Raw genomic sequence first — 68,159 nt, 5'->3', positions numbered from 1 at the left:
CCCTTCTCCTGGAGCCGGAGCGCGGCCTGTCCCGTTAGGAAGAGCTCGGCTGCCACCTTGAGGAGAACCCGGATGGCTTGTCACCCCCAATTCCCACCCCCCAACTCCCACCCTGCCCCAACCCCGGGGGGAGGCCAAGGGGCCCTCGACCCTGCGGGCACCACCTCGCTCGGTCAGCCGGGAGCCGATCAATCAGTGGTATTCAAGGTCCTGGATTCTAATCCCAGCTCCGCCACTCGTCCGCTGGGCGACCTTGGCCGAATCACTTCACTTCTCCGGGCCTCAGTTGCCTCATCTGTACAATGGTCATTGAGACCGTGAGCCCCATGTGGGACCGCATCCAACCCGATTTGGTTGTATCCACCCCAGCGCCTAGTACGACGTCTGACACGTAGTAAGTGCCTAACAGATTCCATTTTTAGTATTATTATTATTATTACTTATCGAGCCGGTGGCCGCGTGCCTTGGAGATACCCTGTGGGAGTAGATGGGGACCGGGAAAGGGGAACCCCTCCCTCGGCCTATTTGGGTCAGCGTGGCCTAGTGGATAGAGCTCTCGGGCCTGGGAGTCAGAAGGGCCTGGGTTCTAGTCCTGGCTCTGCCACGTGTCTGCTGTGTGATGTTGGGCAAGTCACTGCACTTCTCTGGGCCTCAGTTACTTCATCTTTAAGATGGGGATTAAGATTAGGAGCTCCCTGAAGGACAGAGACTCTGTCCAAACTGATTAACTTATGTCTAACCCAGCCCAGAGAACAGTACTTGGCACGTAGTAAGCACTTTACAAGTATCATTGTTATTATTATTATTATTGTTGACTTGATAGATTCTGGGAGAAAAGCAGGAATTCCTAATTGCGGAGTAAATGAAAAGCCAACACAAAGAAGCACATCTGCTGCTGGAATGGAGTGAAGGTCTGCCCCCACAGGGATCGGAGCAGCTAGAATCACCAGCTGGGCAAGATGAGCTTATACAGGCCCAATCAATTAATGGTATTTATTGAGCGCTTCCTATGGGCATTGCACTGTACTAAGCTCTTGGGAGAGTACACTACAGAAGAATTAGCAGACGTGTTCCCTGCCCGTAACGAGCTCAAAGTCTGGAGGCCCAGGGAAGACCACTGAGGAGAGACAGGGGTGGAGAGGGGATATTTAGGGGTGTTGGATGGTCCGTGCTGGGTCAGTGGGAGAGTCAGGGGTTTGGATGGTCCATCTCGTACCCTGCGAGTGAAGGTCCAGGAGGGAGATTAGCATCCTGTCCTTCCATAGATCTTCACGTCCCTTTGGAAGACGGAGCCCTGGACCGAACAGTCGGTGGGACTGAGCCGGTTTGGGGTGGAAGCGCCCTTCCCGCTCTTAAATCCACCGTAGTCATAATAGTGACATTTAAGCGCTTACTACGTGCCTAAGCACTGGGGTAGATGCAAGCAAATCGGGTCGGATCCAGTCCCCGTCCCCCATGGGGCGCTCAGTCCTAATCCCCATTTTATAGATGAGGTTACTGAGGCCCCGAAAAGTGGAGTGACTTTCCCAAGGTGTCACAGCAGATAAGTGGCGGCTTCAGAATCGGAACCCGGGTCCTCCCGACTTCCGGGCCCACGCTCTATCCGCTAGATCACGCTGCCCTTCTCCCTCACGTATCTGGGGTCTCCGGGAGTTGTTTCCCTCGTTCCAGTCCCGGCAGGAAAAGGGTCTTGGGCTTCTCTGAATTCCACCCCAGATCCAGCGGGGCTGATGGCGTTTCTTGCCGAGGTTGGTTTTGTCATGTATTGGGTGGAGATTTCCCCGAGCCGGGCCTAGGAGGGGATCGGCCGCTGCCCCGGGTTTTTTTGCGAGAACTTCTTTTGCTCTTTTTTACTCACCCACGTCCTCATTTAGGGCCTGGAACCAGCTTCATTCTTTGGGGCTTAAGGGGATTAGGGCTCTGCCACATTCACCCGCAGAGGATCTTGGCGGCCTCCTCGAGACAGTGGCTGGGGCCGGGGGGAAGCGGGGGACAACCGGACCCTTCTCCACAGGCTCCCGGGTATCGCCCGGGCGGAGGGAGGTGGGTCCCGACCCCCCTCGTTTCTGCCTCCTGGGACTTCCTGGAAGCAGAGGCCGGGGCACAGCGGACCGTGCCGGGAACACAAATTGAGCAACGGGGGCCCTTTGTTCTCGCCGTGCGGCCTGGGCTCGGACAGATTAACTCGCTGGACTTCTGCGGAATCGGCTTCCCGAGCCGGGAGTGGACCGGGGGCCCCCGGGGTAGGCCAAGACAGGGCAGGGAGCCAGAGGGAGAAAGCCTGGTGTGCAGAGGAGCAGAGTGACTTAGTGGGTAGAGCCCCGGCCTTGGAGTCAGAAGGACCTGGGTTCTAATCCTGCCTCCGCCACATGTCTGCTCGGTGACCTTGGAGAAGTCACTTCACTTCTCGGGGCTTCAGTCATCTCATTTGTAAAATGGGGATGAAGGCTGCGAGCCCCACGGGGGACGACCTGATGACCTCGTAACTTCCCCAGTGCTCAGAATACTGCTGGGCACATAGTAAGCGATTAACAAATACCATCACTATCATTAAGACTGTGGGCTCCACGTGCGACAGGGACTGATTATCTTGTATCTACTCCGGCGCTTAAAACAGTGCTTGGTCCACAGTAAGTGCTTAAGAAGTACCATTATTAGAGGGGTGGGTGGACGGAGGTGAGAGATGTGAACTGTCCAGACTGAAAGCTGCTTATGGGCGGGGAAACTTTCTGTTTTATAATATGCTCCCATTCGTTCACTCATTCAACTGTATTTATTGAGCACTTACTGTGTGCAGATCACTGTACTGAGCGCTTGGGAGAGTTCAATATAACCAAATACAGACACATTCCCTGCCCACGGTGAGCTTCCAGTCTAAGGGGGGAGACGGACATTAATATAAATAAATGAATTACAGATATGTACGTAAGTGCTGTGGGGCTGGGAAGCGTTTAGTACGATGCTCTGCACAATTTAAGCACCAATCAATACCGCTGATAGATTGACCGCACGGGAAATGCTCAGGTTGGACAATGCTGACTTGATGCCATGAGGCTGGGAGTCGGGAGACCCGGGTTCTGGTCCCGGCTGCGCCCAGGCCTGCTGGTCCTCGGCCTGCCGTGTGAGCTCGGGCAAGTCCCCTAACCTCTCTGGGCCTCCTGTAAAAGGAGGATGAGTCTCCAGCTCCTTTCTTGTCTTTTGGACACCGAGCCCTCTGTACTATCCCAACGCTCAGTACGGTGTTCCGCACCCAGTAAGCGCTCGGTAAATACGATGGAAGGAATGAACGGATGGGGGCCGGGACCCGCGTCCGATCTGAGGCACGGCGCTCGGCCCGGAGCCGGTGCCGTGGGAGTGACGCCGTTGTCCGAGGGGTCCGCCGAGACCAGCCCGGCGTCCGCGTAGGACTCTGGAGGAGGAGGAAGCGGAGGTGAGGGCATCTTCTAAAACCCCAGCTGGTTCGCTTGCACCGTCAGCGAGGGTGAGCCACGGAGACCCCGTGCCAGACAGAACGCAGGTGTTACTCCTCCCGGCCGGCCCCTCCGCCCGGGGTCGACGGCCGCGGTGACGGACCCTGGCTCTCCGCGGCCCCGTGCGAGGTTGAACGGGGCCCCCCGCCCGCCCGGGAGATGTTTGTGTTGGACCTGCCCGCCCGCTCGGAGATTGATTTTGCAGAAGTGGAAATCGGCTCTGACGAGCAACCTTAGTCACCAGCACCACCATCTGCGTGAAGGCAGGCCTTGAGGCAGAGGAGCCTTTTTTTTTTTTGGCGGGGGGGGACTCAGACCCACCTGACCCCGGGGGGAAGCTCTGGGATCTGTACTGAGCCCCTCTCCCGCGGCACGTCATTTTTCTCTCTGCCGGTTTATCTCGTATTATATTTGATCTTTAGTCAGAGAAATGTCGGTCTTCCACTCTGGACTGTAAACTCATTTTGGGTAGGGGACGTGTCTGTTATCATTATAGTCTCCCAAGCGCTTAGCAGAGTGCTCTGCGCATAGTAAACTCTCAATAAGAATGATCGATGTATTTATCTGGGGTATCTTTCAAACGGATGCCCTGTGCTAAGGGCTGGGGTCGATTCGAGATCAGAGTGGACACAGTCCCTGCCCTGTTTGGGGGGAAGTGGTTTTGGGGAGGGAGAGCGGGCATCTGATCCTCATTTAACAGAAGAGAAGCAGTGTCGTCTAGTGGTTAGAGCACAGGCTTGGGAGTCGAAAGGACCCGGGTTCTAATCCCCGGTCTGCCATCTGTCTGGTGTGTGACCTTGGGCCAGTCACTTCACTTCTCTGGGCTTCACGTGCTTTGTGGGAAGAAAGGAGATGAAGACTGCGAGCCTCATGCGGGATAGGGATGGAGTCCAACCCGAGTAGCTTGTATCTACCCCCGCGTTTAGAACGGTGCCTGGCACGTAGTAAGCGCTTAAGATACCATAAAACAAACAAAAAAGGAGGACACTGAGGCCCAGAGAGATCAAGCCCGAGGTCACAGGAGGCTGGGGGCGGAGCTGGGGTGAGAACCCAGGTCTCCCGAGTTGTTTCCGCTTGGCGACTCGGCCTCCCGGCCTCCGACTCTCCCCGATTGCCTCCAAGTGGGCCCCGTCAGCCCCATCGAGAGTCCTCATACAAGGTCGGAACGGTGATGATGTCACGACGTGGAGTCGGGATTCCCTAGCTCCAGGGAAGCATTCCGCGGGCCAGGTTCCTGGAATCTGGAAATGCCCAGCCCCTCGCTCCCATTCCCTTGGGATCGATGGGGCAGAGGGCCTCAAAGATTCCGGTCGGAGCGAAGTTAGCGGATGGCCCCCTGCCCCTTTACCCCAGAGCGGACGGCTGTGCCATATTTCCCACCGCCCCCCGCCGGCTGGGCCCCTGTGGCCTCAGAATCGATCCATCAGTGCTATTCGTGGAGCACCCACTGTGCGCAGAACACTGTACTGAGCGCTTGGAAGAGGACCACACGTTAGAGTTAAGAAACCCAATCCCTGCGGCGTGAGTTGTGGGATGCAAGTGTCAGGTGCCAGTGTTTGCCCTCTTGGTGCGGGGCGTGTGTGTGTCACCTCTACGCTGTAAGCTCATTGTAGACGGGAAATGTCGGTTTATTGTTGTAGTCTCCTTTCCCAAGCGCTCAGTACAGTGCTCTCCACACAGTAAGTGCTCGATAAGTACAACTGAATGAATGAATGTCGGATTGTAGTCGGTCGTATTTAACGAACATTTTCTGTGTACAGAACACTGTACTAAGCTCTTGGGAGGGGACAATTTCCTTCTCTGGGCCTCAGTTACCTCATCTGTAACATGGAGATTGAAAGGGTGAGCCCCACGTAGGACAGGAACTGTGCCCGATCCGATTTGCTTGGATCCACCCCAGCGCTTAGTACAGTACCTGGCACATAGTAAGCGCTTAACAAATCCCACCATTATTATTACTGCTATATAACAACATAACAAACATCCCCTGCCCACAGTGAGCTTACCGGTGCTCAGTACAGCGCTGTGCATGTAGTAAGAGCTCAGTCAGCGCTTAGTACAGTAACTGGCACATAGTAAGCACTTAAATATGTTATTATTAATACTATTGATTGATTGATCATGTGTGCTGGGGGCAGTCCCCGCATCCTCAAGGGACCAGCTTTCCCAGGCCCGGTTCTCCTTTCGCTCCTAGGAGGAATTGACGTTCTCCTGGGCCATCCCGCCTGCCATTGTTCCTCCCGGACCGCTTCCCGTTCCCGCAGGAAAAATCCGAGCCCGCAGCTGTGGGGCCGGACGGCGGAAGGGCCCCGTCAGGCCGGCGGTTCCGGGAAGGACGGGGCGTTGAGGGGGGCCGCCGCCGCCATGCCAGGTGGGAGCCAGTCGAGGGCGAAGGGAAAGTCTGGCCCTCCACGCCCTCGGCCACGTGGCCCGCCCTCCCGGTCTCGGCCTTCCGCCCACCCCGTCTCCACGGTGCTCGCGGACGTGCCGCGTTGGCAGACGTTGAAAGGGAAATGCCGTGAACCGCTCCCCGACCGGGAAACGGCCAAGTGCCATTGTCCCGGGCCCACGGGTTTCCTGCCGGGCCGCCCTGACCGCACGGGAAGTTACGCTGGGCGGGCCGGGCTCGTCTGTCTCCGGGGACCTCCTCGGCCAGGGAGAAGGGGGACGGTGGGGAGACGGCGCCCGTTTTTCTCCCGGGGTCCGGCTGCTCAGCGGTGGAAATTATGAAACCTGTGCTATCGGTTAAACGCTTTCTATGGGCCGCACACCTTCCTAAGCCTTTGGGAGGAGATGTGATTTGAATAAGACTTGAAAATTAGGGAGAGTGACGGTCTGTCATATGTGAAGGAGGACGTGGGCTTTGGAGAAGTGGTGAATCAGATCACCGATCCCACATTCCCCCTACTTTCGCTCCCTTCTGGGTCTCTTAATAATAAAAATAATAATAATAATGTCGGTATTTAAGTGCTTACTATGTGGAGAGGGCTGTTCTAAGAGCTGGGGTAGATTTACAGGGTAATCGGGTTGTCCCCCGTGAGGCTCACCCTCTTCATCCCCATTTGACAGATGAGGTCACAGAGGCACAGAGAAGTTAAGGGACTTGTCCACAGTCCCACAGCTGACAAGTGGCAGATCCGGGATTCGAACCCATGACCTCTGACTCCCAAGCCCGGGCTGTTTCCGCTGAGCCACGCTGCTTCTCGCTTATACCCTTAGATTTGTCCTCTTTAAAGCGCTTGGGCCTGAGAGACTAACGGGGAGGGAGAAGGGGTATTTCACAGATGAGAAAACTGAGGCCCAGAGAATAATAATAAGGGTATCTGTTAAGCGCTTACTATAAGTCCAGCACTGTTCTAAACGCTGGGGTAGATACAAGGTCAGCAGGTTGTCCCACGTGGGGCTCAGTCTTCAGCCCCATTTTACAGGTGAGGGAACTGAGGCATAGAGAAGGGAAGGGACTTGCCCAAGGTCACCCAGCGGACAAGTGGCAGAGGCGGGATTAGAACCCACGTCCTCTGTCTTCCAAGCCCGCGTTCTAGACACTAGGCTATGAGAAGGGAAGGGACCTGTCCAGAGCCACACGGTAAGTGAGGGGCGGAGGAGAGATTAGAACCCAGGTGTCCCGACTCCCCGGCCGGTGTTTTTTCCACTCCGCCAGACCGACCCGGCGGGCTTGGGGTCAGAAGGCAGCACCCCGGCTCGGGGGTCGCCCCGACTTGCCGAAAACAGGACGCGATTGCGTAGCAAGCGGAAAACAAGACACCGGCGTGGCCCAGCGGAAAGAGGATCCGGGTTCTAATCTCCACTCTGCCGGCCGTGTGATTTTGCGCAATTCGCTTGACTCCTCTGGGTCTCGGTTTCCTCGTTCGCAAATGGGGATTCAGCACTGACCTCCTCTGGTTAGACTTGGAGTACCATGTGGGGCTGGTTAACTTGTACCTCCCCCAGTGCTTAGTGCAGTGCTTGGCCCGGGCGCTTATGCGGAACAAATATCTCAATTAAAGGGGGCGCGGAGGGGGCGGCAAGACCCAAGAGGGGAGGATCGGTCGGCGAAGGCTGCCGGTTGGAAGAGGGGACCTCTGTGGGGTGGGGAGGCAGGATCGGGTGGAGTTGAGAAGGGAAGCGGTCTGGCTCGTGGACAGAACCCGGGCCTGGGAGTCAGAGGGACCCGGGTTCAAATCCCGGCTCCGCCGCCGGTCTGCTGTGTGACATAGGGCCCTCGGGTAAATCATTTCACTTCTCTGGGCCTCGGCTATCTCATCTGTAAAAGGGGGATTAAGACTGTGAGTCCCACCTGGACACGGACCGTGTCCGGTCCGATCAGCTCGTGTCTACCCCAGTGCTTAGTGCAGTGTCCGGCGCAGAATGAGTGCTCAAATACCACAATAATCAAAATAAGAAAGAAGGCAGACCAGATGCGTCACCCTTCCCAGTCTCGAGTCACTTCCACTCCCAGAGGGGAATGGGCCGGCGAAGACTCTTGAGAAAATGCTCTTATCTTAAGGCCTTCCCTCCGTCCGCGGCGTCTGGATCGTCCCCCGCTTACGGCCTTGGACCGGACCGCGGAGGACGGGGGGGGAGTTTCGCTATCTATTACGACGCTTTGAAGCGAAACGTGCTAAACGCCCATGTTTGGACCAGGCCCGGCAGCGGGACTCGGGCGAGGGAGGCGTTGTTTATCTCCCCGCTCGTCACCGCTCACTTAGGACCGTCTCCGAGCACGGAATCGTGGCGGCACCCAGTCGAGCGGGATCAGCCGGGCCCCTTGATGCTCACGGACTGTCAAAACATGTACCGCGCGGGGAAATGAAAGATGAGCCGATGTTTTCGAGCCGAAAACCCGCCCGGAGGTCACGGGACGAAGGGGAGGGCTCGGGCTGGGGCGGACGTCCGGGGCCCGGCAGGCTCGGAGCCACGCGGGACCGGTTGTCACCCTGACCCGGGTCCGGGCCCTCTGGCGATGGGCCGTGCCACCCCTGGGCGAAGCGCTTTGGAGGCTTAATGGCCTGTCACTTTCAGCGCACAGGGGATGGGAAGCGAGGCCGACCGGGAGGGAGGACCCAAGGGGGCCGAGGATGGGGATGCTGGAATGGGGACGGGGTCCGGGGACCGAGGTGAGGGGTGAAGAGGGGCCGCCGTCGTCGGCCCGCAGGATGCCCAGGGTCCTAACTGTAGGACCCAGCCTCCCCGGATTTAAAAAAAAAAAAAAAAAAAAAAACCAAAAAAAAAAAGGAAGGCAGAGGTCCAAACATCTGCGAGAAAGAAGGAGAGGCCCGGTCTTCTCTGCCAAACATTTATTCCAAACACCAGCCGCTCATTAATTAGAGCCAAAGTCTTTCCCGAGGGACTGAAACGGAGAGTCCGTGGTCTAGGGTGTCTCCGTCCCCCCGCTGTCCGGTCAGCGGAAGCCGGCCCCGGTTGGCCTCGTGTGCCTGGCATTCATTCATTCATTCAATAGTATTTATTGAGCGCTTCCTATGTGCAGAGCACTGTACTAAGCGCTTGGAATGGACAATTGGCCATTCAAATGTACGGTGTACAACGTACAGCGCTCCCGTGAAGCTGGACTCCGGTGGAATTCCCACAGGTTCGCAAACCGAGGAAAAATCTGGAGACGCGGGACTTCATCGTGGTCTTCCTCTCAATCATCTTCTTGGCCTTCATCGTTCTTATCTTTACCGGCTCTGCCACTTGATTGCGGGGTGATCTTGGGCAAGTCACTTAACTTCTCTGGGCCTCAGTGGCCTCATCTGTAAAATGGGGGTTGAAACTGAGCCTCATGTAGGACAGGGCTTGTGTCCGGCCTGATTGGCTTATATCCACCCCAACGCTTAGTACAGCGCCTGACGCAAACTAAGCGCGTAACAAATACCACAGTTATTATGTGAGCCTCACGTGGGACAACCTGATTGCCCTGTATCTCCCCCAGCGCTTAGAGCAGTGCTCGGCACCTAGTAATCGCTTAACGAATACCAACATTATTATTATTATTCATTCATTTATTCAACCATAATTAGCATTCACTGTGTACAAAGTACTAAGTGCTTGGGACAATATTATTATTATTATTATTATTCATTCTCCCCTCCGTCCACATCATTTCATTCAATCGTATTTATTGAGCAGTTAGCGTGGGCAGAGCTGAGTTTACAGTCTAGCGGGAGGGGAGGAGTCACTTTTATCATTCACTGTTATCAATATCGAGCAATCGATGGTATATTTTGAGCACTTACTGTGTGCAGAGCACCCTACTAAGGGTTAGGGAGAATACAACAGAGACGGTGAACGTGTTCCCTGGGCACAAGCAGCTTAAATTATTTCCCGGGCTGCTGTTTTGGGCAGAGTACTGAATGCCCATAACGGTGAGTGGCACGTTGAGTCTTGGGGTGACAACCAGGGAGGTGGGGATAACTCAAGGATTGCTTCCTGAAGGAGGTGGCATTTTAGGGGCGATCTCGGCTGCTGGATTTGGAGACTAAATGAAATCCTGGGTGGGTGGGTGCCTGCCCCGGCCAGCCCCCGCCCCCCAAACCATAGTTAATCCCACTCTTTGATATTTTTTGCTTTGTTTTTTATGGTATGGGAGTCCGTTCATTCATTCAGTCGTATTTATTGAGCGCTTACTATGTGCGGAGCACCGTACTAAGCGCTTGGAATGGACGATTCGGCAACAGAGAGAGACAATTCCCGCCCAGCGACGGGCAAGTGTTTACTATATGCCCGGAACTGGATTAAACACTGGGTTTAATCCGGTGGGACGTAGTCCATGTCCTACTTGGAACTCAGTCTTAACCCCCCCCCCTTTTACAGAGGAGGCCACTGAGGCCCAGAGAAGTGAAGTGACTGGCCCGAGGTCACAGAGCCGGACTGCTCCCCACGCCCAAGGCACGCTAGGCCTCACCCAACTGCAGGGGAGAGTGGCATGGTCAGCCAGGATGTGTCCGGGTAGCCAGGTGGGGATGCAGCCACTACCAATCCATCAATCGTACTTATTGAGCGCTTACTGCAAAACACTGTACTAAGCGCTTGGGAGAGCCCAATAGAACAGAGTTGATAGACATGTTGCCCGCCCACAACGAGCTAACAGTGTAGCAGCTCCTCCGTTTGCCTGCTGGGTGACCTTGGGCAAGTCACTTCACTTCTCTGGGCCTCATTTACCTCATCTGTAAAATGGGGATTGATTCTCTGAGCCCCACGCGGGACAGGGACTGTGTCTAACCTGATTACCCTCTCATGATGTAATAATAATAATAATAATTCTGGTATTTATCAAGTGTTTCCTGTGTGCCAGGCACTGTACTAAGCACTGGCGTAGGTACAAAGAAATCAGGTTGGACACTGCAGAGGGCTCACAGTCTTAACCCCCATTTTCCAGATGAGGTAACTGAGGCCCAGAGAAGTGAAGTGACTTGCCCAAGGCCATACAAGCAGACAAGTGGCAGAGCTGGGATTAGAACCCATGACCTTCTGTCTCCCAGGCCCGGGCTCTATCCACCACAACACGCTGCTTCTATCTATCCCAGTGCTTAGTACAGTGCCCGGCAGCTAGTAAACCTTTAACAAATACCATAATAATTGTTGTTATTAGTGGGAGAGGCAGACAATATCGATAAATCATCTGTAAAATGGGGATTAAAACGGGAGAAGCGGCGCGGCTCAGTGGAAAGAGGCCGCGCTTGGGAGTCAGAGGTTGTGGGTTCTAATCCCAGCTCCTCCACTTGTCAGTTGTGTGACTTGGGGCAAGTCGCTTCACTTCTCGGTGCCTCATCTGGCAAATGGGGATGAAGCCTGTGAGCCCCACGTGGGACAAACTGATGACCTTGCAGCGCTTAGAACAGCGCTTGGCACAAAGTAAGCGCTTAACAAAAACCATTATTATTATTATTATTACCACCCCAGGGCTTAAAACAGAGCTTGGTACATAGTAAGCGCTTAACAAATATCATTATTATTGCCACCCCAGGGCTTACAACAGTGCTTGGCCCATAGTAAGCGCTTAACAAATACTATGATTATTATTACTGCTACCCCAGGGCTTAAAACAGTGTTTGGCCCATAATAATGTTGGTATTTGTTAAGCGCTTACTATGTGCCGAGCACTGTTCTAACCGCTGGGGTAGACACAGGGGAATCGGGTTGTCCCACGTGGGGCTCACAGTCTTAATCCCCATTTTACAGATGAGGGAACTGAGGCACAGAGAAGTTAAGTGACTTGCCCACAGTCACACAGCTGACAAGTGGCAGAGCTGGGATTCGAACTCATGAGCTCTGACTCCAAAGCCCGTGCTCTTTCCACTGAGCCACGCTGCCCATAGCAAGTGTTTAACAAATATCATTATTATTATTACCACCCCAGGGCATAAAACAGGGTTTGGCACATAGTAAGCGCTTAACAAATACTGTGACTATTACTGCTACCCCAGGGCTTAAACCAGTGCTTGGCCCATAGTAAGCGCTTAACAAATATCATCATTATTACCACCCCAGGGCTTAAAACAGTGCTTGGCCCATAGTAAGCCCTTAACAAATACCATTATTATTATTATCACCCCAGGGCATAAAACAGTGCTTGGCCCATAGTAAGTGCTTAACACATATCATTATTATTATTACCACCCCAGGGCATAAAACAGGGTTTGGCACATAGTAAGCGCTTAACAAATACTGTGACTATTACTGCTACCCCAGGGCTTAAAACAGTGCTTGGCCCATAGTAAGCGCTTAACAAATATCATCATTATTACCACCCCAGGGCTTAAAACAGTGCTTGGCCCATAGTAAGCGCTTAACACGTACCATTATTATTATCATCACCCCAGGGCATAAAACAGTGCTTGGCCCATAGTAAGTGCTTAACACATATCATTATTATTATTACCACCCCAGGGCATAAAACAGTGCTTGGCACATAGTAAGCGCATACCAAATACTATTATTATTATTATTATTATCATTGTTGTTATTATTACCACCCCAGGGCTTCCACCAGATGTTGGCACAGAGTAAGAGCTTACAAATACCATAATTAAGTAATTATTATAAATGAATTAAGCTTGGCAGATAGTAAGCGCTTAACAAATACCATAATTAATCATTAGTGATATTATAAATGAATTACAGATATGGGGACATTAAGGGGGAGCCGGTGTCCCGCCCTTCTACCCTCGGCCGCACGGGGCGCTGTCGCGCAGGCGGCCGTCCGGGGGGGGGGTCACGTGACCCGCCTCCTCTGGCCGCGCGCACGCGAGTCTGCGCAGCCGCCGAGCGGGGCGCGCCCCCGTGACTGGAAAATGCCTCGTCACTCCTCCCCGGGGCGCACTTCCGGTCCGCCGCGCAGGCGCAGCAGCCAGGATGACGTCAGCCCCCTTCGCTGACGTCAGCCCCCTTCGCTGTGGGCGGAGTCAGCCCCTATTAGCATCCATAATAGCAATAATAATGATATGGGATAAGCTTTTAATAATAATGTTGGTATTTGTTAAGCCCTGACTATGTGCACAGCACTGTTCTAAGCACTGGGGGGAGATCCAGGGTCATCAGGTTGTCCCACCTGAGGCTCACAGTTCATCCCCATTTTACAGATGAGGTCACTGAGGCCCAGAGAAGGGAAATGTTGGCATTTGTTAAGCGCTTACTATGTGCCGAGCACTGTTCTAAGCGCTGGGGTAGACACAGGGGAAGCAGGTTGTCCCACGTGGGGCTCACAGTCTTCATCCCCATTTTACAGATGAGGGAACTGAGGCCCAGAGAGGTGAAGTGACTCGCCCACAGTCACACAGCCGACAAGTGGCAGAGCTGGGATTCGAACTCACGAGCCCTGACTCCAAAGCCCGTGCTCTTTCCACTGCGCCTTGCCCAAAGTCACACGGATGACAAGCGGCTGAGCCTGGATTTGAACGCGTGACCCCTGACTCCGAAGTCCGGGCTCGTTCCACTAAGCCACGCCGCTTGTGTACTAAACGCTTGGGATAATAATAATTATGAGGGTTTTAATTAAGCGCTTACTATGTGCCAAGGACTGGGTTAGATACAAGGTCATCAGGTTGGACACAGTCCCCGTCCCACTTGGGGCTCACCGTCGCGGCTGCCATTTTACAGATGAGGGAACTGAGGCCCGGGGAAGTGAAGGGACTTGCCCAAAGCCACACAGCAGACAAGCGGCAGAGCCGGGATTAGAACCCGTGACCTTCTGACTCCCAAGCCCGGGCTCCAGCCACTACATCGTGCCGCTTCTCTAATTGGGCGCTTCTTTCATGCAGTCGTATTTATCTTGTGTGCAGAGCCCTGTACTAAGCTCTGGGGATGATACTAGTAATGTTGGTATCTGTTAAGCGCTTATTAGGTGCAGAGCACTGTTCTAAGCGCTGGGGGAGATCCAGGGTCATCAGGTTGTCCCACATGAGGCTCACAGTCTTCATCCCCATTTGACAGATGAGGTAAGTGAGGCCCCGAGAATAATAATAATAATGTTGGTATCTGTTAAGCGCTTACTATGGGCCGAGCACCGTTCTAAGCGCTGGGGGAGATACGGGGTCATCAGGTTGTCCCACATGAGGCTCGCAGTCTTCATCCCCATTTTACAGATGAGGTAACTGAGGCCCAGAGAAGTGAAGTGACTCGGCCACAGACACCCCGCTGACAAGTGTCAGATCTGGGATTCGAACCCATGACCTCTGACTCCCAAGCCCGTGCTCTTTCTGCTGAGCCACGCTGCTTCTCTAATGATAAGAATTATTAATTAATGGTTTTAATTAAGCACTTACTATGTGCCAGGTATTGGGTTACTGAGGCTCAGTGGAAAGAGCACAGGCTTGGGAGTCAGAGGTCGCGGGTTCTAATCCCGGCTCCGCCGCTTGTCAGCTGTGTGACCTTGGGTTAGTCACTTCCCTTCTCTGGGCCTCAGTGACCTCATCTGGAAAAGGGGGATGAAGACTGGGAGCCCCACCAGGGACAACCTGGCTTCTACCCCAGCGTCTAGAACAGTGCTTGCCGCATAGTAAGCGCTTAACAAATACCAACGTTGTTGTCGTCATTATTAAAGGGGGAGGAGACCCGATATTGAATCCCCATTTTACAGACGAGGAAACTGAGGCACAAAGAAGTCGAAGGAGATCGTACATCAGGGAAGTGTCAGAGTTGGGGTTAGAACCCAAGTGTCCGGGCTCCCGACCTTATGATTTGCCCACAAGACCTCGGCGGGACCGGGGATTGGGAGTTTTATTTCTTTTTGTTTTCCCAAATGAATAGTATTGTGCTGTGCCCAGAGCAGGTGCTCAGTACAGTGCTCTGCCTACAGCAGGTGCTCAGTACAGTGCTCTGCACACCGTTGGTACACAGCAGGCGCCCGATACAGTGCTCTGCACACAGAAGGCGTTGGCTACAGCGCTCTGCATTCAACAGGTGCTCAGTACAGCCCTCTGCGCATGGCAGGTTTCCGCTACAGAACTCTCCCTACTGCAAGATGTCCAGTACAGCGCCCTCCACAGAGGTGCCCAATACGGCCTTTACCACACCTTAGATTTCCAGATGGAGCTGGGCCCCCAAGAGGCTCCCAATAAACTGCCGCGCATCGAATGGGTGCCCAAAAGAGTGTTCAATAAATAGCGTTTTCTGTTTCGGGGAAGGGTGGGGACCGAGAACCCCTGAGGACGGGGTCGCTTTCTAAGATCATGGGTTCAAATCCCGGCTCCGCCGCTCGTCACCTGTGTGACTGGGGGCAAGTCACTTCACTTCTCTGGGCCTCAGTGACCTCATCTGGAAAATGGGGATGAAGACTGGGAGCCCCACGGGGGACAACCCGATCACCTTGTATTGTCCCCAGCGCTTAGAACAGTGCTCTGCACAGAGTAAGCGCTGAACAAATACTAGCATTATTATTATTATTAAAGATCAGCTCAGGCCGTCTTCCCCTTTCAGCTGGGCAGAAAACGGCCGGGATCTCGGAGCCTGAGGTTGCCCTGGAAACGGCGATTTTTCCAGGACGCCGAGGTCTCTGGCTCCCCGCCACCTCTTCCCAAATCCCGGCCCCGGGCCCCGGGCCGGCACAGCCGAGGGAGTCGGGAGAACCCTTTTTCCGAATCCGTGAACGTCGCCCTGTGACATCACCCGGAGCCGCGGGGGCCACGTAGGGGGCCCGAGGCCGCGGAGGGAAAGTAATAATAATAATACTAATGATGTTGGTATTTGCTAAGCGCTTACTATGCGCAGAACACTGTTCTAAGCGCTGGGGCAGATACAGGGTGATCAGGGTGTCCCACGTGAGGCTCCCGGTCTTCATCCCCATTTTCCAGATGAGGGAACTGAGGCACAGAGAAGTTCGGAGACTCGCCCGCAGTCACCCAGCTGACAGGAGGCAGAGCCGGGATTGGAACCCATGACCTCTGACTCCCAAGCCCGGGCTCTTTCCGCTGAGCCACGCTGCTTCTCTAGGTCAGCAGTGGAGGACGTTGACCGTCTGGCGAGAAGCAGGGTGGCCTGCTGGGTGGAGGCCGGGCCCGGGAGTCAGGAGGACCTGGGTTCCAATCCCGGCTCCGCCGCGCGTCTGCCGGGTGACTCCGGGCGAGCCGCTTCACCGCTCTGGGCCTCAGCGTCCTCGTCTAAGATGGCGAGGCCCCACGTGGGACCGGGACTGTGTCCAAACTGATTACCTGGTGTCTATCCCGGTGCTTAGAACGCGACCGCATAATAGGCGCTTAACGAGGACCGTTATCGGGGTGAGAACGGCCGCTCCGGGAAAACCCACCGCTGCCTCTCTCCCGGCCAGCGCCGGCCGGATCCACGCGGGCAACGGCGATGGTATTCCCCGGGCCCTCCGCCGCGGGCCTCTCCCGCCCACCCTCCCAGGCCTTCCCATCCCAGCCATCCGGACCTCTCCCGGCGACCCTCCGTCCCCAAGGACGCTCGGCCCGTCCCGCCCCCGAGAGCGGCCCGGCCGGACCCCCGGACTCGGACGGCCCGGGGAGGGCGAGCTCGGAAAAACTTGGCGGCCGCTGACCCCCGACGCCCGGAGTGGGGGACCCCAGCTGCAGAGTCTGGACCGGGAACCCTTCCAGAGAGCAGCTCGCTTCCCTGCGCCTCGGCTCCGACGAGCCGCTCGTTCCCCGGCAGCCTCTCTCCAGCCCGCTTCTCCCCCGGCCGCGTCCGGCCAACGCTCCGGGAAGACGCGGGCCTCGGCAGGCGAGAGCCGTGGGCCCTGCTTTGTGTCAGACGCCATCCGGGTTGGGTCCAAGCGCCGTCCCTTCAGCCCCTCGCTCCTTGGCAGGGTGGACGGACGCGGTCCCCCGCTCCCACTCCCGTCCTCCCCCGTCCCCGGAACTGCTCCGCGCCGAGAACGCAGTGTATCGTCCAGACGGTCACGGAGATTGAGCCTCGACTGGAAGGCGGGAGGGCTTTCGGCCTCTTGGAAGCTTCCCTTCTTCCCCCGCTTCTCCCGCTCAAGCGATTTGCCTCTCCTCCGGGGCGAGAGCTGGACTCCCGGAGACCTCATCCCGTCTTTTTTCTTATGCTATTTAAGTGCCTACCAAGAGCCAGGCGCTGTACTAAGCACCGGGGCCGCTACAGGTCAATCAGGTTGGACACGGGCCCGGTCCCGCGTGTGGCTCGTCGTCTTAATCCCCGTTTTGCGGACGAATTGAGGCATAGAGAAGGGAAGCCGTCCGCCCGGGGTCACGCGGCGGACACGGGACGGAGATGGGATTAGAACCCGGGTCCTCCCGGACGCGGGCTCTTTCCAGTAGGCCACGTTGTTTCCTGCCGCCCCGGGCTTCACCCCACTGCCAGGCGGGGTCCCCCGGGCTTTCCGCCCCTGCCCCTCGCCAGCCCCTTCCCGAGGATCAAGTCTTCCCTCCCTCGGAGGGAGCGGACGTTCCGGGAGGACACTGGGGGGTGGCCGGATCCGGGGGCGGGGTGGATCTCTGCCGCGAGAAGATCCATCTGTCGGGGGGGTGAGGAGGTTTGAAAGGCGCGGGGGCGACACCCCCTCAAAGCCGGGGTCCGGGACAGCGGACTTGGGGCGAACGGGCGGGAGCTCGGAAGGGGTGGTGGGATTTTTCTCCCAAAAGCCCCGGGCCCCGGTCACGAAGTAACGGCTCCCGGAGGGAGAGCACGGCGAGGGGCCTCCCCGGGGCCGCGGCGTCGGGTGAGGTGCCAGCTGCGAGCTGGACGCGACGGGTCTGTGCCGGCAGCGGGAGCGGAAAGTCCCAGGGTCTCTGGAGACAGAAAGGTCCCCAGATCGGGGGGCGGCGGCAAACTTTTCCGGACCACCACCCGGGGGGAGGCGTGGACCCGCCAACTCCCGGCCGAGGCCGGTTCCCAGGCCCGGGGTGAGGCTAACGGTGGCCAAGGACCGCCGGTCCCGGCCTGCGGGGGTGGGGCCTGCCCCCGGGGCCGCTCGGCACGGGGTGGGTAGGTCTCCCCTCCACCTTCCGGGGCAGGAAGGGAGAGAGGCCGAGTCGGCGCGGGCGGGAACCGGACCGGAGACCGTTGCCGCCGCTCAGCTCGGCCAAGGACCGGGCCTGGCCGTGGGGCTCCTGGGCCGGGGCGGGTGGTCCCGGATTGCCCCCCCCCCCGAGCGACGCGCCCCCGCCCCCGCACAAACACACGCACCCGTAGGCGCCAGGTCGGTCCCTCTGGCCCCGGATGCGGCGGTCGTGGTGACGTCGGGTCATTAGAGGGAAACGGGCCTCAGTTCCCCTACCGGAACCCATTCGATAGTATTTATTGAGCGCTTACTGTGTGCAGAGCACTGTACTAAGCGCTTGGAATGAACAAGTCGGCAACAGAGACGGTCCTTGCCGTTTGACGGGCTCACGGTCTGATCGGGGGAGGCGGACAGACGAGAAAGATGGCAATAAATAGAGTCCTTTGTGGGGACGGATGGACCGTCCAACGGGCCCCGACTGTCCCCCGGGGCTCCAGCACGGACCATCCAACACCCCTGAGTCTCTCCTCCGGATTTCCGACTCTCCTCCGGTGACCCGGCACGGACCATCCGCCACCCCCGGACTCCCCTCTCTCCATCCCTGACTGTCCCCCGGTGACCCGGCACGGACCCTCCCCCCCTCCCCCCCGATTCTCCCCTCTCCATCCCCGTCTTGCCCCGCATCGACCCCGCAGGAATGCTTAGCTATGGGCCAACCTGATTCCCCTATGTCTACCCCAGCGCTTGGAACAGTGCTCGGCACATAGTAAGCGCTTAACAAATACCAACATTATGTCTCTTCCCAGTATCCTCTGGGAAGTGCTGGTGTTTCCATCTGCGCAACTTCCCGAGGGAAGACCTTCCCCCCGGGACCCCTCCGCCCCAAGGACACGGGCGGGATTTTGGGTGCCGGGTCTCCGGGAGCGGTGACTGTGGCCCTGCCCGGCCAGTGGCGTTCACTGCCCAGCCGGGACCGGAGGGTCCAAGCCCACCCGGAGGTGGGACTCTCCCTCCTCTCCCCTCACCTTTCCCTTGGGCCTCGGGAAAGGGAGCGGTATCTTTCTTTCCCACTCCCATCCTGTTCCTGGAGTCATCCCATTGTTCTCGCCGGCTCGAGGCTTTCGGGAAGTGACCGGCAGCGTCCGGCCCTCACCTAGTCACCGCCACACCCCGGGGGTCCGGGCAAAGGGAGGTGTTTTCCCAGCGAAGGGCTGGAGCCCGTCCCCACCCCGAAAGCCATCCCCCCCTTCGTCCCGGAATTCTGCGGACAAATTTGGCCTCTCCCTGGGGCCCGTCCGGGACAGGGCGGAGAGGGGCGGGCCTGCGGAAGGGATACATCCGGCGACTTTTCCGGGGGTCACCGGATGGATGTCGGGGTCGGGGGCCGGCCCAGGGCGTCGGGGACTCTCCCGGCTCCCGCTACACCCGGAGCCACCCTGGCCTCGTTGTCCGTCCGGCCCCAGAGATCTGGGGGACGATGGAGCCCGTTTGCCTCGGGCATCGTGGGGAGGCGGGGCGAAGGCCGGTGGGGTAACCACCCCCCTGTGGTCCTTCGGCGTGTCATCGGCAAGTTGAGAAAGCCAGAAATCATAGCTATAATATAATTAGATTAGATCGTAATTAGCGATAAGACTACGAGCCCGTGATTAGACTGTAAGAAGCGATTAGACTGTAAGCCCGTCAATGGGCAGGGACTGTCTCTGTCTGCTGCCGAATTGTACTTTCCAAGCGCTTAGTACGGTGCTCTGCACGTAGTCAGTGCTCAATAAATACTACTGCGTGAATAACTATGATATCTGTGAAGTGCTTACCAGGTGCCAGGCCAAGCGCTGGGGTGGAGGGAAGCGAATGGGGTTGGACACGGTCCCCGTCCCACGTGGGGCTCACCGTCCCCACCCCCATTTTGCAGTTGAGGGAACTGAGGCCCGGAGAAGTGAAGTGACTTGCCCAAGGCCACCCGGCAGACAAGTGGCAGAGCCGGGATTAGAATCCACGTCCTCTGACTCTCAGGCCCGGGCTCTATCCGCTAAGCCATGCTGCTAAGCAGAAGGGTGGATGATAATGGTAATAATGCTAATGATAATTACGGTATTTGTTGAGCGCTTACTATGGGCCGGGGACTGTACTCAGCGTTGGGGTGGATAATAGTGGTGGTATCTGTTAAGCTCTTACTATGTGCCAAGCACCGTTCTAAGCGCTGGGGGGGGATACAAGGTGATCGGGTTGTCCCACGTGGGGCTCACGGTCTTAATCCCCATTTTACAGATGAGGGAACTGAGGCCCAGAGAAGTGAAGTGACTTGCCCACGGTCCCACAGCTGGCAAGTGGCAGAGCGGGGATACAAGAGAAGCCGCGCGGCTCAATGGAAAGAGCCCGGGCTTGGGAGTCAGGGGTCGTGGGTTCTAATCCCGGCTCTGCCCCCTGTCAGCTGGGTGACTTTGAGCAAGTCACCTAATTTCTCTGTGCCTCAGTTCCCTCCTCTGTAAAATGGGACTGAAGACTGTGAGCCCCACTTGGGACAACCCGATGACCTTGTATCCCCCCCCCCCCCAGCGCTTAGAACAGCGCTTGGCACATAGTAGAAAAAAAAACGTTGGTATTTGTTAAGCGCTTCCTACGTGCAGAGCGCTGTTCTAAGCGCTGGGGAAGACACGGGGCTTAACGAACACCATCATTATTATGATTACAAGCAGGACACAGGGACTGTCCCACATAGGACGCACGGTCTTAATCCCCATATTACAGATGAGGCCACCGAGGCCTGGAGAAGTGAAGTGACTGGCCCGAGGTCAATCAGCGGACAAGTTGCGGGGGCGACGTTAGAACCCGTGACCTCGGGACTCCCAAGCCGGGGCTCGAGTCGCTCCACCGCGGCGCCCAGGAATCCCGCTGGCCGCGGCCCCGGCCTCCCGCTCCCCGCCACGGGGCAGTCAGAAGGCGGAGGGGGCGAGCCGTCCTTCCGGAGGCCGGGAGCGGGAAGGGGACGCTGAATCGGCGTGGGCCCGGGCGGCCGGAGGAGACGGGAAAGCGATCGGCGTCCGAGGGCTCGCTCGCGGCCGTGATTGCATCTGCAGCTCTGACCCGTGGGCACCGTCACCCGCCTCCGACTCCCTCCCTGACCGACTTTTCCCCTTTTCCCGCCAAGTGGCCCGGGGCCCGGGGCTTCCTCGAAGGAGACGCCCTCCCGGGGGCCGGGCCGGGGCCGGTCGGGTCCCGACCTCGGCCCCCGGCTCCGCGGGGGCGAGGGGGCCGGGGTCTCCGGGTCCCGGCCGTGGGGGCGGCGATAACGGTAATAATCATCCCGGTATTTAGTAAGCGCTTACTCTGTGCCAAGCACCGTTCTCAGCGGGAGGCTATCAGGTCGTCCCACGTGGGGCTCACGCTTTTTTTAATTCCCCATTTGACAGATGAGGGAACTGAGGCCCAGAGAAGCGAAGTGACTTGGTAAGGCCGCCCAGCGGAGAGGTGGCGGAGTCGGGATTAGAACCCACGTCCCCCGACTCCCAAACCCGGTCTCTTTCCCCCGAGCCCCGCCGCGACGGGCCGCTACCTCTAGCTTCCAGCTGAGAGGGAAGACGAGGCCTGTGTCTCTGGGTCCGACTCCCGGGCCTGGGAGTCAGAAGGTCACGGGTTCTAATCCCGCCTCCGCCACCCGTCTGCTGGGTGGCCTTGGGCGAGTCGCTTCTCTGGGCCTCAGTTCCCTCATCCCTAAAACGGAGATGCAGACTGGGAGCCCTCACGTGGACGGGGACCGTGTCCAACCCCGCTTGGTCGTTTCTACCCCAGCGCTTAGTACAGAGCCCGGCACAGAGTAAGCACTTAGCGAATACCATAATTATTATTATCGGAGCCGGGGGAGGGAGATGGCCGGGGTCTCTGGGTTCTGATTTCGGGGGCGGGGAGCCCGGCGGCCCCGGGTTCCAGCTGTGGGGAAGGTGGAGCCGGCGTTCCCAAGTTCCCGGGAGATCCGATCCAGCAGCCTGATAGGCACGAGGCCCCCAGAACAACTTTCTGTCCACAAGGGTTGCTCAGTACAGTGCTCTGCCCCCAGTAGGCGTCCAGTAGAGGCCCCGGCACGCAGGAAATGCTGATGTCTGATCGATGGAGGGAAAGAAGGGCCCGGGGGTGGCGGGACGGCTGGCGGAGAAGGGGATGAAGGGGTAGGGGTCAGACGCCTCAGGAGACGCGTCGGAATTTCGACAAACGTGAGGAAACGAGGCCAGAACAGGGGAGAAGCAGGGAGGCCTAATGGGTGGAACCCAGGCCCGGGAGTCAGGAGGAGCCGGGTTCTAATCCCGGCCCCGCCACCTGTCCGCCGTGTGACCTGGGGGAAGTCACTTCACTTCTCCGCACCTCAGTTCCCCCATCTGTAGCGGGAGACCGGGAGCCCCGTCTGGGACGGGGACCCGGTTTGCTCGTATTCACCCCGGCGCTTAATGCGGTGCCTGGCCCGGGAAGCAGCGTGGCTCAGTGGGAAAGAGCCTGGGCTTCGGAGTCAGAGGTCATGGGTTCGACTCCCGGCTCTGCCGCTCGTCAGCTGCGTGACTGTGGGCGAGTCACTTCACTTCTCTGGGCCTCGGTTCCCTCATCTGTAAAATGGGGATTAACCGCGAGCCTCCCGTGGGACGACCCGATGACCCCGTATCTCCCCCAGCGCTTAGAACGGTGCTCGGCACATAGTAAGCGCTTAACAAATGCCAACATTAAACATTAATTAAGCGCTTAACAGATCCCCTAGTCGTCATTATCGTTATTAATTGTTCATCCCAAGCGCTTAGTACAGTGCTCTGCACATAGTAAGCGCTCAATAAATACTATTGAATGAATGAATGAATGAATGAATGAATGAATATTAAATCTGAAGCCCCCCCCCAGCTTTCGGGATGCCTCCCCACTCTCCCTCCGCCCGTCCCTCCCTCCCCTTCCGCCTTCCCGCCCCCCTCCGGACCCGAGGCCCGGGGATGAGATCACGGAGAGGTGACTTCACCCTGGCAGGGCCCGACTGGAGCCGTCCAAAACGTCCCTTCCCCGCTGGCTCACCGGCAGCGGCCGCGGCCCGGGCCACGGTGACGACGGCGATCTTGGCTTGGCCACGGTGGTCCGGTTTCCCGCCGTCCCGACCCCCCCCCGACCCGTCCCCCACCTTGGGGCACCTGCAAGGGACGGGGCGGGAGGTCGGGAGGACGGACGGGACGGGCGGCTCGTGGGAGCTCATCGGCGGGAAAATCGGTTGGATTGCGACCAGGCCCGCGGCTTCCCGGCGATCCCATGGATGGAAGCCCAGGGGTCCCTCGACTGGAAGCCCCTCGCGGGCGGGGAATCTGTGTGCTTATCGTTCCGTCGTCCTCTCCCGAGCGCTTAGTCCACGGGTCTGCACTCGATGGGAAGCAGCGTGGCTCGGTGGAAAGAGCGAGGGCCGGGGAGTCAGAGGACGCGGGTTCTAATCCCGGCTCTGCCACGCGTCTGCTGTGCGGCCTCGGGCGAGCCGCTTCACTTCTCCGGGCCTCAGTGACCTCATCTGGAAAATGGGGAATAGAACTGTGAGCCCCACGTGGGACAACCTGATTACCCTGTGAGCGCTTAACAAATACCACCATTATTATAATCCTTACCTCTCTGGGCCTCGGTTCCTTCTTCTGGAAAATGGGGATGAAGACTGCCAGCCCCACGTGGGCCGGGGACTGTGTCCAACTCCATTACCTTGTACCTACCCCAGCGCTTAGTACGGCGCCCGGCGCGTAGCCGGCGTTTAACGAATACCGTAATTATTATTACGATGCTTTTATTAAGAGGGGAACGGAGGGGATCCGAGGCGGGGGCTCGGGAGATACCAACGGGCCACCCCCACTTCAGTCTAGCCCCCGTCCCTCCGAGCGGGGCAGGTCCCCGGGCCTCCGGAGCTCAGGGTGGCGTCTTCGCTGGTCCGCCTCCTCCCGCCCCGCGCGAAGGACAGTTCGTGTGCAGGACCCTTTCCAAACCCCATCTGGAGGAGAACAAAGTTTTGGAATTCTTCGGAGCAATTAGACTTTGTCAGAGTTTCCACTTTCCCCGGCCAATTCCGTCCGGGCAGAATCGGCCCCCATTGGACGGGGGATGGGGGAGGAGCGGGCCTTGGGGGGGAGCCTGGGGGGTGGGGGGGGGCGGGAGGGGACCGTGACTGCCCCGCTCGTGGTCACTCCCCTGTCCCCGTCCCCCGCTCGTCCCCCCCCACCGGGAATGTCCCCGCTCCACCGCCGCACTTACGTCCCTATGCGCGATTTATTTATTCCTCTCAACATCCATCCCTCCCATCTAGACTTTAAGCTCGATGGGAGCAGGGAACGCATCTGCCAGCTCTCTTAGAGCCCAATCTTAATAACGACGGCGGTACTTGTTGAGCGCTTACTACGTGCCAAGCACTGTTCTAAGCGCCCAAGCGCGTAATACAGTGACCAGCACATAGTAAACACTCAAGAAAGGCCACCGACCGATTGGGTGTCGACAGACGATGACTCTGTCCACTTTCGAAGCCTCACCCAAGGCCCGTCTCCTCCAAGAGGCCTCCCCTGACTAATCCCTCCTTTCCTCTTCTCCCGCTCCCTCCGGCATCGCCCCGGTTTGCTCCCCTGATTCGCCCTCCCCTCAGCCCCGCAGCGCTTACGGACTGTAATTCATTACATCTGTAATAGATCTGCAATACATCTGTAATTTATTCATTTATATCGGTGTCTGTGTCCCCCTCTAGACTGTGAGCTCCTTGTGGGCAGGGAATGTGTGTGTTGAGTGTTCTCTTGTCCTCTCCCCGGGGCTCAGTACAGCGCTCCGCACGCAGGAAGCTCTCGATAAATATGATCGAATGAGTTTAATGAATTAATGAACCGCCCCCTCTCGGCCTCCACCCGTTGCCCGGCCGACCGGTAAAATCGGGTTCGGGCCCTGCTGATCCCAGGCCCCCTTTAACGAGCCCCAGGTTCAACCAAGCCGCGGCCGCCCCGGTCCCCATTTGCCCGCCTCCGCCCCAGCGCTCAGTACAGTGCCTGGCACAGCGGAGCGCTTAACGGATGCCGCAAGTATCATTACGAATTATTGGGTCCCTCCATCCCTCCATCGTCCTGGCTACGGGGAGAGCGGATGCCGGGGACTTCAAATCCCATGACGCGGCGGACCCGAAACGGGGGCCTGTTCCGAGCGCTCCCCAGCTCGGACGTCGGGGACCGACTTATTCTGAGCACTTGGATTTCTGGGCCTGGCTTAGCGGGGCCGGATCCAACTCCTTGGCCGGGGGCTCTCTCTCCGGAACGGGGCTGACCGTCTCCGCTCCCACCTTCCCGCAAGTCAGTCGATCCTATTTATTGAGCGCTTACTGGGTGCAGAGCGCTGTCAGCTGGGTGACTGTGGGCAAGTCACTTAACCTCTCTGTGCCTCAGTTCCCTCATCTGTAAAATGGGGATTAAGACTGTGAGCCCCACGTGGGACCACCTGATTCCCCTCTGTCTACCCCAGCGCTTAGAACAGTGCTCTGCACATAGTAAGTGCTTAACAAGTGCCTTCATTATTATCATTATTATTATTATTATTATTAAGCACTGGGGAGAGCACAATGTAACAGTACACCAGACCTGCCCGCGGGTGAACTTACAGTCTAGACAGGGAGGCGGACGTGAAATTAATAAATGGCAGATAGGGACAAAAGTGCTGTGGGGCTGGGAGGGGGGATGAATAAAGGGAGCAAGTCGGGTCGACGCAGAAGAGAATGGAGAAGAGGAAAGGAGGGTCTAGTCTGGGAAGGCCTCTTGGAGGAGATGGGCCTTTGAAGTCGGGGGAGAGTCATCGTCTGTCGGGTATGAGGAGGGAGGGCATCCAGACCAGAGGCGGGACGTGGGTGAGGGTTTGGCAGCAAACTAGAGATCGGGGCACAGTGAGAAGGTTGGCTTGAGAGCAAATTGTGCCATTTGGGGGGGCGACAGACACCAATATAAATGAATAAATTACAGATGCAGCGCAGATTTATTACAGACGTAATAAATTACAGTCCGTACGTGCTGCGGGGCTGAGGGGAGGGTGAATTAGGGGAGCGAATGGGGGCGATGCAGGAGGGAGCGGGAGAAGAGGAAAGGAGGGCTTAGTCAGGGAAGGCCTCTTGGAGGAGATGGGCCTTCAAGTGTGTCATTCCGTTACGGTCTCTATCCGCCCGGCTGCTGGTTTTCCTCGTCCGCGTTTTCCCTGGACTCTTCCTAGCAAAGTGCGACAGTCAATTGGAAGCGGGAGAGTAGCGAGGTGAGGTTGGAGGGGGCAAGGGGACCGAGGGTTTCAAAGCCAGTGCTTCTGGTCGACGTGGAGTCTGGTTTGATGCGGGTAGGGCCCTCAGACCGGTTTTCAAAAGAGGGGACGCTTCCAACCCGGACTTTCTTTCACCTCCGTGTTCCCCCCCAGGCAGAGCTCCGGGTTTCGACCGCGGGGGCCGGAGGAAGAGACGCCGTTTAAACGGTGAAAATCAGGGACCCTTTCGCACCGGGTCGACCTGGTCCCCGGGTGACAGCTATGCCGAAACGAGTTTCCCCTCAATCATTTATTCAGTCATGCGTATTGAGCGTTCACCATTTGCAGAGCCCTGTACTAAGTGCTTGGGAAAGCACGATGTCACAATAAACGGACACAGTCCCTACGGGGTGGGGGACAGACGTTGATAGAAATAAATAAATCACAGTTATGGACATGAGTGCCGTGGAGCTGGGGGGCGCAGGGGATGAATAAAGAGAGAGAAAATACGGAACGCTTCACAGATTGGCCTTCAAGGCCCTAGGAACTTTAGGTCCTTCACCCTCCCTACCAGCCGTCGTAAAGTTGTGCCCCCGGGCCTGGGGAGACGGGGCAGGAGAGCACGGATGGTTCATCCCAAGCCCTCCCCAGTCCTGCAAACACCACCCCAGCCCGTGTCCCACTGGTGGCTGGGCACGTCCTCCCTCTCCAAACCGTCGGCGTCTGCGCGGACCCCCCCCCTTTCCCCCCCGCCCACGGGGCAAAGTGCCGGGAAAGATGCCCAGAGAAGCAACGGGGCCCAGTGGCCTGGGAGTCAGAAGGACCTGGGTTCTAATCCCGGCTCTGCCCCTTGTCTGCTGCGTGACCTCGGGCGAGTCGCTCCCCTTCTCCGGGCCTCAGTTCCCTCATCTGGACAGTGGGGATCGAGACTGTGAGCCCTAGGTGGCCTGCCTCCAACTCAATTACCTCGGATCGACCCCAGCGCTTAGTACAGTGCCTGGCACATAGTAAGCGCTTAACGAAGACCACAATCGCCGTTATTACTGTAATTACCGTAAGTTCCAGGACTCGGGGCGGGAGAGCAAAGGATCCTGGGCCGCCACGATCGAACCAAAGGCCCGCCCGGGGGTCCCTGAGGGACCGTGGGCCGCCCCGCTCCCCGGCCTCCCCCCGCAATGAGTCGGGCCGTCCTTCGATCGTGTTTATTGAGCATTTACTGTGTGCGGAGCCCTGTGCTGAGCGCCGAGACGGAGGACGAGCTAGGCCACGGGCTCAGGTTTGGCTCGCCCTGTGGCCGGGAGGTCGGCCTCGCTTCTTACTGGGTTGGGGAGGCTGAGCGGGTCCCCCTGACCCCGCTGACCCCGCTGACCCCGCTGACCCCGCTTGGGAAGGGGCAAAGGTCAGGGGAGGTCAACGGCCTGTCCCAGCCCCAGTCGCCCCGCCGGGGTGGGGTACGTGGAGGGAGGCTGCCACCTGCTGGCCGGGCCCACGCCTCACACCCTCTGCTCAGCCTCCCTCTGCCTTTCATCATTATTATTATTATTATTATTAATAATAATAATGATAATGTTGGTATTTGTAAAGCGCCGACTACGTGCCGAGCCCCGTTCTAAGCGCCGGCGGAGATACAGGCTCATCGGGTTGTCCCCCGTGGGGCTCCCAGTCTTCATCCCCCTTTTCCAGATGAGGTCACTGAGGCACCGAGAAGCGAAGTGACTTGCCCAAAGCCACTCAGCTGGCAGGGGGCCGAGCCGGGATTAGAACCCAGGACCCCTGACTCCTTCAGGAGGCCTTCCCAGATTGAGCCCCCCCCCCCTTTTCCTCGGCTCCTCCTCCCCTCTCCATTCCCCCCTCTCCCGCCCTCTGCTCTTCCCCCCTTCCCCTCCCCTCAGCACTGTGAATATTTGTATATATTATTTATTACCCTATTTATTTTATTAAGGAGGTGTAGATCAGCGTGGCTCAGTGGAAAGAGCACGGGCTTTGGAGTCAGAGGTCATGGGTTCGAATCCCAGCTCGGCCACCTGTCAGCTGTGTGACTTTGGGCGAGTCACTTCACGTCTCGCTGCCTCAGTTCCCTCATCTGTAAAATGGGGGTTAAGACTGTGAGCCCCACGTGGGACAAGCTGATTCCCCTGTGTCTCCCCCAGCGCTTAGAACAGTGCTCGGCACATAGTGCGCGCTTAACAAATACCAACGTTATTATTATTATTAGATCTCTATGAGTCCATCTTGAAGATGTCGTCTGGTTTTGTTCTGCTTTGCTCTGCTGTCCGTCTCCCCCGTTTAGCCCGGGAGCCCGTCCTCGGGCGGGGATGGTCTCTGTTGCGGAATTGTCCATTCCAAGCGCTTAGTCCAGTGCTCTGCACATAGTCAGCGCTCAATAGATACTATTGAATGAATGAATGACTCCTAAGCCCGAGCTCTTTCCACTGAGCCACGCTGACGGTCATTAAGTGCCGTCCGACCGTTTCCGATTCGTGGCTCTACTTTCTCCGAAACGTCCCGTCTCCCGCGCTAATCGGCAACCTCGCTAACGGTTCTTCCGTTATCCTCCTTAGGGTCTCTGTCCACCGGGCTGCTGGTCTGCTTCGTCCACCTTTTCCCTCCTCTCTTCCTAGCATTAGGGTCTTCTCCAGAGAAGAAGAAGAAGAAGAAGAACAGCGGTATTTTGTTAAGCGCTTCCTATGCGCCCAGCGCGGTTCTGAGCGCTGGGAGAATCAGTCCTCCTGTTGAGGAGTCCAAAATGTGTTAATCTAAGTGGAGGAATTTGGCCTCCCAAAGACCGTTTTGGTTTCATTGGCTCCAAAATCCATTTGTTTGTCTTTCGGGCAGTCCGTGCTATTTGCAAAAGCCTTCTCCAACACCACATTTCAAAAAAATCGATAATAATAATGTTGGCATTTGTTAAGCGCTTACTATGTGCCCAGCACTGTTCAAAGCGCTGGGGGAGATATCGATGCTCTTTCTATCCTGTTTTTTCACTGTTCAGCGTCCAGATCCGTACACCGTCGCTGGAAACACCATAGGATTGACAATTTGTATTTTTGTAGTACTTGTTACATCGGCGCATTTCATGACTTTTTCATAGTAAGCCTTCCTGAACCCAGTAAGCGCTTAACAAATACCAAAATTATCATTATTATTATTATTATTATTATTAAACTTTGGCATACTTCTGGCTACTAGTTGGTAGTCAACTGATGGTCCTTCATTTGGATAGTTGCATTTACTGGATGCCTCCTGTCAATCTACTTATTGAGGAATTACTGCGTGCAGAGCGCTGTACTAAGCGATCGGGAGAGGACGGTATAAGAATATAACGGACACAATCCCTGCCTCCCAATCTTCCAGTGCCAGTCGGCCTATATCGTATTTATCGAGCGCTTACTGTGGGCAGAGCACTGTACTAAGCGCTTGGGAGAAGACGCTATAACAGTATAACTCCCGTCCACGTGAGCTTACAGTCCGGGGGGCGGAGATAGACATTAATATAAATAAATGACAGAGAGGGACATGAGTGGTGTGGGGCCGGGAGGGAGGATGAATGAAGGGTCAGGGTGACGCAGGAGGGAGTGGGAGAAGAGGAAAAGGGGGCTTAATACGGAAAGGAGAGGAAAGGGCGGATTTTAGGGATGTTCTGAAGGTCGAAGCAATGGGATTTAATAATGGATTGACTATGGGGGTTGAACGAGGGAGAGGAGTCGGGGATAAGGCCAAGGTCGGGGGCCCGTGAGCCAGGAAGGATGGGGGTGTCCGTCTCCCCCGATTAGACCGCGAGCCCGTCACTGGGCAGGGATTGTCTCTATCTGTTGCCGAATTGTCCATTCCAAGCGCTCAGTACAGTGCTCTGCACAGAGTAAGCGCTCAGTAAAAACTATTGAATGAAAGGAATGAATGAATGGCGCCGTCTCCAGTGACGGGAAAGTCAGGGGGACGACAGGGCTTGGGGGGGGGGGGGGGGGGAGAGAAAGAACATGAGGTTTGGGTGGGAGGACGTGTCAGGTCCGAGGTGTCGGCGGGGGCTTCCTGAATGCACAGCGCCGTACTGGGCGCTGGGTTCTAATCCCGGCTCCGCCACGTGTCAGCTGCGTGACTTTGGGCAAGTCGCTTCGCTTCTCAGTTCCCTCATCTGTAAAATGGGGATGAAGAGTGTGGGCCCCACGGGGGACCACCCGATGACCTTGTCTCTACCCCAGCTCTCGGAAGAGTGCTCGGAACATAGTAAGCGCTCACCAAACACCCCCATTGTCACAATTATTCTTATCCTGTAGGCCGAGCACTTCACCGAGCATCTTCTGAAGGCGGAGAAATGCCCTACGGAGAGGCATTTGGGGAACGGTCAGCCGAGGCGGCCTCCCCTCCTATCACTTCGGGTTAGTCGAGCTGCTACCGATCGAGCGCTTACTGTGTGCGGAGCGTTCTCCTCAGCTCCGGAGAGAGGACGGTACCGCCGAGTGGGTGGACAAGATCCTCGCCCCCGAGGAGGTCTCGAGGGGGAGACGGACATTAAAGTCAATAAAGGATACGGACGGAAGTGCTGTGGGCATTAGGGCGGGGTGAATATCGAGGGTGCTTAAAAGAACGAAGCCAAGTACAAGTGTGACGCAGGAGGGAGAAGGAGGAGGGGAAACGAGGGCTTCGTCGGGGAGGCCCTTTCGGAGGAGATGGGATTTTCGTAAGGCTTTGAAGGGGGGGAGAGCCATCACCCGCCTCGCCCGTGTCCAGGGGTCCCCTTGTCTAGATTCATTCGTTCGTTCATTCGGTGACATCAAACGGAGCGCTTGCTCCGAGCAGAGCACCGTACGAAGCGCTCGGAACGTACAACCGAGAGGAGGCGGCCGGCCGGCCGTCTCGCTGACTAGACCCCGCAGAGGGTCCGGGGTCCGGTCGCCAGATCCCGCCGGTCCCACCTTCCCAAATCGCTCAAATCCGCCTTTCCGTCCCCATCCCAACCGCTCGCCACCCAGCTCCTGTCCCGCCCGGACGGCTGCCCCGGCCTCCCCGCCGACCTCCCGGCCTCCTGCCTCTCCCCGCTCCAGTCCGCCCCGCTGCCCCTGTGGTTTTTCTCCAGAGACCTTCAGGGCAGGTCACCCCCATCCTCCAAAACCTCCAGCGGCCGCCCGTCCACCTCCACGCCGAGCGGGGAAGCTCCTCGCCGTCGGTTTGAGAGCCGTCCGTCCCCTCGCCCGCTCCTACCTCACCTCTCCTCTCCTCCCCCCTCTCCTACTCCAACCCAGCTGGCCCGCTTGCAGCGGGGCTCAGCGGAGCGGGCCCGGGCTTGGGAGTCGGAGGTCATGGGTTCGAATCCCGGCCCCGCCCCTTGACAGCTGGGGGACTGTGGGCAAGGCCCTTCACTTCCCTGGGCCTCAGTCACCTCATCTGGAAAATGGGGGTGAAGACTGTGAGCCTCACGTGGGACAACCGGATGATCTCCCCCAGCGCTTAGAACGGTGCTCCGCACGTAGTAAGCGCTTAACGAAAACCAACATCATTATTATTATTATTGTTAATTATTAACGCCGACCTTCTCACGGGGCCTCCGTTTCCTCTATCTCCCTGCCGGACCGCTCACCCTCAACCGACCTCGGGCCTGAAACGCCCTCCCTCTTCGGGGAACGATAGTATCTGTTAAGCGCTTACTATGTACCAAGCATTTGCGACAGATGATGACTCTTCGCCTCCTCCAAGAAGCCTTCCGGGACTGCGCCCTCCTTTCCTCTTCTCCCAGTCCCTTCTGCGTGTCCCCCCCCCTCCCCCGACCTCCTCCCTTTGCCCCCTTCCCAGCCCCGCACCACTTGTGTCCAGGTCTCACGTTGATTTCTACCGCCGCTCGTCTCCCCCCCTCTAGACCGTAAGCTCGCTGTGGGCAGGGAACGGGTCCGTTTAGGGTTGTATCGTCCTCTCCCGAGCGCTTAGTACAGCGCTCCGCACACAGTAAGCCTTCAGTGAATACGGTCGAGTGACCGTAATCTCGCTGTGGTCAGAGAATGTGTCCGTTACATTGTTATAGACTATTCTCCCCAGCGCTTAGTTCAGCGCTCCGCACGTGGTAAGCGTCCGGTAAATACGTGGTACTGAGCGCTGGGGTGGACGCAAGCCGATGGGGATGGACACAGCTCCCGTCCCACGTGGGGCTCCGGCTTCATCCCCATTTCACAGGGGAGAGGAGCGAGGCCCAGGGAGGTGACCGGCCCGAGGCCGCACGGCGGACAAGTGGCGGAGTCGGGATTAGAACTCGAGACCGTGGGGCCGCCGGGCCACTCCCGAAGCGCCAAGGGGGAGGCTCGGGGGCGAGCGGGGAGGACTTCCCGGGGGCTCCGGCCGGAGCGGGACGGGGGGAGGGAGGCGGCCCGCTCTGGCCAGCAAGTAGCTCCCGACGGAGGAGAAGCAGGAAGGAGCTGTTTGGATTCCTCCTCCCACGCAGCCGCCCTGGGACGTCCCTCCTCCCGGAGAGTATCGGCCTTGTGCGACCGTCCCCTTTGCCCCGAACGGGGCAGGCGGTTGGCACCCAGCACGGCGCTCTGCACCCGGTTGGCGTCCAGCACGGCGCTCAGCACAGCATCGGTGCTCAGCACGCTGTCGGCGCCCGGGACAGTAAAGATGTGGATATAATTTAAAGATCGAAAGAGTCCTTTCAGAAGGGAGAACCAAGGAAGCGGCCTGGCCTGGCGGGAAGACCGCGGGCCCGGGAGTCAGAAGGGCTCGGGTTCTAATCCCGGCTCCGCCACTTGTCTGCTGGGTGGCCTTGGGCGAGTCCCTTCGCTTCTCGGGGCCTCAAATTGGGCATGCAATTCCTGTTCTCCCTCCGGTTTAGGCTGTGAGCCCTGTGTGGGACGGGGACTATGAACAGCTTCATTCAATCCTGTTTATTGAGCGCTTACTATGTGCGGAGCACTGTACTAAGCGCTTGGAATGTAAAATTCAGCCACAGATAGAGACCATCCCTGCCCAGTGACGGGCTCACGGTCTAATCGGGGGAGTCGGACAGCAGGGCAAAACAAAACAAGACAACATTAAGCGCTTGCTAGGTGCCGAGCACCGTTCTAAGCGCTGGGGCGGATTCAAGGTGAGCAGGTTGCCCCGCGTGGGGCCCCCAGTCTTCATCCCCCTTTTCCAGATGAGGCAACCGAGGCCCAGAGAAGTGACGCGACTCGCCCGGGGTCACACAGCCGACAAGTGGCGGATTTACTGAGCGCTGACGGTGTGCGGAGCGGTCCGGGGAGTGCGCGACAACAAGCCACGGGCACATTCCCCGTCCACAACGAGCTTCCAGTCTGTCAGGGTACGGCGCTGTAACTCTCCCACGTGCTCGCTCCAGGGCTCGGCGCGCAGTTAAGCGCTCAGTAAGTACCACCGACTGACCGAGCGACGGTCAGAGCCGGGCCGAGGCCTAGTGAGGAGGTTTAGGAAGGATCCCGGGGCCCAGCTGTGCTGGCCCAGGGCCAGTCGGGACGCGTCTCCCCTCCTCCTCTTCCCCCAACCACATTCCTCCGCCTGCAAATCTTGGCTCCCCTCACCCCCGCCCGCTCGCTCGCAACTTTTCTCCGCTTGGTTTTAGCGAAAGAGCGGCGGCGGCGACGACCCAAACCGCCTCGGAATGCCTTCGGGTGCAAAACGTCGCCCTCGAACCTCACGCGACCTCTGCCGTCCCCCCCCCCCCCCCCCCCCCCCCCCGACTGCCCTCCGGGGTTTTTTTTTTTTTTGGCTTTTTAACGTTCAGCACTTCCTGTGTTCTTCAGTAGTATTTATTGAGCGCTTCCTATGCGCAGAGCACTGTACCGAGCGCTCGGAATGGACAGTTCGGCAACGGATAGCGACCATCCCCGCCGGTGACGGGCTCGCGGTCCACCGCGGGCCGGGCCCCGGCCGAAGCGACGGGGCGGAAACGGGTTGATCCGGTCCCCGTCCCACGCGGGGCTCACGGTCTTCAGCCCCGTTTCACAGATGAGGCCTAAATAGTCGAGAACAGTGCTTCGCGCATAGTAAGCGCTTCCCGGATGCCGTCGTCGTCGTCGTCGTCATTAGTAGTACGAGGGAAGCGAGGCCCAGAGAGGTGACTTCCCCGAGGCCAGTCGGCGGGCGAGTGGCGGAGCTGGGATTAGAACCCAGAACGGCGGACTCCCGGGGCTGCGCCCTGGTCCACCGGGCCCCGGTGCCCCTCATCTGGAAGCGGGGGTCGCGTCTGCCGCTCCGTCCTCTTCCAAGCGCTCGGCGCAGTGCTCCGCACCCCGTGAAAGCTCAGGTCGACGGATCGATCCATCGAAAGTCCGTCTCTGGGACACCCGACCTGTCGGTCCGTAGCGTCCGAAGGTCTGCGGCCACTTGGCAGCGTGTGGTATCGGGACGCCGCCTCCGGGAGGGCCGCCCACGACGCCCCGGCACCCGCACGGTCTCTCTCGGTCGGGCCGGGAGTGGCGGGTGACCTCCGGGGAGGAGCGGCGTCTCCGTCAGAGCTCTGCAGGGTCTGTGACGCGCCTGGGTCCCCGTGTCCTTTGTGTATCGGACCCGTCGGGTGTCCCCTCTTCCTCCTCCTCCTCCTCCTCCTCCTCCTCCTCGTCCTCCTCCTCCTCCCTCAGTCCTCCTTCCTGCAGCCCCCGGGACTCTTTGTGTGTGTGTGTGTGTGTGTGTGTCTGTGTTTGCCCCCGTGCATGTGCGTGTATGTCCGTCCTTACCCTGCCGGTGCTTGGAGGGGAGAGGCTGTGTCTCCTCCTCCCTCAGTCCTGACTCCCACAGTGTACAGGACTCTCTGCATGCGGGCACAACTTGGCGTGTGTGTGTGTTGGGCGCCTTTCTCCCCCGCCCCCCTTAGCCTTCCAGTGCTATTCTTTCTCCTGTTCTTCCTCCTCTCCTCCCTTAGGCCTCGTCGTCCTCCTTTTCTCCTTCCTCCTCCTCCTCCTCACCTCCCCCATCCTCCTTCTCTTCCTCCTCCTCCTCCCTCGCCTTCGTCGTCCTCCTCTTCTTCCTCCTCCTCCTCTCCCCCATCCTCCCTCTTCCTCCTCCTCCTCCTCCCTCACCTTCGTCATCCTCCTCTTCTCCCTCTTCCTCCTTCTCGTCCTCCTCCTCCGTCCCTCCTCTTTCCTCATCCTCGTCGTCCTCCTTCTCTCCTCCCTCCTCCTCCTTCCCTTCCTCCTCCTCCTTTTCTTCCTCCTCCTCCTCCTCTTTTCCTCCCTCTTCCTCCTCCTCTTCCTCCTCCTTCCCTTCCTCCTCCCTCATCCTCCTCATCCTCCTTCTCTCCTTCCTCCTCCTAGCCTCCCTCCTCCTTCCCTTCCTCCTCCTCCCTCCTCTTCATTGTCCTCCTTCTCTTCTTCCTCCTCCTCCTCTTCTTCTTCTCCTCCTCCCTCGTATTCCTTCTCTTCCTCCTCCTCCTTCCCTTCCTCCTCCTCCCTCCTCTTCATCGACCTCCTTCTCTTCTTCCTCCTCCTCTTCTTCCTCCTCCTCTTCTCCTCCCTCCTCCTTCCCTTCCTCCTCCCTCATCTTCATCGTCCTCCTTCTCTTCTTCCTCCTCCTCTTCTTCCTCCTCCTCTTCTCCTCCCTCCTCCTTCCCTTCCTCCTCCCTCATCTTCATCGTCCTCCTTCTCTTCTTCCTCCTCCTCTCGTTCTTCCTCTCCTCCTCCCTCCTCCTTCCCTTCCTCCTCCCTCATCTTCATCGTCCTCCTTCTCTTCTTCCTCCTCCTCTCGTTCTTCCTCTTCTCCCTCCTCTTCCTCTTCCTCCTCCTCTCCTCCTCCTCCTCCCCTTCTCCCAGCTAGCTTTTACCTTTCCCGCCCAATCCCCTGGGGAATCCTTAAGGAGAGAGGGAAGAGGTCGAGTCCTCCCGTCCCGAGGGCCGAGAGACGCTTTGAGATCCCGACGGACGAGAAGCTCCAAGCCACTAAAGAAAATTAGAATTATCGCTCTAGAGACACCCAAAGTCCCACCCTGGGAAGACCACGGGAGAGCCGGGTTCTAGTCCCACCTCTGCCACCGTCCTACCGAGGGACCCCGGGCAAGTCACCCTGGACCTCAGTTTCCTCATCTGGCAAATGGGGGTTAAATAATCTCTTCTCCCTCCCCCCTCAGACTGCGAGCCCCGTACGGGGCAGGGGCCTTAGCTGAGGAGCGGTGTGACCTAGCGGGTAGAGCACGGACCTGGGAGTCAGAAGGAGCCGGGTTCTAATCCCGGCTCTCCCACTTGCCCGCCTGGGACCTCGGGCAGGTCACTTCTCTCTGCCTCAGTTCCCTCGCCTGTGAAAGGGGGATTCAGGCGGTGAGTCCTCTGTGGGGCAGGGACTGTGTCCACCACCTCAATTATCTTGTATCTAGCGCCTAGGTCAGCGGCCGGCACCTAGTAGGCACCGAACAGATACCACAGTTATTATCCGACGATCGGGTATCATTCCCGGGGCTCGGCAGAGGGCTGACCGACACCTAACCGCTCTGTCCTTCAGTTACTTCATCTGTAAAACAAGGATTAAGGCCGAGAGCCCCACGCGGGACACGGACTCTGACCACTCTGATCGGCTTCTCTCCACCCCGGTGCTCAGCGCGGTGCCCGGCACAGAGTAAGTGCTTAACAACTACCCTTAAAAAAAAAAAATCCCCATAAAAGAAATGACTCGAAACGGGCGACGGGCCCGGGGCGACTGCCGTTCCAACCCGAAAAGCGCTCAGTCCAGCGCCCTGCGCACGGTAAGCGCTCAGGAGATACGAACGGACGGATGAAAAGGGGAATGTTCTTTTTCCGCAGCTCGGAGAGCCGACGGCCGTTCCCGTCGCCTCCCCTCCAGCCCCTGCCCCCGAGTGAAAAATCCATCTAAAGTATGAAAAATGATGGTCCTTAATTGGCCTGAATTCCTCCAGATCCCCGAGGTGCGGCTAATGGATTTAGAAGCCGCCCGGGGGTGTCCGAGGCCCCGAGCGGGCCGAGGGCCTGCAGGCCTCCGTTTCCTTGACCGGTGTAAATGGATCCGCCGGAATCGGAGTCAACCGAGCCGAAGCGCTCTCCGCTGAATTTCTCTTTTTGAGCCCGGAAATATTTATGGACTCCCGTGTGCAGGTGAAGGCCCGGTGACTCCGCCTGAAAATCCTCCCGCTGCATATCCCGGAGGGTGCGGGATTGTCGTCGGCTTCCCTAAGCCCGGTCGCGTCGGCGGCGTGAGGAGGGGGCGATTTTTCTGGGAGGGACGCCGGGAAACGTCGCAGGGCGTCGAGCGCGCAGGGAAACGCTAAAGGGTTTAGTCCTTTAAAACGACACACGCCACCCGGACTTTTTGGGGGGCAGTTTCCGTCGGGGTCTCTGGTGGACTTGGGGACTGCCAGCCCTCGACATCGGGGCCCACGGGGCACCCCTCCTTTCCTCCCTCCTTGGAGGTGGGTTTGTGTCCTATTTTTTTTTTTTTAATGGATTTTTTTTAAGCACTTACTATGTGCCAGGCACCGTACTAAGCGCTGGGGTCGATGACAACTCTAAGCAGAGGACTGCATTGGGTGCTTGCTGTGTGCAGAGTGCTGTACTGGGTGCCTACTGTAGGCAGAGCGCTGTTCCGGGCACCTACTACGTGCTGAGTGCTCTATTGGACGCCTACTGTTGGCATTCATTCGATGGTATTTCATTCAATAGTATTTACTGAGCGCTTACTATGTGCCGAGCACTGCACTAAGCGCTTGGAATATACAAATCGGTAACAGAGAGATTGGCAGAGCGCTATCCTGGTTGACCACCGTAGACAGAGGACTAAATTGGGGGCCTACCGGGTGCGGAGCACTGTACTGGGCGCCTATTGTGGGCAGAGCATTCCGCTGGGCACCTCCTGGGTGCAGAGTTCGGTCCCGGGAGCCTGCTGTCGACCGAGGTCTGTACTGGGTGACCACCACAGGCGAAGCTGTGTACTGGACACCTACTGAGATGGCTTGACCGTCGGCTCACCTTCGTCACCCCTGTCCTCGACCGACTCGCCCCGAGGACCCCCGGGGACCCCTGGGTCTGAGCCCAGATTCATTGTAATAATGATAATAATAATTAAGCTCATCGAGGGCACGGAATGGGTGCCTGTTCTATCGGACTCTCCCAAGGGCTTGAACGGTGCTCTGCGCACATCAAGCGCTCAGTACGATCGAATGAATGAGCAATGATAATCGTGGTATTTGAGAAGCGCTTACTAGGTGCCAGGCACTGTTCTAAGCGCTTGGGGGTTATTCAAGGTAATGGGGTTGGACACGGTCCCTGTCCCCCATGGGGCTCACAGTCTTCATCCCCATTTTCCAGATGAGGGAACAGAGGCACAGAGAAGTGAAGTGACTTGTCCAAGGTCACACAGCACACAAGTGGCAGAGCCGGGATTAGAAACAAGGTCCTCCTGCCTCCCGGGCCCGGGCTCTACCCACTAATAATAAAAATAATAACGATGATCACATTTGTTAAGTGCCAGGCACCGTTCTAAGCGCTGGGGGTTATTCGAGGTAATCGGGTTGGACCCAGTCCCACTCCCCCATGGGGCTCCCGGTCTTCATCCCCATTTTCCAGATGAGGGAACGGAGGCCCAGAGGAGGGACTTGCCCCAGACCACACAGCAGACAAGTGGCCCAGCCGGGATTAGAACCCATGACCTTCTGAGACCCGGGCCCATTCATTCATTCGATCGTATTTATCGAGCGCTTGCTATGTGCGGAGCCCCGTCCTAAGCGCTCGGAAGGCCCAGGCTCCGTCCGCTCGGCCCCGCTGCTTCTGGGCAGCCCCGCGGCTAGGCCCGGGGTGGAGAGAGGGGGGGGGATCCTGCCTAGAACTCAGGCCCCGGGGCCGGGGGTGGACGAGATGACCCCCCCCCCCCCCCCGGTCTCTGCAGAGACCCCAGGCCCCAGAGACCCTCCGCTTGGGGCCACGAGCGAGGACCTGCCCCAGCCGGCCGACCCGTGCGGGGCAGATGCCCCGGCGCGTAGCCGGAGAGTTGGCGATCACAAACGCCCGCGTTCGTCGGTGGGAAATCCACCGCGGCCTCAGATTTCCCCTCCGTGTTTCGCCCCAGAAGACAAACACCGCCCGGGACGTGGTGTTTCGGGACGGAGGGGTTGGTCCGGCGAGATATTTGGCTCCTCCGGCTTTGTTTTCGATTCCTTTTCTGGCCCCTTTCACTCCCTCTCGCCGGGGAGACGCTTCGAGGGAGGGGAGCGGGAGGGCAGAGGGCGGCGCAACCTTCGCCTTCGGAGAAGGTACCGGATTCCCCCGGGGAAGACGAGCCCAGGAGGAGGACGAGGAGGAGGAGGGAGAGAAGGAAGATGAGGATTAGGGAGGAGGAGGAGGAGGAGGAGGAAGAGAAGGAAGATGAGGAGAAAGGGGAGGAAAAATAATAATAATAATGTTGGTATTCGTTAAGCGCTTACTCTAATAATGTTAATAATGTTGGTATTTGTTAAGCGCTTACTATGTGCAGAGCACCGTTCTAAGCGCTGGGGGAGATACGGGGTCATCGGGTGGTCCCACGTGAGGCTCACCGTTAATCCCCGTTTTACAGATGAGGGAACTGAGGCACAGAGAAGCGAAGCGACTCGCCCACAGAAACACAGCTGCCAAGGGGCCGAGAGGGGATTCGAACCCATGACCTCCGACTCCCAAGCCCGGGCTCTTTCCGCCGAGCCACGCTGCTTCTCTAGGATCGAGGAGGAGGACGAGGAGGGGGAGGAAGAGGAGGACCATGAGGATTAGGGAGGAGAAAGGGGAGGAGGAGGAGGAGGAAGGAGAGGAAACCGGGCCTCAGAACGGCCGGGAGGGCCGAGGCCTTCAAGAGGCTGATGCAGGGAAGCAGCGTGGCCTGATGGATCGAGCCCGGGCCTGGGTCCTCGGCCTCAAAATCCAGGCGGAGGGAGGACGGGCATGGAATCGCCATTTTACAGTTGAGGAAACTGAGGCAGAGAGAAGAAGAAGAAGAACGATGATGCCGGTATCTGTTAAGCGCTCGCTATGTGCCGAGCACCGTTCTAAGCGCTGGGGTAGACACAGGGGAATCACGTGGTCCCACGTGGGGCTCACCGTCTCCATCCCCATTTTACAGATGAGGTCACACTGAGGCACAGAGAGGTCTAGCGACTCGCCCCCCGTCACACAGCCGACAAGCGGCAGAGCTGGGATTCGAACGCACGACCCCTGACTCCAAAGCCCGTGCTCTTTCCACTGAGCCACGCTGCTTCAAGCGCAGAGACGTGCCCAAGGTCACGCGGCAGACGAACGGCAGAGCCGGGATTAGAACCCTCGGCCTCGTTTTGTCCCGTTTGGCTCTGCTGTCTGCCCCGTTCAGACCGCGGCCCCGGCGCTGGGCAGGGACGGTCTCTACCCGTCGCCGACCTGTCCGTTCTAAGCGCTTAGTGCAGTGCTCTGCACATAGTAAACGCTCAAGAAATACGATCGAAGGGGTGGATGAACGACCTTCTGACTGCTTCTGACACAGAGAAGCAGCGTGGCTCAGCGGAAGGAGCCCGGGCTCGGGAGTCAGAGGTCACGGGTTCGAATCCCCGCTCCGCCGCTTGTCAGCCGGGTGACCGTGGGCGAGTCGCTTCGCTTCTCCGGGCCTCAGTTCCCTCATCTGGAAAATGGGGATTAACGGTGAGCCTCACGTGGGACGACCTGATTCCCCCGTATCTACCCCAGCGCTTAGGACAGTGCTCGGCGCATAGTAAGCGCTTCACCGATCCCAACATTATTATTCTGACTCCCGGGTCCGGCCTCGGGTCGCCGCAGTCACGCTCCGCTCGGAAGCCGCGTGGCGTAGTGGACAGAGCCGGGGCCTGGGAGTCAGAGGGTCACGGGTTCTAATCCCCGCTCTGCCGTCGGTGGCTCTGCCATCTGCTGTGTGAACTTGGGCGGGTCACTTCCCTTCCCTGGGCCTCCGTTACCTCATCCGGAAAACGGGTAGAAAGACCGTGAGCCCCACGTGAGACGGGGACTCTTTCTAACCCAGTTTGCTCGTGTCCACCCCGGTGCTCAGTCCAGTGTCTGGCACATACTAAGCGCTTAAGAAATGCCCTAATCATTATTACGCTGCCGTTATTATCATGGCAGCGTGGCTCAGCGGAAAGAGCCTGGGCTCGGGAGTCAGAGGTCATGAGTTCGACTCCCGGCTCTGCCGCCTGTCAGCCGGGTGACCGACTCTCTGGGCCTCAGTTCCCTCATCTGGAAAATGGGGATTAAAAGTGTGTGAGCCCCACGTGGGACAACCCGATGACCCCCGTTTCTCCCCCAGCGCTTAGAACGGTGCTCGGCACCCAGTGAGCGCTTAACAAATACCAAATAATAATATCGATGATGATTATTATTATGCCATAATCATTATTATGCTGCCCCTTGTCAGCTGTGTGACTGTGGGCGAGTCGCATCGCTTCTCTGGGCCTCAGTTCCCTCATCTGTCAAATGGGGATTAACGGTGAGCCTCAGGCGGGACGACCCGATGACCCCGTTTCTCCCCCAGCGCTTAGAACGGTGCTCTGCACGTAGTAAGCGCTTAACAAATACCAACGTTATTATTATTCCCACTTGGCTTCCCAGCCGATCGGCCTCCGGCCCCGGGCCCCGGCCCGCAGCCCTCCTGGTTCTGGCAGTGGGGAGGAGGAGCGGGATTCGGAGAAGCAGGGCGGCCTCGTGGGACGAGCCCGGGGCCCGGGAGTCAGAGGACCTGGGTTCTAATCCCGGCTCTGCCACCTGTCTGCTGGGTGAACTTAGGCCAGTAAGTCCTTCGCTTCTCGGCGACTCAGTTTCTTCATCTGGAAGATGGAGGTTCATCCTACTCCTCGTTAGACTGTGAGCCCCTTGTGGGACGGGGTCTGGGTCTAACCTACCTTAAGCGCTTAGTACAGTGCTCTGCACATAGTGAGCGCTCAGTAAATACTATTGAATGAGCGAATGACTCCTGTATCCCTGGTTAGCCCATAGTAAGTGCTCAACGAGTACCAAACTTATTAGTGGTATTAGTCAGTGGTATTTACTGAGCGCTTAGGAGAGAAGAGTATAGCAGACATAACTCCTGCTCATCATCCTCATTAGTATTATCATTATCATCATCATTAGTCGGCGGCAGTTTGGGAGGGGAGAGCAGAACCTAACGCCCTTCCCGGGCACCGCAGACCGAGAGACAGCCGACGTCTGGAGGAACCCCGAATATGCCGACCTGTTCATTCCAAGCGCTTAGTACAGTGCTCCGCACATTGCATAGTAAGCATAGTGAGCGCTCAATAAATACTACTGGATGGATGAATGAGTAATAATATCTCTCCCCGCACCTCCCGAAGTGGTCCCGGGCTAGACAATGCCCCCACACCCAAAAGAAGAGGCCGCACGATGCCCGCACGATCCCCGCCGGACTCCCACGGCGGGTTACGGGCCGGGAAGTCCGGAACATTCGAGGTTTCTCCGAAGGGATGACTTCAATCGGGCCCGCTGCCCCGGCTCCACTCGACGGAGCTACGATTTCCCCCGTCCGTATCCCCCCGGGGTTTCGATTTAAGTGAGGAACCTTTCCTAAAACAAAGACCGGCTGGACAAAGACCCCGTGGCCGGAGGCCCAGCCGGAAACGCCCCGGGAGGACCCCGGACGTCACCCCCTCCCCGAAGCCCACCTTCCTCTCGTGAGGGGTCGGAGGACCGACCGCCCCGGGATATGGGATAAATTAGGAGCTCACTATGCGACGTATTAAGCCTGGGGGTAGGTACAGTGGCTAGAACACGGGCCCGGGAGTCGGAAGTCACCTCCATGTCATCTATCTCACCGCCGGACCTCTCGCCCACATCCTACCTCTGGCCTGGATCGCCCTTCCTCCTCATATCCGCCAGTCAAGTGCTCTCCCCCTCTTCAAAGCCTTTACTGCAGGCCCATCTCCTCCAAGAAGCCTTCCCTGACAGCGCCCTCCTCTCCTCTTCTCCCTCTCCCTTCTGCGCCGCTCTGGCTTGCTCCTTCATTCATCCTCACAGCACATACCTGTATGTATATATATATGTATATGTCTGTAATTTCTCCTATATAGGATAAATCCATATCCTTTATGTCTGTAATTTATTGATCTATTTATTTAGATTAATGTCCGTCTCCCCCTCTAGACTGGGAGCTTGTTGTGGGCAGGAATGGGTCTGTTTGTCGTTACACCGTCCTCTCCCAAGCGCTTAGTACAGTGCTTCGCACAGAGTAAGCGCTCGGTAAATCCGCCGGAATGAACGAATCCGGCTGGGCCTCCCCCGGAATCGCACGACCGCGTCAGGACGGGGTGGTAGAAAACGGCCCGATTAGACCGTAGGCCGGTCGGAGGGCAGGGACTGTCCCTATCTGTTACCGATTTGTCCCTTCCAAGCGCTTAGTACGGTGCTCGGCACGTAGTAAGAGCTCGATACATACTAGAAACCCGTTCTTCTCTGGGGTGCCCGCCGACGTGCCGGGCGCTGTAGTGAGCGCCGGGGTGAGTGCAAGCAAATCAGGTCGGACACAGTCCCCGTCCCGCATGGGGCTCCCAGTCTTAATCCCCATTTCACAGACGAGGTGACCGAGGCCCAGAGAAGTGAAGTGACTGGGCCAAGGTCACACAGCGGACAAGGGGCAGAGACTCTTCGGGGGCACCTGCCCGCAGCCCGCCCGGGGCGGCCGTCCGCCACGTGGCAACAGTTTAGACCGCGAGCCCGGGCAGGGATGGTCTCTATCCGGTGGCCAGGTGTGTCCCTTCCAAGCGCTTAGGACAGTGCTCTGCACACGGCGAGCGCTCCATAAATACGATCGAACGAACGGTCCGGCGCCCGGCCGGGCCGACCCGGCCTCCCTTCCGCCTGGCCTCCCTCCGCCCGGGCACGTTGGCCATTTTGGGGGTCAGCAGGAGGGGTCGTCCGGGGCCCTCGGGGTCGCCGGGGGTCTCCCAGGGTGAGTTGGGCCCGGCCCGGCGTCCGGACGGGGCCTCCGCACCCTCCGCTGATTTCTCGAAATCCAAACGGGATCCGTTTGGCAATAACACGGTCGTCCGACACCAAGGAAAACATTTTACGGAGCCGTGTCAGCCGTAGAAATAAACGTTTTATACGCTTCATCCGGGAGGGCTTATACGTAGGAAAAACAATCCTAATTAACCGGATCGTGCGCGGGGCGGGCACGTCGGCCAAAGATAACTCCCGCGTCCGGCCGAGGGCGGTGAGCTCGTTTCTGGTGCCGCTCGGGTGGGTTTGATCGGGCCACCGGGAGGGATGAAATTAATAATAATAATAATAATAATAATAATGTCGGTATTTGTTAAGCGCTTCCTATGTGCCGAGCACTGCTCTAAGCGCTGGGGGAGATCCAGGCTCATCGGGTGGTCCCACGTGAGGCTCCCGGTTAATCCCCCTCTTCCAGATGAGGTCACTGAGGCCCAGGGAAGGGAAGTGACTCGCCCACAGTCACCCGGCTGACAAGTGGCAGAGCCGGCATGCGAACTCACGACCTCCGACTCCCAAGCCCGAAAACCTTTAAAAGAATTAATTCTCCAAGTCGGGACAGGCCGGCCAGCGGGTCGGCGACTTCTCCCGACTTCCCATTTTTGCCAAAGTCTCGGAATTCCGTGCCCCGTTTCTCCCTTTCGGGCTTCCCGCCCACGTCCCGGGAGTCCACTTGCTGAGAAGCCGCGTGGCCTTAGTGGACGGAGCCCCGGCCCGGCCATCCGAGGGGTTGGGTTCTAATTCCGACCCCGCTACGCCTCCTATGCGGGCCCTTGGGCGAGTCCCTTCCCTTCTCTGGGCCTCAGTTCCCTCGTCTGTAAAACGGGGATGGAGACCGTGAGCCCCACGTGGGACCACCTCATTCCCCGGTATCTCCCCCAGCGCTTAGAACAGTGCTCCGCACGTAGTAAGCGCTTCACAGATACCAACATTATTAGTATTATTCTCTGGGCCTCAGTGACCTCATCTGTAAAATGGGGGTTAAGAGTGTGAGCCCCGCGGGGGACGGGGACTGGGTCCAACCCGCTTAGCTTGTAAGACCGTGAGCCCGTCCCTGGGCAGGGATGGGCTCTACCTGTTGCAGAATTGTCCATTCCAAGCGCTTAGTACAGTGCTCTGCACATAGTAAGCGCTCGATAAGTACTATTGAATGAATGAAATGCCAGTTATTATTATAATATCGCAATTAGAATAGAATAATATTATGTATCAGAGATGCAGCGTGGCTCAGTGGAAAGGGCCTGGGCTGGGGAGTCCGAGGTCATGGGTTCGAATCCCGCCTCTGCCGCTCGTCAGCTGGGTGACTGTGGGCGAGTCACTTCCCTTCTCTGGGCCTCAGTGACCTCATCTGTCAAATGGGGATGAAGCCTGGGGGCCTCACGTGGGGCAACCTGATGACCCTGTGTCTCCCCCAGCGCTTAGAACGGTGCTCTGCACCTAGTCAGCGCTTCACAAATACCAACTTTATTATCTTTATTGATTATGTAGCAGTTTATTGTTGTGGCATAGTAAGCGCTTCACAAATACCAACTTTATTATCTTTGTTGATTATGTAGCAGTTTATTGTTGAGGCATTTGTGAAGCGCTCACTCTGGTCCAGGCACTGCACTAATCATAATAATAATCTTGTCGCTGCTGTGGCTTTTCTTCCTCCTGGGGGGGGGGGCCTCCTTTTCGCGGCGGAAGCAGCAGCGCATCGCCTGAGGGAAGGCGCTGCGGCTGGGGGGGGAGGGGGGCGGCGGATGGTTCCGACGTGGGCGCGCATGCGCGGGCTCCTAGAGGGCGCCCACGCGCAGCCCCTCGAGGGCGGGCTCCTGGAGGGGGCGCATGCGCCATCGAGGGGGGAAGGGGTGCCGTGAGAGAGCGCATGCGCAGTCCGGGGAGGGGGGGGGGTGCGCCGTGAGAGCGCGTATGTGCAGTCGGGGGGGGAGGTGTGCCGTGAGAGGGCGCATGCGCAGTCGGGAGGTGGCCGTGAGAGGGCGCGTGCGCAGTCGGGAGGTGGCCGTGAGAGGGCGCGTGCGCAGTCGGGGGCGGTGCCGTGAGGGCGCGCATGCGCCGGGGGCCTTGAGGGCGCGGCCTAATTGCCGACGCGCCTGCGCGGGCTTTTTGAGGGCGCGCATGCGCGCGCGGAAGGAGACGATGTCGGGCCGCCCCGCGGCTCCAGTGCCCCCGCACCCCCCCGTGGGCCGCGGCGCCTTCCGCGAGGTCTACGAGCCGGACGACGACACCTACCTGCTGCTAGACGCTCTGGACCGGGCCGCCCTCGACCTCGCCGGGTACCCGGGGCAGGAGAGGGGCGGCCGGGAGGAGGCGGCGTGGCAAAGCGCAAAGCACTGTGCAGAGCGGGAGAGGCACTGTGGCTCGGTGGAAAGTGCAAAGCATTGTGCAAAGCGGGAGGGGCACGGTTGCAAAAAGTGCAAAGCGCTGTGCTCGGCGGGAGAGGCACTGAGGCTCAGTGCAAAGTACTGTGCAAAGCACTGTGCTAAGCGGGAGAGACACTGTTGCAAGGTGCAAAGCACTGTGCTCAGCGGGAGAGGCATTGTGGCTCAGTGGAATAGTGCAAAGCACTGTGCTAAGCGGGAGAGGCCCCGTGGCTCAGTGGAGAGTGCAAGGGCTTGGGAGTCAGAGGTCGTGGGTTCCAATCCCGCCCCTCGTCAGCTGGGTAAATCACTTCTCTGGGCCTCAGCGGCCTCATCCGTCAAATGGGCACGAAGACTGGCAGCCCCACGGGGGACCACCTGATGATCGGGGGCCCACCCCGGCGCTTGGAACAGTGCTTGGCGCAGAGTAAGCGCCCAATAGATATCGATAGCATTAGAGAAGGCAAACGGGTGGTTCCACGTGGGGCTGCCAGCCTCGATCCCCATTTGACAGGCGGGACGACCGAGGCCCAGGGAAGGGACCTGCCCCGGGCCACGCGGCGGACAAGTGGCGGAGCCGGGATTAGAACCCACGACCTTGTGACGTGCAGGCCCGGGCTGTGGCCACTCGGCCGCCCGTGCCCCTTCCCCCAAGTACAACAGAGAGAGACGATCCCCGCCCGCAACCACCTGGATATTTCCGCCCTTGCCTTTCCCCCGGATCCCCGTCAGCGGCTGTGTTGCTTACTGAGCGCCGCTCGTGCAAGAGGCACTGTACTGAGCGCTCAGGGGAGTCTCAAGTCGACAGAGATGACACTCTCCCTGCCCATCTCAAGGAGATCCCCCCCCCCCCCGGCCCCTCGCCTTCCCACCCGTCGACGATATCTAGCGAGCGAGTACACGGAGTCGGCGGACCCATTCCCCGCCCGCGACGAGATTCATCCTCGTCGTCGTCATCGTGCCCTGGAAGCTGGGTTCGTCGCGGGCGGGGAATGTGCCTGTTCGGTTGTGGCTCGGTCCAGTGCTCGGCACGTAGTAAAGCGCTCAATAAATACCGTTGAATGAACGAGCGAATGTCGCGTGTGCTCCGCGCCCAGTGGGCGCTCAATAAATACAACTGACCGTGAGGGCCGGGCCCAGTCTCCCCAGGCCTCGCGTTGGCCAGCGGAAGGGCGGCGAGGGCCGGCGACCGGGGCCGCGGGACTCGGTCGGACCGCGAGCCCGTCCCCGGGCGGGGACGGTCCCTATCCGCCGCCGGACCGTCGGCTGCGAGCGCTCGGTACGGCGCTCCGCGCGTAGCGGGCGCTCGATGAGGACTCCCGAACGAGGGAGGGCACCGGCCGGGACCGCCCTCCCTGCTGGGCAAGGAGCCCCCGACGGACCCCGGGCCCGCTCGTGGCGTTTCCGCCCCGGGGGGACGGCGAGCGGACGGGCCGCGCGTCCCCGCCGGCGCTGAGCGTCCCCCCCCCGGTCCGTCTTCCGTCCAGGGTGGAGGTCTGCCTCGAGGTGGGATCCGGCTCCGGCGTGGTGTCGGCCTTCTTGGCTTCGGTCATCGGCCCGGGGGCCCTGTACCTGTAAGTGAGCCGTCCCCTCGCCCCCGGGGAGCCGCGGGCGCGGGACGACCCCCGGCCCGGGGGGCGGGGGAGGGGGGTCCCGACCCAGCGGGACGCTCCCTCCGCCCGCAGGTGCACCGACCTCAACCCCCAGGCGGCCGCCTGCACCCTGGAGACCGCCGCCCGCAACCGGGTCCTCGTCCAGCCCGTCGTCACGGACCTGGTGAGTCCGAGGCTGCCGCCTTCCCGCCGGCCGTCCCCCGCGCGAGTGGCCGCGTCCCCCCCCCCGGGCCTCGGGCGCCCGGGACGTGGCGAGCGCTGGACGGACCCGGCTGTCGTCGTCAGGTGCGGGGCCTGCTGCCCCGGCTGCGGGGGGCCGTGGACCTCCTGGTGTTCAACCCGCCGTACGTGCCCACTCCGTCCCACGAGGTAAGAGGGGCCGGCGGGCGGGCGGGCGGGCGGCGGGGGCCGGGGGAGGGCATCCCGCGGCACGGGCCGGCGCGTCCTCGCCTCCCGCCAGGTGGGAAGCCCCGGCGTCGCCTCCGCCTGGGCGGGTGGCCGACGCGGACGGGAGGTCACGGACAGACTGCTGCCCGCGGCGGCGGAGCTCCTGTCGGCCGGCGGCCTCTTCTTCCTGGTGACCGTCCGGGAGAACGACCCAGGTGAGGGGGGAGGCGGGTCGGGGGCGGCGGGGTCCGGCCGCGGGCCGCGGGCCCCCCGCGACACCCCCTCCCCCCCCCGTCCTTGGCTTCCAGAGGACATCCTGGCGGCGATGGAGGCGGCGGGCCTGCCGGGCTCGGTGGCGCTGACCCGGCGGGCGGGAGGAGAGAGCCTGTCGGTGCTGCGCTTCCGCCGACCGCGGCGCTGACGGCGGGACGTCCCCGGAGCCTCCCGGGCCAAGGGCGGCGGGGAGGGCGGGCCGGGGCTTCTCGGGTTTGGGGAAATAAACGACGACGACGACCGTGGCGTTGGTTCGGCGCTTACGGCGGGCCGGGCGCCGTACCGAGCCCCCGGGGTGGGTGCGGGCGGACGGGGTCGGCCGCCCGTCCCCGTGGGGCTCCCGCTCTCGATCCCCGTTCTGCGGATGGGGGAACTGAGGCCCGGCGAGGTGGCCCACCCGCGGGGAGGGGATCGGAACCCGTGACCTTCTGACTCCCAGCCCCGGTCCTCCGTCCGTTAGGCCGCGCGGAGTCCCCGCCCCCGGCGGTATCGTCCCGCGCCTCTTCGGGGCCAACGGCAGTGTTTTCTGAGGCTTTCGCTAGGTGCTAAGGCCTACGCGGGGTCCAAATACTGACGACGGTATCTGTTAAGCGCTCACTGTGCGCCGAGCCCCGGGGCAGAGAGGGCTTAACGGGGTCCCCGTCCCGCGTGGGCGCCGGGCCCTCGATTCCGTTTTACGGACGAGGCGACCGAGGGCCGGAGAGGTCAGGCGACTCGGGGTCACGCGGCGGACGGGACCGGGACCCGGGCCCTCCCGGGTCCGTCTCCCGCGCCCCTCGGGGAGGAGGGCAGGGAGGGATGGCGCGGGGGAAACGGAGCCCCGGGGGAGCGCGGCGACTCCACCGGGGCCCCACGGCCGGCCGGCGGCGGGGAGGGGATCGGAACCCGGATCCCCCTTCCCCGGGCCCCGCCGCCAGGGTCCGGAAGATGGGTTTCGGTCGGGTCGGGCGGCGGTTCCTCGGCCCAGCGGCTGCCCCCACCCCCCCACCCGGGGTTCACGCCCCGCCCCGGCCGACCCGGAAGGCGCAGAAACGACCGTCCCGACCCCGCGACCGGTCAACGGGGACTTTATTCTCGACGGGAGGGCGCGGGCGGGCCCCGGAGCGGGCCGTCGCCCCCGACGGCGGGATTTCTCAAGCGTCCCCCGAGGCGTCGGGCGGCGCGCCGTGAGGCGGGGGCCGCCCTCCTCGGCTCGACGGGACGCCGGCGGGGTCCCGCGGGCGCTCAGAAGAAGGTCTCGCGGCACAGGGGGCAGGTGGATCTGTTGCTGGAGGTGAACCACTTGTACTGAGGAGGGAGAGGCGGGGGGGCCGGGGCGTGAGCGGCCCGCCCCCGCCGGACCCCCGCCGGACCCCCGGGGGCCGGTCCCCCCGCCCCGTCCCCTCACCAGGCAGGCCGAGTGGAACTTCTTCCGGCAGGTCCGGCAGGCCTTCTTGGGGAGGGAGTAGTTGAAGCCGTGGATGACGGAGAAGCAGATCATGCAGTCCTCCACCCCCTCGAACCGCTTGTCCACGTTGTTCTTCCACAGGGCCAGGCCCTCCATGATGCTGCCGTTCTGGCGGGCGGAGAGGAGGGGGCTCGCGCCGGCCCGGGGGGGGGGGGGCGGGGAGGGGGTCCCCCCGCGCCCCCCGGCCGGCGGCCGCCGCCCCTCACCTGGTGCGTCAGGTAGGTGCTGAGCTGCAGCGTCCAGGTGCGCCACTGCTGCGCCGCCACGCCCACCCGCTTCCCGCTCTCCACCGCGACGGAGCCCAGCGGGTAGTTGGGGGGCAGCTGGATGATGAGCTCGATGAAGACGTCGTCCACCGAGTAGGTGGCCACCACCTCGCGCGTGGCCGAGCGGGCCTTGACCTGCCGGGGACGGGGAGCGGGCGCGCTGCGGGCCCCCCCCCCCCGGGCGCGCGGCGGCCCCCCGCCCCGGCCCCCCCCCCCCGCCGCCCCCCGGCCGGAGGGGCTGACCGTCATGCCGCCGAAGAGCCGGGCGCTGGACTGCACGGAGGCGATCTCGTGGGCCGACAGCACGCCGCTCACGTGCCGGCTGGTGAACTTGTCCACGAGGCCGAAGACGCGCTTGTCGCAGCCGTTCCACCAGAGCCGCACCATGGCCGGCAGGTCCTTCAGGGCCACGCGGTAGACCCAGCAGGCCAGGTGCGGGATCAGCGTGGCCGGGGCCGCCGTCCCTGCGCCGAGGACGGGCGGGGGCTGGAGGCCGGCCGGGGGCCCCCGGCCCCCCGATCCCCTCCCCCCCCGGCCCCGGACGGGCCCCCCCCGGCTGACCTTTGACGTCCAGGCGGAGCTCCTCCGTGAAGAAGGTCTTGGGCTCCTTGGCCGGGGGCCGGCCGGGGTCGGCCGGGTAGACGGGGCAGGCGGGCATGAGCCGGAACAGGTGGTACAGCAGCTTCTGGAGGCTCTTGGTCCGCCGCAGGTGCAGGGAGTAGAGGACCCGCAGCTGGGGGGGGGGGGGGGGGAGAGGAGGGCGCGGCGTCGGCCCCGGGGGGCCCCCTCGCCGGATGGGAGCGGACGGGGCCCGCGGCCTTAGTCCCGTCTCGCGGACGGGGAGTCCCTCGTCTCTTCCGTTCAGTCAGTATTTACTGAGCGCTCACTAGGGGCAGAGCGCTGTACTAAGCGCTCGGGATGAACAGGCCGGCAACAGAGAGGGACGGCCCCCGCCGTCCGACGGGAATAACGTCGGCATCCGTTAAGCGCTTACCGCGTGCGGACGGGGCACCGTTCTAAGCGCTGCGGGAGATACAGGAGAATGAGGTGGTCCCGCCCGGGGCTCCCGGTCTTCGCCCCCGTTTTACGGACGAGGGAACCGAGGCCCAGAGAAGTGAGGTGACTGGCCCACGGTCACCCAGCTGACGAGGGGCAGGGTGGGGATCCGAACCCACGACCTCCGCCTCCCGGGCCCGGGCCCTCCCCCCCGAGCCACGCTGCTTCTCTAAAACGGGGACCGCGTCCCGTCCCGTCGGCTTCCGGGGCCGCCCCGGGGCTCCGCCGGGTGCCCGGCGCGCGGTGAGCGCCGGGCCGCGGCCGTCGTCGCCGTGAAGCGACGCGGCTCGGAGCCGGATGCGGACCCCGGGGGTCCGGACTCCCCGACCGGGGCGCCGTCCGCTCGGCGCCCGCCTGCCTCGGGGGTCCCTCCGGCCTCGAGGCCCGGGGTCGCCGGCTCCGGCCTCGGCCCCCCCGCCCCGCCCCGTCGGTCCCCCCCGCCTCTATTTCGGGGCCCTCCTCCCCGCGGGACCCGTCGAGGGCGCGAGGCCCGGGGGGCTCGGGAGGAGGAGACGGGGGCCCGGGGAGGCGGGGCGACTCTCCCCCGGGGGCGAGGCCCGCCCGGCCGTGGCACCCACCTGGGAGGAGGCCGCCTTGAAGAAAGTGAGGACCAGCTTCCAGGTCAGGAGGTACCCGAGGACGTGGCCGAACTCGGGGCTCCGGGGCCGGATGGCCACCGCCTCTCCGACGGGCACGCAGTCCAAGATGTCGTCCAGCACGTCTTCCTGGGAGCCGAGGACGGACATCAGGGCGGCCGGGGGGGACCTGCGGAGCGGCGCGCGGGGGTCAGGACGCCCGTCGGGCCGTCGCCCCGGTCTTTCCCGGAAGGGGACGTCCGTGGCCGCGCCCCGTCCGGGCGGAGGCCTCCCCGGCCCCGCCCGGGGAGGCGGCCGGACGGCGCCCGGGGGGCCGCCCCCGGCCCGGGAGCGGTGGGGGGCGCCGGCCGGGACCCCGCCGGGCGGGAGGGGTCTCGGGCCGACCGACGGGAGCCCCGCCGCGAAGCTTACAGGGCCGGCTCCTCCTCCTCGTCGCCGTAGGACCCGAGATCTTGGGCGTCGAACTGGGGCAGGTCGGCCATCAACCTGGGACGCCGGAGACCCGCCCGTTTCCGTTTCCGCGGAGGCGGGGCGGGGGGGGGGGGGGGCGCGCCGACCCGCGAGACGCCCCCCGCCCCCCCGGCCGGACCCGGCTTCGGGGCGGGGGCGGCGGGAGGCGTCGCCATCGCGCTCCGCCGGACCGGCCCGCGTGACGTCGGCGTGGCGGGCTCCCTGGGGCGGACGGGGGCGCGGGCCCGGGGGTCGGAGGGCGCCGGGTCCCCCTCCCGGCTCCTCCGCCTGTCCGGCCTCGGTTTACCTCGTCTGGAATCCGGGGGTCGAGACCGCGAACCCGCGGGTCGGGGACGGCGGCTGCTGATAGCGTCAGCTTGTCCGTCCGCCCACCCGGTGCTCGGGACGGCGCCCGGCACCCGGTGCGAGTTTAACCGGGACCCTTCCTTTGTCGGGAGAGAAGCGCCGGGAACCCGCCCCGGCGGGGCGGCGGCCCGGCCCGGAGGACAAAGGACCGGCCTGGAAGCCGGGGGGCCCGCCGCGGGACCCCGGGGTCGGCCGCGCGCTTCGGCGGGCGGGACGGGGGCTCACTTGGACAGCATGTGGTAGGCGGTGACTTGGACGGGCCTGTCCCGGGTCCGCCGCAGCAGCGGGGCCAGGGTGTTGAGCAGGGACTGCAGCGGGCCGGGCAGGTTGCTCCTCTGCTCGGGCAGCAGGCGGGAGGGGAGCCGGTGCTCCAGCAGCTGAGCGCGCGAGACGAAGGTCAGCGCGTGGCCCAGGGACTCCAGCGTGGCCGTCCGGAAGGGCGTCTCCGGCTGCTCGGCGCTCTCCTCTGCCGGGGGCGGGGGGGGGACCGGACTCCGGGTCAGGCTCCGGCGGCGGGGGCCCCCGGCCCCCCCGGCCCCCCCCCGGCCGGCGGCCACTCGCCTGTGAGCTCCACGAGCAGGGGCAGCAGCAGCCGGTGGATGCCTTCGGAGAAGAAGTCCCGCCACTCGTCGGCCAGGTGGCCGGGGAAGCGGTCGTCGGGCGCGCCGGCCTGGAAGTGGGCGCTCAGCGTGCTGGCCAGGTCGCAGCTGAGGCAGGCGAAGAGGTGGACCAGCGGGGACGAGTCCGGGAGCAGGCTCTCCCACGTGCTCTGCGGGGAGACCCCGGCCGGGGGCGGCTCAGCCGCGGGGAAGCCCCCGCCGCGGCGTCCGGGGAGCCCGGGGCCGGGGGGGGGCGCGGCGGGGCGCGGCGGCCCCCTCACCTCCAGCCAGGACAGCATGGCGCACAGGACGAAGTCCCACTCGTTGTTGGTCCAGGGCAGGGCGCGGTCCCGGGGCAGCAGGGAGAAGAAGCGGATCATCTCCACGTTCAGCCGGACCAGGGTCGAGCCGCAGCCCCTCAGAGAGCTGCGGGCGCGGACGGGCGGCGGTGAAGGCGGCGGGGACGCCGATCCCCCTCCCGGCCCGAGGCGGCCCCGGCCCCGCCTACCGGCCGAACAGGAAGATCTCCCGGTCCAGGTGCTTCCACGACAGGACGGTCTTCAGGATCCCGTGCTCCCTCTCCTTTCCGTCCAAACGGGCCGTCTTCAGGCAGGAGTTGACGACGGCCAGGTAGCCCAGGCCCCCTAGAGCGAACCCCGGTCACCGGCGGGGCGGGGGCGGGTAGGCACGGCCCCGGGGCGCTCTCCTGCCCGTTTCGGGAAGCGGGAGGGCCCGAGCGAGCCCCTCCCGGCGCCCCGCGCAGGGCGACGCCCGCCGCCCTCCCCTCCCCGGGCGCGAGCCCCAGGGGGCGGGGGCGGGACGGGGAAGGAGAAGACCGGGAGGGGGCCGGGCCGCCTCGTCGGCGCCCGCGATCCGGAGGGGTCTCCGGCTGAGGCCCGGCCCCCGGGCTCCCCGCCCCGACCCACTGACCGTGAACTTGGCAGATGCTCTCTTCCGGGCAGGTGAGAAGGCGAGCGGCGCAGTGGACCACCAGTTCTTCCTGGTTCTCCTTGGGCAGGAACGGGAACAGGCACTGAACCGTGTGCAGCTTCCCTTCGGTGAGGGGGAAGAGCCTGGGGGGGAGGGAGAGAGAGAGATTTCGGAAGCCGAAAGACGCCCTCCGGGCCCCGCCCGGGCGAGCCGGACGGGACCGGAGGAGATCCCCCGGGGGAGCATCCGGGAGGGACCCCCCCCCCCCCCCCCCCCCGCACCCGGTCCCGAGGGTCCCCGGAGCCCCCGGGGTCGGAGGAGCCCGCCGTACCCGTCCGGGGTCACCAACAGGCGCATCACTTCGGCGGGGGCGACGCGTCGCGCGTGGACCAGGCGGGCCACGGTCAGAGCCCAGAGGGCCCCGTCGGCCTTGGCCCTGGAGGGGGAGAGGCGACAGCCGTCGGGGGCCGGGACGGACGGACGGACGGACGGACGGACGGGGGACGGGGACACGGAGCGGGAGGAGCCGGCCCCGGCCGCCCCGGGGCGTACCTGGCGAAGAGCAGGGGGAGGAGGCCGTTGGGGTCGGTCAGCTGACACAGAGTGTCCCGAGAGACGTTCAGGGCCCGAAGCGCGGCCTCGTACTCCAGGAGCTCGGCCGGCGGGTCTTCCAGCTCCTCGCACCACTGCAGCGCGTACAGCATCTCGGCGACTAGCGGACCGGCGGCGCCCCGTCAGCGCGCCGGCCCGGCCCGCCGGAGGAGGGCCCGCCCCTCCCCGCCGGCCCCCTCCCGCCGTGCGCACCTGTCTCCCGGGCGAGGCCGTCGCGCAGAGGCGCGGCGCGGCGCAGGGCCGGCAGCAGCAGCGCCCCGGCCAGGGCCGCGCAGCACAGGTGACCGGGGAGGGCCGGCGGGTCGGCGGTCCGGTCGGGCCCCGCGGCCTCGGGGTCCCAGGAGAAGCGCCCCTCCAGCAGGGGCCGGCGCCACCACTGCGACGCAGGGGACGGGCTCTTGCGACGCCGGCCCGGCATCCCGCCGCCCCCCGCCCGCCGCCCCCGGCCGGCCCCGGCGCGCACCTGGAGGCCCAGCGTCCGCCGCGTGGCCGTCCACTGGCGGGGGTCGGGCAGCACCCGCTCCAGGTAGAGGCCCAGAAGGGAGGCGGCCGGCGGGCCGGCGTCCAGGAGCCTCTCCAGGATCTCCCCGGCCGGACCCAGCAGCGCCTGAAGGCTACACGCACGCCGGCCGGCTGCCCCGGGAACGTCCCCCCGCCCCGGGTCCGGTCCCGGCCGCCCCCCCCCCCCGGCCCCTCCGGCCGGGGCGGGAGCGGGGACCGCGCCCTCCGCCCGCGCCCCCCTCCCCGCCGAGCGGGCTCACCTCTTCAGGTCCAGCCGAGAGGAGCGGACCCGACTCTTGAGCCACTGGGCCGACGAGGGCAGGAAGGCGCCGGGGGCGTGGCCGCGGCCCAGCCGCGGGGCCAGGGAGTCGAGGCCCGACCGCCACGCCTCCTTCAGCCGGCGGACCAGCGGGTCTGGAACCGAGCGACGCGGGGCCGCGCGCGTCAGGGGCGGGGGGGCTCCCCCCGGCGACCCTCCGCCCCCGCGGCCGGCGACGGGCGCGGGCCCCCGCCCGCCCCGGGGAGACCCCCTCACCGGACGGGCGCGCGACGACCGACGCCCGGGAGCACAGCCGGAAGACGGTCAGCAGCAGCTCCTGGGCCGGGGCCGCGAGCGGACGTCCGCCCGCCGAGCGGAAGAAGTCCGAGGCCAGGTCGCAGACGGCCGACGGCAGCCGCCCGCCGTCCTCGGCGGCGCCGGGGACCTCGGCCCCGGCCAGGGCGGCCCGCAGGCGGTCGAGGATCCCGGAGACGTAGACGGCTCCGATCCAGGCGCCTGCGGGGAGAGGCGGCCCACCCCCCCCAGGCCGAGCCGCCGTGAACCCGCGGGGCCCGGGGCCCTTCCCGGGGTGAGGTGGGGGACGGGGGACGGGGGCCGGGGCCCGACGGGCCCCCCGGTACGGCGCTCCGTACGCACGGGTACGTCCCGCGCGCCCGCTCGGCGGGACCGGGCGGGACGCGGGGAGACCGGGCCTCGCCGAGAGGCGGGCGAGGGTCCGGGGGGAGGGCGGGGCGTCGGTCGCACTCACCGCATCCGGCGGGCGGGCACAGGGCCAGGCTGAGCAGGGCCCACCCGCGGCGGGCGCGATCCTCCGGGACGGCCGGGGCCTCCGGGGCCTCCCCGCACAGGAGGGCGGCCAGGGCCACCAGCCTCCGGCCCAGGACCTCTCCCGGGAGCCACGCGGACACTAAGGCCAGCTGAGCGGGGCCGGAACGGGCCTGGGGAGGGGAGGGGAGGGGAGGGGAGGGGAGGGGGAGGGAGGGGAGGGGAGGGGAGGGGAGGGGAGGGGCGTCACGCCGACGCCCAACGGACCTCTCCCGCCCTCCCCCGCGCCCGGACCTTCCTCCGTCCGCCGGACCACCGCTCTCTCCCACTTCGAGGCCCTCCCCGAAACCGCGCCTCCTCCTCCGGGCTTCCCCCGATCCCCCCCCCCCCCCGCGTCCTCCCCGCGACGTCACCTCGGGCGCCCGGATCGGGCCCCCGGGTCCGTATTCTACTCGGCCGCTCCCCGGACCGGTCGTCGGAGTGACCCGCCGCCCCCTCCGGAAGACCGGGGATCCCGTCCGCCTACTCTCCCGTCCCCCCGCGGGCTCTCGGCGCGATCCCCCGTGAAGCGGGGCGGGCCTCCCGGGACGTCGCGGAGATCCAACGGCCGCCCCGCCTCCGGGCCCCGCGCCTCCCGCCCCCCCCCGGCCGGACGCGGGCCGGCGAGGGGGGGGGGAGGGGGGTCGGTCCGTACCTTCCGCAGGATCCGGAGGAGGAGCTCGTCCCGCTGCGGTTCGGCCTGCGGGAGGAGAGACCCGGGCCCGCTGAGGGACCGGAGCCGCCCGCCTTCCGCCCCCCCCGGGGGACCCGCCGCGGGAGCGAGGGAGGCCGGGCGCTACCTGGGTCAGACGGTCCAGGACGCCGGCCCTCTCGGCGGCGCCGCCGCAGCGGCGCAGGGCGCCGAACAGGAGGTCCACCAGGACGTCCAGCTCCTCGCTCGGGCGGGCCCCCAGCCAGACCGGCAGCCTCCGCTCCACGAAGCGCACGGCGGGGCCGGGGGCCCCCGGGGCCGGGGGGTCCCCGCCCTCCTCGCCCGCCAGCACCCGGAACAAGGCGTCCGACGGGCAGGAGTCGAGCAGGGCCGCGAGGAAGGCGAGGTGGCGCCCGGACCCGTGCTCCTCGACGAGGGCGAGGCTCAGGGCGGCCAGCCGGCAGACCGAGGCTTCCAGCGGGGCCTCCCGCCGGGCCGAGACGGGGCCCGGCCGGGCGGGGCCGGGGGCCTCCCCCTCGGGGGTCCCCCCGGGGCCGGGCCCGTCCGCGAAGCGGACCCCGCCGGCCGCCCGGCCCCCCGCCCCCGGGGAGGCCCCGGGGGCCCGGAGGGCCCGCAGCAGGCCGGCGACGCCCGCCAGGGCCGCGGCCTCGGCCTCCGGCGGGGCCACGACGTCCCGGCAGAGGCGGGCCAGGCTCTCCCACAGGCCGGACAGGACTCCGTTCAAGGCCGCCGCCGCGGCCGCGGCCTCCGGGCCCTCCCCGGGGCTCTCGGCGGCGGCCTCCCAGGCGCTCAGGACCCCGGCCGTCTGGGAGAAGAGCGGGCCGTTCTGCCATCGCGCGTCCCGGAGGCCGGCTCCGACCAGAGGGACCAGCTGAAAGCGAGCGGCGGAGGGAGGAGGGAGAGGAGGGGGGGGAGGAGAGGCCGGCTCAGCGGCGTTGTCGGCGCCGGCGTCCGGCCGCAGAGGGGGCGGGCGGGGCGGAGGGTCCCCCCCCCCCCGACCGCCGAGGAGCGGCTCGGACTCCATCCCCGCCCCCCGGGGACGGGACGGGAGCCGGGGCGAGCACCTGACTGTCGACGAGCATCCGGCGCAGGGCCCGGTCCTCGTCGGCGGCGCCCAGGCTCTGCAGCGTGACGAAGCGGCAGCACTCCGCGAAGGCGGCGAAGATGGCGGCCCGCTCCGCGGGGCTGGCCGCGGCCCCCGACGACGACAGCCTGGGGGGGGGGGACGGACGGACGGAGGCGCTGGGCCCGCGGGGTCCGGACGCCCGGGGGACGTCCCCCCGGCCGACCGGTCGCCCGCTCCACCCGGGGAGGACCGGACCCCCGGGGCCCGCCGGCGGCGACCGAGGGGCCGGAGCCGTCGTACCCCCGGACCAGGGACGTGAAGAAGTTCTGGAAAAACTCCAGCCTGGGCTCCAGGACGGAGGCGGGGATCTTGCTGAGCAGGGGCAGGAGGTGAGGGTGGACGACGGCGGCCTGCCCGCGGCCGCCCTCGCGCATCACGGCCCACAGCTTGGGGAACACGCCCTTCCACGCGTTCACGTGGCTCCAGCAGTCCTGGCGGGGGGAAAAAACCCACGCGCAGCCGGTCGGGGGGCGGGCGGGGGCCGGAGGCAACCGACACCCCGGCCTCGAGGCGACGCCGGGGCGGCTCCGGGTCGATTCCCGAACCCCCCCGGGGCCCGCGGTCTCCGTGCCCGTCTTAAAGACGGGGAGGCCGGCGACGCGCGGGCGAGCGGGTCGCCCGGCGAGGCCGCCCGGCCGACGCGAGGGATTCACACCCACGCGCGGCAACCCGGCCATCGCGTACCCGCCCCCGCGCTCGGCACGCTGCTCGGCGTGCCGAGCGGGCGCCTAAGAAGACGCCGTCGTCATCTCTATTGTCCACGGCGCGTCATCTACCTGCTAGGCTGCGCCGCTTCCTCCAGCGCGGCGCGCTCGGTAGGGAGCTCCGCGCGGAGCGAGCGCTCGGGAAGTACTACCCACCGACGGGCCGGAGGCAGCCGTGGGGGAGGTGAGACCCCCGCCCCCCCCCGCCGCCCCTCCCGGCTAGGGGGACGCCCGGGGGTCCGGCGTCGGGGGCATCCGATCTCACCTCCACGACGGTCGGCACGTACAGCGCGGCTTCCCAGAGGGCCGGGCAGACCAGGGGGTCGCCGTCGTCGAGGCCGAGGAGGACGGCGGGGCACAGCCGGGCCGCCCGCTCCCTCGCCGTCCGCGGCGCGTGCCGGCACAGCGCCGACGCCAGCTCGAAGAAGGCCGCGCGCACCTGGGCCGGGGACGCGGCGGTCGCTCTCCCGGCCGGCGGCCCGCGCGCCCCCCGCCCGCCCGCCCCCGGACGCGCCCGCCCGCCCCGGGACCCGCCCCCCGCCCCCCGGGACGGACGCGCGGGGGGCGGCGGGGCGGCGGAGAGACCTGAGGGGCCTCGTGTCTGCCGTATTTCCAGAACTTGGCCTGGGAGAGGAGGGGCTTCAGCTTGTCCTCCGCGGAGCCCACCTCGGCGCTCGGCAGCAGGCCGAGCAGCCTCTTCAGGGCCGACAGGGAACAGGTCAGAATCCGGAAGAACTTGGTCTTCCTCTCTTCCTCCGGGACGGTCCTCCGAGGCAAACCAGAGGAGCGCGGACGGATGGAGACCGGGGCGGGGGCGGCGGGGATCCTCCCGCCTCCGGGACCGCGGCCCGGGTCGGCCGGCCCTCCCCTCGCCTCGCCCCCTCCGCGGGTCCGGTCGCCGCCGCACTCACTGCGGATCGCTGACGGTGTCCGGGGTCTCCTTCAGGAGGTGGTCCCGCAGCGTCTGCCGGGGGGGGGAGGGGGGCCCGCCGGGGCGGGCCGGTGAAGCGGGGCCCCGCGGGCGGTTCCCCGGCCGCCCCCCTCCCTCCCCGGACCGAGCGCCCCCGCCCCCCGGGACCCCCCCCCGGCCCCCCCCGCCCTCCCGGTCCCCCGCTCACGCCGAGGATCTCGTCCAGACAGAAGGCCACGGCGTCGGCCTGCCTGCCGGGGGGGAAGGCGGCCTCGAAGGCCAGGCGGGCGGCGGAGGCGGCGGGCGGATGGGGGTCGCACTGGGCCATGAGCCAGAAGCCCATGAGGCTCTTGAGGTGAGGGGCCAGGTGCTTGCGGACTTTGGTGACGAGCCTCTCCAAGGCCCGCTGGGCGGCCTCCCGCACCCGCCGGTCGTGATCCTGCGCGAAGCCACGCGGGCCCTGCAGCCGCCGTCCCGGGGGGCCGGGCCCCCCCCCCCGCCCCCCCCGCCGCCCCCGCCCGCCGGACCCACCAGGGAGATCTTGCAGTAGATCCGGGGCCAGTACGGGAGGACTCCCCTGACGGTCTCCGCGTCGCGCTCTCGACACATGGCTCCGAACTCCTGCGTCGCCTGCGGGGCGGGAGGGCTGACGCCGCCGGGGAAGGGCCCGCCCGGGCCGCGGGGAGACGGACCCGCCGCCCGCCCGGCGGGCTTACCTTGAGTCGGGTGGTGACGTCCTTCTTGGAGAGCTTGCGCAGGACCACGCGGAAGTCCGCCTCCACCGGGCCGTCCGTCTCCTCGGCCCCCTGGACGGCGGGGACGTAGCCCGGCTCGCCGGGGGACGTCCCGAAGCCGAGGAAGCCCGGGACCGTCCCCCGCTCTCTGGCCAGGAGCTCGGCCGCGCGGCCGCTGCTGGACGGCTGCCGGGACACGGGGGGGGGGGGGGGGGGCGGTTTCGGACGGTCCGCGGCGGGGCCCGGGGGAAGGGTCCCGGGGGAAGGGTCCCGGACGACGTCCCCGTCGCCCGGACGAGGCGGCCCGAGCCGACGGGTGGCGGGATTCGAACCCCCCGCCCCCCGCCCCCCCCCCGGGCTCTGGCCGCTGGGCCACCGCGGCTCCTCTAGGAGGACCGCCGGGTCCCGGCCGTCGCCCTCGGGGGGGGTGGCCTGCGCGTGTAGGTTCGCGTCCCCGCCCCGGGCGGCTGCGGGCGCGTCCCTTCGCTTCTGCGGGCCTCGGTCCCCCCATCCGGGAAACGGGGACGAAGCCGGGGACGGCCCGATGACCCCGGATCTCCCCCGGCGCCCACGAACGGCGCTCGGCACGTAGCGGGCGCTTCGCGAACACCCGAGCGCCGCACGCCAACGTGAGGATGCGCCCGTGTGCGGCTCCGCGGCCTTGTGACCTTCCCTTCTCCGGGCCTCAGTCCCCTCCTCTGTGAAATGGGGACGGAGACCGGGACCCCCCCCCCCTCCCCCCCCACGTGGGACCGCCTCACCGCCCCGTATCCTCCCCGGCGCGCGGAACGGCGCTTCGCCCGGGGTGGGCGCTGGACGCCTGCCGCCGGTATTTCTTGTTGAGGACCTGGGTTCGGATCCCCGCCCCTCCACTTTGTCGGCTGTGTGACCTTGGGTAAGTCACTTCCCTTCCTCTGTGCAGAGCCCTGCTCCGAGCGCTTCCTCTGTGCAGAGCCCCGTTCTAAGCGCTTACTATGTGCTAAGCACTGCTGTGAGCGCTTCCTCTGTGCAGAGCCCCCTTCTAAGCGCTTGTTATGTGCAAAGCACTGCTCTAAGCGCTTACTATGTGCTAAGCACTGCTCTGAGCGCTTCCTCTGTGCAGAGCCCTGCTCTACGCGCTTATTATGTGCAAAGCACTGCTCTAAGCGCTTACTATGTGCAGAGCATTGTTCTAAGCGCTTCTTCTGTGCAGAGCCCTGCTCTAAGCGCTTCCTCCGTGCAGGGCAAGTCACTTCACTTCTCTGTGCCTCAGTTCCCTCCTCTGTAAAATGGGGGTGAAGACTGTGAGCCCCACGTGGGACCACCTGATTCCCCCGTGTCTACCCCAGCGCTTAGAACGGTGCTCGGCACGTAGTAAGCGCTTAACAGATACCAACATTATTATTATTAAGCACTGCTCTAAGCGCTTCCTCTGTGCAGAGCTCTACTCTAAGCGCTTATTATGTGCAAAGCACTGTTCTAAGCGCTTATTATGTGCAAAGCACTGTTCTAAGCGCTTATTATGTGCAAAGCACTGCCCTAAGCGCTTCCTCTGTGTAGAGCCCTGCTCTAAGCGCTTATTATGTGCAAAGCCCTGCTCTAAGCGCTTCCTCTGTGCAGAGCTCTACTCTAAGCGCTTATTATGTGCAAAGCACTGTTCTAAGCGCTTATTATGTGCAAAGCACTGCCCTAAGCGCTTCCTCTGTGCAGAGCCCTGCTCTAAGCGCTTCCTCTGTGCAGAGCCCTGTTCTAAGCGCTTATTATGTGCAGAGCCCTGCTCTAAGCGCTTCCTCTGTGCAAAGCTCTACTCTAAGCGCTTATTATGTGCAAAGCACTGTTCTAAGCGCTTATTATGTGCAAAGCACTGCTCTAAGCGCTTCCTCTGTGCAGAGCCCTGTTCTAAGCGCTTATTATGTGCAAAACCCTGCTCTAAGCGCTTCCTCTGTGCAAAGCTCTACTCTAAGCGCTTATTATGTGCAAAGCACTGTTCTAAGCGCTTATTATGTGCAAAGCCCTGCTCTAAGCGCTTCCTCCGTGCAGAGCCCTGCTGTGAGCGCCGTGGGCGGCCCAGGATGCTGAGGCGGCCCCACGTGGGTCTCCCGGCTGTTGCCTTTCCCGGCCCGGGCCCCGCCGCAGCGCCGCGCACAGCGTGTAGGTGAGGGTGGGCGCGGCCGGGGGGGGAGGGAAGAGGGGGGGGAGGGGGGGGCGTCTCACCCTCACGTTCCCCTTGGTCCGCTGCTTGTTCTTCCCGCCCATGGCCCCGACCTCCGACCTCCGACCTCCGACCTCCGACCTCCGACCCCGCTCCTCGCCGGCCGCGCCTCGGGACCCGGAAGCGGCGCGCGGGGCTGCGGCGCCGCGCGTGCGCGCTCCCGGAACTGGCGCCGCGCGCGCGCCCTCCCGGAACTGGCGCCGCGCGTGCGCCCTTCCCTCCCAGAACTAGCGCCGCGCATGCGCCGTTTCGGAACTGGCGGCGCGCATGCGCCGTTTCGGAACTGGCGGCGCGCCTGCGCCCTTTCCTCCCAGAACTGGCGCCGCGCATGCGCCCTCTCGGACTGGCGCCGCGCGTGCGCCCTCCCCTCCCGGAACTGCCGCCGCGCGTGCGCCCTCCCCGAGGGGCGGGGCCCGAGGCTCCTCCCCCCCCCCCCCGCGCCGCGTGCGCCACGGCGCCTCGGGATTGGCTGGCGCCGCGCGAGGGGGACGGGGCGCGCGTGGGGGGCACGTGGACGCGGGGGCGGCGCACGTGCGGGGTGGAGGGGAGACGTGTCACGCACCCACTGCGCCTGCGCGCTTTTTTTAATCCCCCCACCCCCCCCCCCGCTTGGTGTTTCTTGAACCTTTACTGTAATAATCATCATGTTCGTATTTTTTAAATGCTTCCTGTAATAGTAAGAATGTTGGTGCTTCATCAACGCTTACTATGATAATGAGAATGTTGGTGTTCCTTAATGATGTGGGGTATTTGTGAAGCGCTTCCTATGTGCGGGAGCACTGTTCGAAGCACTGGGGTAGACACAGGGGAATCAGGTCGTCCCACGTGAAGCTCACAGTCCTCATCCCCATTTGACAGATGAGGGAACTGAGGCCCAGAGAAGGGAAGTGACTTGCCCACAGTCGCCCAGCTAAGGGGCAGAGCGGAGATTTGAACCCATGACCTCTGACTCCCCAGCCCGGGCTCTCTCCACTGAGCCACGCTCCTTCTCTTAAGCGCTCACTATGTGCAGAGCGCTGTTCAAAGCGCTGGGGGAAAGACAGGGTCATCAGGTTGTCCCTCGGGGGGGGGGCTCGCGGGCTTCATCCCCATTTGACAGATGAGGGAACTGAGGCCCAGAGAAGGGAAGTGACTTGCCCACAGTCACCCAGCTGACAAGCGGCAGAGCCGGGAGTCGAACCCATGACCTTTCGACTCTAAGCACTATAATGATAATGAGAGTATTTGTTAGGCACTCACCCTGTGCCAAGCCCTGTTCTAAGCGCTGGGGCAGATAATAATAATAATAATAATAACGTTGGTATTTGTTAAGCGCTTACTATGTGCCGAGCACTGTTCTAAGCGCTGGGGTAGACATAGGGGAATCAGGTCGTCCCACGTGGGGCTCACAGTCTTAATCCCCATTTTACAGATGAGGGAACTGAGGCACGGAGGAGTTAAGTGACTCGCCCACAGTCACACAGCCGACAAGTGGCAGAGCTGGGATTCGAACTCATGAGCCCTGACTCCAAAGCCCGTGCTCTTTCCACTGAGCCACGCTGCTTCTCCAAGGTGATGAGGTCGTCCCACGCGAGGCTCACCGTCTCCATCCCCATTTTCCAGAGGAGGCCACCGAGGCCCAGAGAAGCGAAGCGACTCGCCCCAAGTCCCACAGCTGACGAGTGTGAGAAGCAGCCTGGCTCGGTGGAAAGAGCCATGGGCTTGGGAGTCAGAGACGACGGGTTCGGGTCCCCGCTCTGCCCCTTGTCAGCTGTGTGACTTGGGGGGGAGTCACTTCACTTCTCTGGGCCTCAGTTTCCTCATCTGTCAAATGGGGATGAGGACTGTGAGCCCCACGTGGGACGACCTGATTACCCTGTATCCCCCCCAGCGCTTAGAACGGTGCTCTGCCCGTAGGAAGCGCTTAACAAATACCGACATCATTATTAAGTGGCGGAGCGGGGAATTCGAACCCGCGTCCTCCGACTCCCCAGCCCGGGCTCTTTCCGCTGAGCCCCGCTGCTTCTCCGTACTAAGCGCTGGGCCACACAGAAGGTCATCGGGCACAGTTTTGAGGTTTTATTTTTTTTTTAATGGGATCCGTTAAGCACTCATTAAGCACTCATTAAGCAACTTATTGAGTTGTTAGGCACTCAACTGTATATATTTTCGTCACCCTATTTATTTTGTTAATGAATCGTACATCGCCTCGATTCTATTTAGTCGCCATCGGTTTTTACGAGACGTTCTTCCCCTCGACTCTGTCTATCGCCATCGTCCTCGTCCGTCCGTCTCCCCCGATCGGACCGTGCGCCCGTCAGACGGCGGGGACCGTCTCTATCTGTTGCCGACCCGTTCATCCCAAGCGCTTAGTACGGTGCTCTGCACGTAGTAAGCGCTCAATAGATACTATTGAATGAATGAATGAACTTATTCCGTGCCAGGCACTGTACTAAGGGTCGGGGTAGGTACAGGCTAGGTCGGACGCGGTCCCCGCCGCACATGAGGCTCACGGTCTAAATTCCCATTTCCAGAGGAGAGAACTGAGGCCCAGAGAAGTGACTCGGCCAAGGTCACGCAGCAAAGGGAGAGAGTGGGATTAGAACCCAGGTCCCGCTGACTCCCGGGCCCAGTTCCGTGGGATTTAAGCGCTCGCTACGTGCCGGGCCGTCACGGAGCGCCGGGACGGACACGGTCCCTGTCCCGCCAAGGGCTCCCGGTCTTAATCCCCATTTTACAGGTGAGGGAACCAAGGCGGAGGAAAGTCTAGTGGCGGAGGCGGGACCGGAACCCATGACCCTCTGACTCCCAGGCCGTTCGACGTGAGGTTTTCGGATCCCGGCCGCGGCCGCCCCCCCCCCGCCCCCGTGCCCACCCCGGAGGACCCAGAGGGGCAGCGCGGCTCGGTGGCAAGAGCCCGGGCGGGGGGGGGGGGTCAGAGGTCATGGGTTCGAATCCCCGCCTCCGCCACCTGGCGTCCGCGGGACTGTGGGCGAGTCACCTCCGGAGCCTGGGGCGGAGAGACGCGGGGTCGGGGGTCCCGGGATCGGAACCCACGACCTCCCGCCTCCCGCGTGGGGCCCGTCCCGAGTCGCCCCCTCGGGGTCCCGGGCGCGGACGCGGCCCAGAACTCTTCGCGCGCGTCCCGCCTCTTGCGCCTGCTGCAGATGCGGTGGGGCTGTAGATCCACAGCCTGCTGAGGACGACCCCCGGCGGGGCGGGGGGGCTCCGCGGGCACGCACTCGGCCCCGTGCCCCCGGACCCGCTCGACGGCGCGCAGGCGGGAGGTCGGCGCGGCGTTCAGCCGGCCCCGCCGCGTCCTGCCGAGGGCCGGGGACCCGTCGGAGAGAAAGAGGACGGCCGCCCGGGATGGGACGGGTCCCCACGTCGGCCGGGAGGGCCCGGGAGGGACAGCACGGCCCAGAGGAGCACCGGGTCGCTCGGCACGGCGCCACGGCGCCTCACCTGACGGTGATCTCGGGCGGGACCGCCGGGTAGCGCAGCGGGAGGACGCGGCCGACGGCGAGCGCCGCCTGGAAGGACGGGGCGGACCGGGGTGCGAGCCCCGACTCGGACGCCCTCCCTCCCTCCCTCCGCCGTTGCCCCGGGGCCGTCGGCCACCTCCACCGGCACGTCGACCGCGTCGCGGTCGGCGGCGGCGGGCTCCGCTTCTCCGCGAACTCCCTCGGCTCCGCCGGGTCCTCCGGCGTCACTCGTTCGTTCATTCGGTAGTATTTATCGAGCGCTTCCCACGCGCAGAGCACTGTACTGAGCGCTCGGAATGAACAAGTCGGGAACGGGGACGGTCCCCGCCGTCTGACGGGCTCACGGTCTGATCGGGGGAGACGGACAGAGGGGAACGAGGGCGATAAATAGAGTCGAGGGGAAGAACATCTCGTACAAACAATACGAGCGTCGGCTCGGCCTCGAACGCGCCGGACGGCGGCTCCGACTCCGACAGCCGGGGCCCCGTCGCCTCGTCCGCGCGGGCCTGGCGCGGGGAAGGCCGAAGCCGTCGGCGTGTCGCTCCCCGCGCGTTGACGGGGGCTGGGGGGTCTGCGGGGCGGATCCGTTCCTTCGGTGCTGTTGACTGAGCGCCTATTACGTGGGGAACGCTGCACTAAGCGCCTGGAACGGCCGGCTCTGGGCCGACGGGATCCGGGACCGACGACGCCCCGCTCTGGGGACCTCGGGGGGGGGGCGGCTCGGCCCTCGCTTCCGCTCGAAGCCCGGCGCTCTGCACGTAGCGACCGCTCCCTAAAGAAGGATAGTGTTGGTGTCTGTTAAACGCTTCCTATGCGCCGAGCGCCGTTCTACGCGGCTCAGTGGAAAGGGCACGGGCTTTGGAGTCAGGGATCATGAGTTCGAATCCCCGCTCTGCCACCTGTCAGCTGTGTGACTGCGGGCGAGTCACTTCGCTTCTCTGGGCCTCGGTTCCCTCATCTGTAAAAGGGGGATGAAGACTGTGCGCCCCATGTGGGACAGCCTGATTCCCCTATGTCTACCCCGGCGCTTAGAACGGTGCTCGGCACGTAGTAAGCGCTTATCAGATACCGACATTATTATTATTATTATTATTATTATTAGGGTCATCGGGTGGTCCCACGTGAGGCTCGCGGTTAATCCCCATTTTCCAGAGGAGGGAACCGAGGCCCAGAGAAGCGAAGTGACTCGCCCGCAGTTCCCCCCAGCTGACAAGGGGCGGAGGCGGGATTCGAACCCATGACCTGGGCCTCCCCGGGCCGGGCTCTGTCGGCGGAGCCGCTATGGGACGAACCGACCGGGGGCGCCGCTATTCCCGCGCCGGCCGCCAGGGGGCGTCCTGGCCTCGGTCCGCCTTTCCCACAATGCCCCGTTCCGGAAGTGGGCCTCTCTGGCCGGAGGAGGAGCAGCGTCCCGGCGCAGAGGCCACAGCGACGGACGCGGCGGCGTCCGCCTCACGTAAGGACGCACGCCAGGCTTCGAGGCGGGGTTGACGTCAGGACGCACGCCGGGCCTGGACGTCAGGTTGGACGTCAGGACGTACGCCTGGGCGGGTCCGGACGCACGCCGGGCCTGGACGTCCGGCTTCGCGTCAGGACGCACGCCAGGCTTTTCATTCACTCAGTAGTATTTATTGAGCGCTTACGATGTGCAGAGCACCGTACTAAGCGCTTGGGATGAACAGGTCGGCAACAGATAGAGACGGTCCCTGCCGTTTGACGGGCTTACGGTCTAATCGGGGGAGACGGACAGACGAGAACAATGGCAATGACGTCAGGACGCA

The 68,159-nt window shown here is 62.7% G+C and overlaps 3 protein-coding genes across 3 annotated transcripts in view; 2 read left to right on the top strand and 1 right to left on the bottom strand.

The window, feature by feature from the left end:
• Window positions 1-46,126: 46,126 nt before the first annotated feature.
• N6AMT1 (N-6 adenine-specific DNA methyltransferase 1) lies at window positions 46,127-48,910 on the top strand. Its single transcript, XM_029082208.2, has 6 exons — window positions 46,127-46,312; window positions 47,884-47,970; window positions 48,082-48,172; window positions 48,295-48,378; window positions 48,470-48,611; window positions 48,705-48,910. Exons 1-6 carry the CDS (start codon window positions 46,155-46,157, stop codon window positions 48,815-48,817), a joined length of 675 nt encoding a protein of 224 aa, XP_028938041.1. The 5' UTR covers window positions 46,127-46,154; the 3' UTR covers window positions 48,818-48,910.
• An 891-nt stretch (window positions 48,911-49,801) lies between these two features.
• LTN1 (listerin E3 ubiquitin protein ligase 1) lies at window positions 49,802-63,049 on the bottom strand. Its single transcript, XM_029082553.2, has 31 exons — window positions 62,917-63,049; window positions 60,706-60,909; window positions 60,521-60,619; window positions 60,198-60,428; window positions 59,991-60,043; window positions 59,665-59,845; window positions 59,345-59,518; window positions 58,616-58,806; window positions 58,314-58,461; window positions 57,806-58,120; window positions 57,377-57,748; window positions 57,232-57,276; window positions 56,521-56,710; window positions 56,028-56,267; window positions 55,753-55,906; window positions 55,455-55,605; window positions 55,184-55,367; window positions 54,932-55,091; window positions 54,711-54,815; window positions 54,380-54,522; window positions 53,958-54,093; window positions 53,731-53,875; window positions 53,412-53,619; window positions 53,076-53,316; window positions 52,446-52,520; window positions 52,017-52,203; window positions 50,944-51,115; window positions 50,626-50,846; window positions 50,323-50,517; window positions 50,057-50,224; window positions 49,802-49,956 (listed from the first exon to the last, which is right to left on the bottom strand). Exons 1-31 carry the CDS (start codon window positions 62,956-62,958, stop codon window positions 49,894-49,896), a joined length of 5,193 nt encoding a protein of 1,730 aa, XP_028938386.1. The 5' UTR covers window positions 62,959-63,049; the 3' UTR covers window positions 49,802-49,893.
• A 4,676-nt stretch (window positions 63,050-67,725) lies between these two features.
• USP16 (ubiquitin specific peptidase 16) overlaps window positions 67,726-68,159 on the top strand; it is a 13,730-nt gene continuing 13,296 nt past the window's right edge. The window contains exon 1 of the mRNA XM_029082552.2: window positions 67,726-67,834. Coding sequence (XP_028938385.1) covers window positions 67,741-67,834 — 94 coding nt within the window. The 5' untranslated portion in view covers window positions 67,726-67,740. The remainder of the gene's footprint in view (window positions 67,835-68,159) is intronic.

This window comes from Ornithorhynchus anatinus, chromosome 17, assembly GCF_004115215.2.
Source record: "Ornithorhynchus anatinus isolate Pmale09 chromosome 17, mOrnAna1.pri.v4, whole genome shotgun sequence".
NCBI classification, from domain to species: domain Eukaryota; kingdom Metazoa; phylum Chordata; class Mammalia; order Monotremata; family Ornithorhynchidae; genus Ornithorhynchus; species Ornithorhynchus anatinus.
This window is presented reverse-complemented; position numbering and strand designations above follow the sequence as displayed.

Excerpts from the sequence above, each read along its gene's own strand:
- N6AMT1 (XM_029082208.2), top strand. The coding sequence starts at position 46,155 with ATGCGCGCGCGGAAGGAGACGATGTCGGGCCGCCCCGCGGCTCCAGTG. Across the intron at positions 48,173-48,294 it reads AGCCCGTCGTCACGGACCTG|GTGCGGGGCCTGCTGCCCCG; the intron begins GTGAGTCCGAGG and ends TGTCGTCGTCAG. Across the intron at positions 48,612-48,704 it reads CGTCCGGGAGAACGACCCAG|AGGACATCCTGGCGGCGATG; the intron begins GTGAGGGGGGAG and ends CTTGGCTTCCAG.
- LTN1 (XM_029082553.2), bottom strand. The coding sequence starts at position 62,958 with ATGGGCGGGAAGAACAAGCAGCGGACCAAGGGGAACGTGAGG. Across the intron at positions 60,910-62,916 it reads GGACCAAGGGGAACGTGAGG|CCGTCCAGCAGCGGCCGCGC; the intron begins GTGAGACGCCCC and ends GTGTCCCGGCAG. Across the intron at positions 53,317-53,411 it reads CCTGCTCGTGGAGCTCACAG|AGGAGAGCGCCGAGCAGCCG; the intron begins GCGAGTGGCCGC and ends CGCCCCCGGCAG.